This window comes from Pezoporus flaviventris, unplaced genomic scaffold (genome assembly GCF_033815535.1).
Source record: "Pezoporus flaviventris isolate CSIRO_AGI_PZ_B2104156 unplaced genomic scaffold, CSIRO_AGI_Pfla_v1 ptg000020l, whole genome shotgun sequence".
Lineage (NCBI taxonomy): Eukaryota > Metazoa > Chordata > Aves > Psittaciformes > Psittacidae > Pezoporus > Pezoporus flaviventris.
Window position 1 is genome coordinate 3,771,221 of NW_026892568.1, and position 71,203 is coordinate 3,842,423.

Below are 71,203 nucleotides of genomic sequence, written 5' to 3' on the forward strand. Positions count from 1 at the left end.
CGGCCCCGCCGCGCCGCCCGCGGAGCCCGACCTGTGGCTCCCGGGCAGGGCTGGCCATGGCAGGCCGGGCTGGGCATAGCAGGGCTGCCCCGGCCCCTCCGCGCCCCTCGGCACAGCGCTGGAGCTCTTCGTTCAGGTGTCACTCAGGGAGGGCTGAAGATGCTGCTGGTTTCACGGCGGGTCGGTTGGGTCGCAGTGGGATCCGGGTTCTCGGGTGAACATGGATGTATGTGGGCTTTAGGTACTGAACTGCTCGAAGTCTAGGTGCAAGGCCGGTAACTGTTGAGGCTGGCTCCCAGAGCAGACCAGGTATGCTGCTGTAGGGCTGCCCCGCTCTCCTTTCACCAACTTGCTCAAGAAGCCAAAGCCTAAGTATTAAAAAGGAAATAAAATTGAAAGAGAGAAGGATGTGAATGTGGTCACACCTGGTACTAGCCCACACCTAGGCTACTGTGCTGGCTGATACCTTGGCCCTGAGCTCAGATGTGCTGCAGCACCTTGTGTGACTTGTGTTTGCTCCACACTCTTCACTTGACATTTTGCCTTTCATACTTACCATAAGGCTGAGGAGTCTTTGGGGAGGTCAGCGGGATGCACAGACACTTTTTTCCATGACCTACTCTATGTATGATGCCACAGTTGTTAATGGATTCTCGTAGTATTGCAGATTTCATTTTATCTTGAGTATCCTGCTGTAAGTACGTGAACCTTTACGCAGCATGTGGTTTCACTGATATTTCCAAAGAAGTGGTCTGCTGCTGTGCAGATCTGAGTTATTTCTGTGACTCAGTTGTTCGGTGATAGCAAAGATTATGTGAACAAACCACAACTAGATGTTTTCTAATCCCGGAAGGAAGGTGCTAGTCCTGAGGAATATGGCTCTATTTTTAACTTAATGGAACCAAGTTGTAAATAGGGAATATCTGCCAACTTGGTCAAAGAAAGCAAGCTTTTCATAAACCTATTTGTTTCTTTTCCAGATCTTACCTAAATGGTCATCATGAAAATGTAGTGCTGATCTATTTGACATGCTTGTGATTTTTTTTTGCTTTGTTTTTTCCTCTCTAAAAAAAAGCCTAGGTAACATAAAAATTGCTTCAGTGCCTAAACATGTAACCCCATTTAATGTATGCTGCTGCTGCCGGTTTTGTGGAGTTATCACCGCCTTGTTGCAGTTCCTCATATGCTGTTATTTGTGGTTTATTACATCTAAATGGTCTCTCCTGCTGCTGGAAAGCACAAGAAAAAGAGCTATAAAAAGGGGTAATGTGCTTTTAAGCCAGGAAAAGGAAGTATGAGGCCTTTTGAACTGTACAAAGGAAATGGACTTCCTGAAAAGTCTAGAAAATCCAGATCTTTGAGGTTATTATCAGTGGCTTGCTGTTTTTACTGACATGCTTAAAAGAATAACTAATTTAGCAGATGGGACTCAAGAATAAGGCAAGATCTGAAAGGGCTTTTCTCTTCTGCAGTTTGGGGTATAAGCTGTGATACCAGACAAATTCCAGACACATACGTGCAATAGATTTGGGATTTTATCATTTATTTTTCTAAGCTGGTTTGCATGTAAAGACAAAGCATTAAGAAACCTCAGATTTTCCTCCTGCTTGCGGGAAGCACTATGAGACATACAGCATCTGCTCCTAGGAAATGAATAGGAACTGGAGATCAGGGGTCTCACAAAGAATGGATTGGTCCATATGTTTAACATCATAAATATCTGAAGTGTTTCAAGATCTATGTTCAAGTAGTATAAAGGGAGAGGTATGAGGTTTTCTTTCTTGTTTTAAATAGCCATATGTCTTTCTCAGTACCCCTTTTCCACTTACATTGGGAACGTGCTCATCAGAGGTTGTTGCGTGCTTTGAAATTATGAAGCTTTCGCCTCCTTGGCTTCAAGTAGATCTTGAGCTTTAGGAGTGCATTTAAATTGTGACAATGATCTTGTAACTCGGTTCAGTGCAAAAGCATTCTGCGCCCATGTTACTAGTCTGATTCAGAAATTTCATATTCTGATATTGCAGGAGTTAGTAATTTATCCTTAGAGGTCTTGGATTCTAAGTATCTTAAATGGAGACATATTTCTGTGTTCTTGTGATGTAATGCTGCATATCCCCTGATCAAATCACTCCAGTTTTCACTGGAGCTCCTATTAAAGAATACATTAGAGATTTGTTAGAGAATCAAAAGGCTTCGCTTAAAGATGTTTCCTGTAAACTGTAGTCTAGTTCAATGGGATCTTCTCCTGCATTTGATAATAGACTTAATGGTTGTGTTATAGAGAGCATTTATTTAAGGGTAAACAGCATCTGAAGGTTGTATATCAAGTTTCCGCTTTTAGGAAGGTGAGATTATATTTCTCACAATTATCTTTCCCAGAAGAGGCAAAGTTGACCTGTAGAGAGGAAGGAAAAACAATGTCTCTGTGTTGCAGCATTCATGTGGCAGAAAACAAAAAGCACCCATTGTTGGTGGTGGTGTGAGGTTTATTAATTTATTTATCTTTAAGAAAGAACAGAACAGTTTTTGCCTCTAGACTGTAAGTCTGCAACCAAATTCTTCTGCCCTCATATTACAATATCATGCATGCAGGAGTGTATGACTGACTTTTAACAGTATGTGTCGAAATAATTGTTCCTGGGTTTGATGCTTACTTCAGTGTAGTATCACAAAGCAGCTACTTTCAAACTTCAAGTCTGTTCCTTGAGACATTAAACACCAACTGTCAAACTGGAAATGAAACAAACACAAGAGAGGCATTGGCTGGAATTATTGCCCTATCCAGCTACTTTTTAAATGACCCTTCCTCTAAAGTTGTTTCCGGTAACTGCTTTACTGAAAACGGCTGTGAGCAGTGACCTGAGCACATGTGCTCCAGCATTTGCAGTCTGGGTCTTGTTGATGCCCTTCAGAAAGGACAGGTTCAGGTATGTCAAGTGCCCATCAGAGTTAGGTCCTGGGGTGTTGCGAGATCCTTTTCTTTAAGGCAGAGGTAAAGTCTAACACTTCCTCTGCTGCCCAGATCAAACACAGTACTGGTGCTGATGTTGTCAGTATAAACATGTAGGTGAAGGGGATGGGTAAAGCATTGCTAATGGGGGTGTTCTGCTAGAACTCTTTCTGCTGGAAGAAAAGCAAGTTACAGCTGCTGTGGGAGTCCACTAGAACTTTCTGTTCAACAACCATTTGTTGCTGTTGTTTTAAATAATCAGAATTGAAATATATAATAATTAAAAAGAAAAAAAAATTGAAATGTTTTGTAAGTGTGAAGTCTTCTGAAGCCAGGTCCTTGTCTGTTTTCCAGCCTGAAGTTACCACACAGGTGAATGACCCTTTGCATGATTCCTGTGCTGGCACAAAGAAAAGGGGAAAACCCCGACCGTAGATAACAGAGAAAGTATAGCTTTGTTCATGTCTGTGTTCTGTTTTACTGTAATAACACTGTCTTTAAATCAGTGAAGGTAAGAGGTCCTAATAATAAATGGACTTTTCTGAAGTGTTTGTTCATAATTCTATCTAAAAATCTAACGTTATCCCAGGCTCTGTTGTATTTTTTCTACCAAATAAATATGAATGAAAAGTAAAAAATGCCAGAAGTAGTCCTCTAGTGGATAATGGAAGGTCCCATCAGCAGGCTTCCTTCAAGTATTTATAGATTTTTAGATAATAATAATATCTTCTGTAGAAATTTGGAACAAGAGAAATGGTAAAGCTCATACTGAGGACAAGCTTATGCCTTTTGTTGTTTATTTATTACTATTTTTTACTTCTTGTGAGACTTCCAAAGTACCACCATGGCCTTTGGAGAAACATAATAAAATCATAGATGTCATCAGGGAAAGGTTTCCCATGACTCTGGATTTATGGAGTGGGACAAAGGCAGCCTAATCCTGGTCACTCAAGTGAGCCAACAGATGCTTTTATTTCACAGTGATTTCCTAACTTGGAAGCAGAGCTGAGTAACTGAATGTTCCATGTTTAGAGGATGCTGAGATGGGCTTCAGCAGCTGTTGAAGACCTGCATGCACTGGGCAACAAAATCAGTTTCCAAATGTGTGTGAGTGTGATGGCATTATCCTCTTGGAGATGAGAGCAAGGTGTCATTGCCACTGACAAAGACTTGCCAGTTTTTAACAATATATTAACTCTCATGAAATTGTTCACTTGCCGACAGCCATTTATACTCATGGGCTGTGAATGAAATACACATTTTTCTTATCCTATGTATTAATGGCAGTTAAAACTGGGTTTTGAAATTGCCACAATTTGAAGAGCTATCATGGCACTGTTGTTTTATAAATGATGTTAAATTTTCATATATCAGTTTAGAAAAGAAAAGTTTACAAATAAATCACTTAATAAATCAGTCAAGAAAACCAAGTGTTTGGTATCCCAGAAATCTGGAACTGCTGACACAAACTGTAAGATTCTGGTTGGCTGTTTTGGGTTTGGTTGGTTTTATCCTGGTTTGAGATTGGCCAATATTTTATGGGGGTCATAAAAATAGGACTGGGTTTGACTTAAACCAGGAGGGACAAGGGGGAAGGCCAAAGTTTGTCTAACAAGCTCTTTCCATACAGCTAGCTAGCAGAGCTGCTCTCAGTGCTGAGCACACAGGCATATCCCCTATTTGTTGTGAAGCTGTTCCTGGCTTGTTTGATGCCTGACTAATTGTCAATGCGTGGTTTTCTAATAGTCTGCAGTAAACTGGAATTTATTAGTGGAAGAGAATCCCTTTTGTATGATGGTAGGCTGTGCTGGGATAACGTACATGGTGCTGTAGATGCAGACAGCTTTGATTTGGCTGTCTGGTTGTATGTATGTGTGCGGTCTTATAGAGGCTTTTAAATTGTGTAGTCTCACGGAAACAAGTGTTTGGTTTTTTGGGATAGTTAAATGTGATGTTTGTGTTGGCAAGCTCTTCCAAAGCTTTCTCAGGTTTCATCATATTCCCTTTGGCTTGAATAGGCTGTGTTTGGTGTGATTGTTGGGTAACATTTGAAAATTCTTAGAGAAAAAAAGTAGAAGTTTATGGTAAGCCTCTTGAAACTTTTCCTCTTCGGAGTTAACCATTAGAGTCTCCTTTCATCCCTGTGTAGCTTGGATCTTATTAGAAGCAGAAGATAGCATTAGCCTCAAAGAAAAATTGAACCATCCAGTGCTCCAAACATGAATATTGCTTGCTGTAGGAATCAAAAAGTCAGTGTTCAAGTTGGTTTATTCCAAGGAATACTGCTCTACTTTCAGGAACTTCTTTAAAGAGTATTGTGGTTGAACTCAGGACAAAGAGTAACCCTTGGCAGTTATAAAGTCCATATTTCAAGAGTAATTTGAACCCGTATTATGTAATTTAAATAGGAAATAGTTGATTCCTCAACCAAGCTGTCAGAAAAAAGGAGGTCTGACTTCTGTATGCAAAGACTTGGTTAAAGAAAATGATCCCCTGTGAGAGGCGGTCACAGAAATGTATTTAATGTACGTTTCTGTTAAGAGATCTTACAGTTTAAATAAGTTATTTTTAACATGTCTATACTTATGATTTTTAACATGACTAGGTTGGAAGTATTCCTCCATGATACTCCAAGGAGATGGTTTATTAACTTTCATAAAAATACCTCCTCTTCATTCACCAGGTTCATGAACCACCCAGCTCCAGCAAACAGCCGCTACAAACCCACTTGCTATGAACATGCTGCGAACTGTTACACACATGCAGTAAGTACATATCCTTTCTTGTTTAAACCAGCTGTTTTGGTAAATTGTTGTGGGTTTGGATGGCTAAATGCTTACTTTTGCCTGGGTGTATAACAGTCCAGAAGCCATAATGCCAATTAGATGGTTGGTGATCACTAGTCCCTGTTCTGAATCTCTAGGAGCTCCAGATGCTTCGTAAAACTCCTTTTCACCCAAGTAAGTTGCATGTCTTTAAGTAGATGTTTTTCCTCTGTCACAGTCAAAGGGTGACTATGGTAAAGTGAATACAGGCCTGTGCAAGTTAGTCTTGCAAGGCAGATTTCCCAGTACTGTGCTGACATAATACTGTGCAAATCATGTTCTGCAACTCTAAGATTTATTCATGTTAGAAGTAGAAGGCTTCCAAAGACTACCATGTGGATGTTAGCTAGAAGATCAGGAACAGCCTAGTTCTTACGCTTCGTATCTGTGAACTGATTCCTTGAGAAAACTGCTGTTTTGAAAGAGGCACTAATAATGCTGACAGCCCTACTAAAAACCTTATTCTGCCCTTATCTTCATACTGTAAGGACCCATACTAGATTTGAATATATGATATAGACAGAATAAGGAAAGCAGTCATGTTGATTCCCCCCCACTTTTTTTTTTCTTTAGTAATTAGGAAGTTTAATTTGCTGTCTGGCACTTTGAACAAGACTTAAAAATGTGTTTGTTTGTTCTTCAAGATAGCATTTGCCCTTTTATAAAAGCAACTTGTGCTTCTCCTCAGCCCCTTGTTTAACTCCAAACATCTGAAGTATGTTTGACTTTGTCCTTAGTCTCTTATCTCCAGTGTGTCTGAGTGAGCTACAGATAGGAATGCTCAAGGTAGTGCACAGGACTCTTCAGTTCTAGAAAGAGCTCTGCTCTTAAGGACCCTTGTGTATAAATAACCAACATACAGCTCAGTGTTGCTGGTAAAAACAAGATCACCTTGGTTTACATATAGAAAAGGTAATTGAAGCTTAAGTGTTTTGTAAGCCAAGGGTCTCATGTACAGCATTATGTAAATATATGCTTATTTGTCTAGGGAATGAAGCAACATTCTGTTAGTTAGCACAAATATGTAGTTTATCTCATAATCCTTGTGCAAATCTTGTTTACTCTGGGCAAAAGTTAGATTTCAAAATACCTGGCAGAAGTTGCTGAACTCCTTAGCAATTGTAGCCTTCATCTAGTTGGAAAATAGGCACGTCTTATTCCTGCCTATTAGCAGTATCTTGCAGCCAAGGGGTTCTCTCGGTGTTTTCTGGTATGCTCCAGTTGCTGGTGAAGCTCTCTCATTGCTTTCTGAACAGCCAAGCTACATGCTAAAACCTCCCATGAGCTGTTAACGCCTTGGGGATATGCAATGTTGGCATACCCATTGGAAGAAGATAGTGTGGTATAAAAGAGGGATTGTTACTCCTTAAATACAATTGTGTGCCATAAATAACTTTTAATCAAAATTTAAACCCTTGAAATAGGAGTCTGATCTGGGAAAGCACAGTGGATTATGCAGAAAAAGCTGTGGGGCATGCTTGCTTCATCTCCGTGTTGCAGATTGGTTTACTCAGTGTTAGATAGTCAAGTGGTCTTTGAGTCTTTGCCACTAGATTACAGCATGAGTTTTCTGTTTGAAATTGATGTAATTTTTACAGAACAGTTTGAAAAATACATGGAGAACCCCCGCTAAAGCTTTAGTCATGCTTCAGGAAGTAGACAGCTTGCATTTTATGAGCGTGGCTGTATCCTCAGTAGCTATCCTGTCTGGGTTTTGACTTGAAAATATGCAGTTTATGCAGCTGCTTAAAAACCAAAACCCCCAAAACCAACCAACCAAAACCTCCTGAACAGTAAATGGGGATACATAACCCCATGCATATCTTTTTGGTACAATGCTTGAAAGGTAATTTTGTGTAGCATAGTAAAGGTACTTCAAATTTCTAATTAGTAAGGCTGTTTAAAATGTCTTGACTTTTTTAGCTTTAAATGAAGCACTGACTTGTCTTTAGACACGAGGAGAGAGGAAGGGCAGCTAAGCAGTTGAATACAGAGACAGAAAAGTCTGCTCGCTGTGTTTAGAAGAACAGGAAGGAAACAGTGTATGAGAGAAGCAGGAGTTCTAAGAATTTGAGTTGTAAGGTAAGCTAAATCTAAGGGGAGGGATAGCTCTTTCACAGTGAAACATTCTCATTTATGTAAGGTTTATCAGACAAAAGATATGCTCTGCTGTATTAAACCCTCAGAATTCAGGCACAGCTTGCTTTATACTGCTCTAAGCTTCTTCCAACTGCCTTAAAAGGAGGAACTATTCTTAACATAAGTTACAGTCTCTACATTCCAGTCTTGGTTTGTGCAGTGCATGGAAAAAACAAGAAATAAGTATAAATATTCCAAAAATGAGGCCTGGAGCACTTAGCAGGCCATTTGAGCATGGGAGAAGGGCTCATCAGGTTTCAGGAAGACTCTTGTGTTGAAAAAGTCTCTGTTCTACCTGACTGATACGAGCAGTTTCCCTGCTGTCTGTGTATTGACCAACACAAGTAGGTGGTTCGTTTCCCACTCTGTCATGCGCATCTTCTGATTTGGGAAGAGAAAACTGGTGAGTAGGGAAACTTTGCTTCAGGACTGCGCTCTGGAGTGGGCAGCTTGAGATGGACACAGTCTTTCATGGCTCCTTCTGAGTGTCACGTGTGCTTTTGGCTCCCTTGTTGATCATTCCATTGTCTTTCCCAAGAGGAAGTGTGGAGAACATCTCTATGTTACTGTTTCTCAATGAAAGGCACATGAGATTGCAACAGTAACTCCATTACAACCATGACACCATTGCAACAAGAACACCATGCTTTGCAATGGTGGTTTGTGCATTGCAAATTGTTGCTGGCTACATGACGTGCACAGCCTGTGCGCAAAGAAAATAACATTCATGACAAAGTAAATTATATACAAAAGCACAAGTTTAACAGATTTTTAAACCTCTCAGTGGGAGAGATTGTCTGCAGAAATATAGAAAGAATACAGTAAAATAGGGACCAACATACTAGTATCCTAAGCAACCCCAGATAGGTGGAAGATGTAGCACCTTTCAGCATCTTTCTTTGTGCCTTAAGGCTTTTTGCAGTGGCTGCAATTGCACTCACATTCTATTAGTTCTTACTCTTTAATTGAATACCTCTCATTTTAAGGGACTGATTGCTTGCTCCTCCCTTGTGAAGATCAAAATGCACTTCTTGCACTAGAGATTGATTTTTTTCAAATGAACATGGAAAAATCTGCCTTATTTTGTTGATTAAAGTGTTACATTTATCTTGAAAGATTGATGTTAGATACAATGAAGTCCATTGTAGCATATGTTATGTGTTATGACGTTAGTATCTGAAGAACTCTTTTCCAGTTGGCTGGAACAGCAGGGTATCATTTCTGGATTTTGTCTTTAATCTAGCTATTTTTAGTCAGAAAAAGAGTAATAAACCATCTCTTGTTTAGTCTAACTGCTCTCATGATGCATAGTGGGTACAGAGGGAAAAGTGTTTCCAAATAGAATGCTTAGAAAAAACAGTAAATCCTTCTTATGGTAGTATAGTGCTGTTGCCTGTGAGAAGACATGGCAGAAAAGAGATTAATTCAGGTCTTCATTCACATACTTATTTATAGCTGCTATTCTTCATTCTGAAGATGCAAAGAAGACTGATTGTTTTAATCCTATAACTTTATATACAGTAATTACTGGAAGGAGTGATTGACATCAAAGCCTGTGTTGGCCCATTTGAGCATTACACATTATAGCTTAAGTTGTGAATTGTGAAATACTTACTTTGGTAGACTAGAAAAAGCTGGGATACCTGTGTAAGAAAGGCAAGTTGTCCTGTGTAATACCTAGTTTCTAAAGTGGCCTTCCTTCCTATAAAATGGTCTCAGTCTGAGCTCCAGGCAAAATCTTTGAGCAGCTTACGCCCAGGCTTTTAATAGGGAATTAGTAAGGATTTGCTATTTTACCCAGTACTTGTGTTCATGATACTTGTGGGTGCATAATCTCTCTGAAACCTTTCAGTTAGTTTAGTCAAAACTGGAATTTGCACTAGAAATTGGGAAGGAATCTGAACACGGATACAGCCTGACTGCACAGCTTAAAGAATCATGGCTAAAAAGCTATTTCTGGAGCTCAGTATCCTCCTGTCTCCTGCAAAACCTAAATGAAACAACTGCCACAGCTAATCAGTCCCTTGCTGTCTCAAGGGTTTCAGCCATGCTTTAAACTGTATGTCATATGTGGAAACCAGGAGTGACTAATCCCTTGAGGAGTGAAACACTTTAACCTTTCCTGAATCTGGGGGCTGTCCAGGATATGTAGATGGAAATTTATGGTTTGTGATAAACGAGAAGCCAGGCTGGCAGACTATTTTTGTCCTGAGAGTGCATGAGGTCAACTTCCATAGTCTCATTACAGAAACTCGGAAGGTGTTTTCTCCTCTGATCCAAGTGCTGTGGATAGAGGAATACCATACTTTTCACTTGCATGGCTCTATAGCTTTTGGTATAAATGTACTCAATTTTTCAAAAAGGAAGAAAACAGAGTAATGAAGCTACAGTTCATATGCTTCAAAAGCCAGAAGTAAAAGCCCCCTTCGGTTGTTTGGGGTTTTTTTACAGCTCTGGATTAACAAAGTACTCTACGTGTTCTGCACTGTAGCTGTGATCAGAACCTCAGTTTCTAGTCCTTAAGCAGGTAAAGGACAAAGACAGTGCAGGCTAGACCAGAACTCTGCCCTCTGAGCTATCAAACCTGTAATGCAAAGCAGAGCTGCGGATTAGTTTAAATAGTTTTTGTTCTGAGCATTATTGTTTAGCATGTGGGACTTGGGTTTAACTATGAAGAATTTAACCTATGAAGGTTATTCACAATTCAGCATCTTAAGATACACCATAAGGACCGGAAGGGAGCTTGTGTGGTGTTTTTAACTTAGAAGGCTGACAAAGATATGAAGATATGCATTGGTAGTGGAAGGGAACAGGTAGAAATGGCTGAGCCAGCAGGTTCTTCTCTTAAAATACTTGTTGGACATGCCTTTTTCCCCCACCTTTTTCCTAGTTAGCTTTTCTCTGAATGAGGCAAAGGTACCTAATACAATTTATTCTGGAAAGGAGTTATTCTGTAAATGTATATGAAGCCTGAAGCTTACTTCTTAGATATGTCATATAAGCATGCTAATTCCATCATGATGTTCTAACAGTGGTTGCTTTGGAAGATCTGAATTAAAGCTGCTTGAGAGGGAGCTGGTAAGGAGAGCAGACTTGGATACACTGCATTAAAAGAACATCTTTGTAGACTCTATTAATAAAAGAAGTTTGCAGTTAGTTTATTTATGATATCTGAACCCCAAGTTCTGCAAAGCTTTTGCTTAATTCTCTTAACCTCATACTTGCAGATGATTTGTTTCATCATTTGGGATTTAAGTTTATTTTGGTCTGTCCCATGCTCTGCCTTTATGCACAAGAGGTGGTTTAGGGTCAAGCCTAGAGTAAGGTCAAAGCACAAAGCAGAATGTGAAAATAAACCCACTATTAAGATGTGGCAGATTCTTTTGTCTCGTTTTTCATGGCTAGAGGAGCTAGCAACCTAGCCTAATACCACGTGAGGAGAAATTTGTCACAAACGGGTATAACATGGATGTCTGAGACATTGGTGAAGTCTTGATGCTTATGTGTCAATACCCAACTGAAGGAGAAACTTGCTCTAGTTCAGAGCACGTCACCAATTGTCAGATGTGTACAGTCTTACCAGGCACGCTGCAGTTGTCTCTGCCCTGCTGGTGCTGTACTGTGGGTGGTACTGCGCTGGCTGCCAGAAAAGACTGAACAGTAGCCTTTTGTTTCCTTAGTTCCTCATTGTTCCTGCAATTGTGGGCAGTGCCCTTCTCCACCGGCTCTCTGATGATCGATGGGAAAAGATAACAGCATGGATGTACGGCGTGGGGCTCTGTGCGCTCTTCATTGTCTCCACAGTATTTCATATCGTTTCCTGGAAAAAGAGTCACTTAAGGTATCACTGTAAGATGTAGGAGGTGCTTTATTTTCATGTCCTGTGAGGGGTTTTCCACTGTGTTGATGGCTTTAAAGAAGGCTGGAGTGGTACCGTGTACTGAATCATGCAAAAACCACCCTTGATTCTGTTGGAAGAAATAGTGAGCCAAGCTCTTGCACAAATGAGCTTCAATGTCTGCTGTTTTTCTAGGCCCTAGTGGCTCTTAATCCAGTATTTGGATGGGAAAAACATTATCTAAGTGCACAGTGAATATGATCCCACTGCAGAAATGAGAACACTGTCTGGGACTATGGCATGCTCAAATACTTTGAGGAACAGAGAGTTTGCCAAGAGAATTATAATACCATACGCAGCTAACTGGCAGGAAGCCTCCTGGGGAGCAGGGCGGCAGAACTAAGATGGGATTTTTTTTCATTATTACTTATGTTTATATTTTTGGTCCCATTAAAATTCCTGTATAATTCTGGGCCATAAATTGGATTTCACCGGTGGTCACTGAATAGTAACAGCTTCTGCATTAGGCAGAGTTGATGTGCCAGCTTTTTGCCTCCTTGCCAGAGAGCAGGATATATGTTGGGGTGGAGAAGGGAAGAGAAATGGAGGAGTGCTCATCTCCTTGCATCTTCCACTTAGAACCTCCTGTCAGCTGAACAGTCCAACAAATGGTTTTAGGAGCTTATGGAGCTGATGGTATTTTCCCTAAATTCCAAAGTGTGTCAGGGATATAATACAAAATTGTACATGTGTGTGATATAATACAGAAACCTTTCAAAAATCTAACTTCATGACTTGTTCTCTCTTACCAGGACGATGGAGCATTGCTTTCACATGTGTGACAGAATGATGATCTATGTCTTCATTGCAGCATCATATGCACCATGGTAAGTAACCTGAAGCGCAGCTTCAGAATTAAAGCTTTTTCCAATATAAACAGTTTATTGTTGTGGCTTTCCAAAATCTAGAGGTATCTTCTCAGGTACAGTTGACTACATTTTGCATTGCAAAATGCTACATAATGTAATTTCCTGGGTTTTGCTGAACAAAAAGTAATTTATCTATATCCCACATTCATGCTTCCCTCACATTAATACAGATGCACCTTCATCCTCTCTGTATAGAATGTCCAAGTGTCTTCTCCCCCATTGTGCCTATGTTATAGCTGTGAATATTTATTTATTTTTATCAAGCCCTACCCTTCTTTTGTCAATATGGTCCCTTTGTTCATCACTTTTGTCTCTTGAAATCTTTGTACCTCCAGGTTAAATCTACGTGAACTTGGACCTCTAGCATCTCACATGCGTTGGTTTATCTGGCTGATGGCTGCTGGAGGAACCATTTATGTATTTCTCTACCATGAAAAGTAAGAATTATTTGCATTTAAGCTTAAACTGAAAGCTTAAAAATTGAAGGATGTGGGCTTTCTTGCTTTATGAATGTTCTTATCCAGCCTTCTTGATTTTGTTTTGAGGTGAGTCCTTGAATTCAGATCCGAATTCTTGAGCTGCTTTCAGTACTTGTCCTCAGGGAGCAAGACCCAGCTTTTTTGTTTTGGAGATGAGCTATTCATGTTCTTGTCAAATAAAAAAATACAAGTTGTTTCAATGCTTTATTCTCACTAGTACTTAATGCAATTGAATGCATCTGGGCAGTATTTAGAGAAGAAGGTATTGGCTGTAATTGTACAATGCACAGATAAATACTAGCTTTATTTTTGGTTATCTATCTGCGTAGAAAGCTTTTTGAATAGTTAAAGGGACCCATGCTAATATAAAGTTTATGTTCCTCCTCTTGTACACCTCCTTAAATGACTCCAATCCTTCCTTTTTAGGTATAAGATCGTTGAACTCTTTTTCTATCTAGCGATGGGATTTTCTCCTGCTCTGGTAGTGACATCCATGGTAAGGAATGTGACTATTAACATTACAAACACACAGACTTTCCTTTTATAACTAACTTAAGTTCCATTGCAGGTCTCTTTTATCTGAAAAGATGTTAATTTTAGTCTCCCATAATTGTGAATGTTCTCTCTGCAGAAGAACCAAATATAGTGTTGTATTTTGGGTTTATAGTTTACATTTCAGTTGAAATGCTACCTTGTTTGCTTCAATCTGGGCTGCAGGTTCTAGATAAAAAGAGTTTAGGTTTCAGACTTCACTTTTGAGACACTTCTGAAAGGGTATTGGGCATACAATTCAGTTATTTCCATTTGAGTAAAAACAATGCGGATGTGAAGTACCTTTTGGTATGCCAAAACCTTGCTGCATGCTTCCCCCAGCTAGTAGGAATTGCATTAAAGGCACCCTTACACACAGTAATGTGGTTTTCTTTCTCTGTGTGTGACTGCTCTGGTAGTGAGCATGAAGCAAAACATCAAGCTTGTCATAATTCTCAAGCTGCCCCACTATTACTTCTATAGTGCACTGATATATTACATATTTCACAAAATATAATTAAATATACTTGTTTTCTCACTTGTCCATCTGTCATATCCAAGATGTTCTGAGCTATAACAGCCAGCTTTCTTCTCTTGGGGGAGGAAATCACTTTGTATTTTGTATATAAAATACCCTTTTCCTTCTCTATACCCTATCCCTAATCTTTCCTTGTCAATTGACAGAGCAACACCGATGGACTTCAGGAGGTTGCCTGGGGAGGCTTGATCTATTGTCTGGGTGTGGTGTTCTTCAAGAGCGATGGAGTCATCCCATTTGCCCATGCCATCTGGCACATATTTGTGGCCACAGCAGCTGCTGTTCATTACTATGCCATTTGGAAGTACCTTTACAGAAGTCCTGCAGACATAATTCGTCACTTATGAGATATATATATATATATATATATATATATATATATATATATAAAATAGTCTGCATTTGGCCTCTGTAACAGTATTATTTGACTTAAGGAATTCGGGGGGAGATTGGAAAATTGCACAGAAAAACTGCACTGACTTTGGTAGTTCTCTGAACACAATTACTGTGAACTGATGTCGTGTGTGTCCTGCAATTGCCCATCAAATGGCAAGTGCTGTCAATAACCAAGATACTGTACTGCAGTACCAAGAGTCCATTCCACATTAGCAGAACTGGCTACCTGATGTTTACAAATAAATTTTGTATTCTAGTTTAATTTTACAATTTTTAACTACTTGGATTTTTCTAAATTAGTGATTCAAAAGGTGAAGTCAGTGCAAGAGTGAAAATGTAACTCTCTGGATTTGCAATTGGTTTCTATCACCTTTCCACTAATCATGTATTAAACACGAATCACGGACAGATAATCTACTTTTACCACCCATTCTCTTGGTATGATGTGACTTTTATAGAAACTTTCTGTGTTTTTGGTAAACTTTGAAATTACACTTCTTGAACTGAAACCACACAAGTGTCATCTATGCAGTTCCTCATGTTGCAAAATCTTGCAAGAAATGGTTACATTCCGCACACTGTACTGACAAGCAAACGTACCTCTTCCAAAGGTTGTATTACAGGTGTAATTGTAATAACCACTTTTACAAACTAAAATCTAAATGTGATTCTGCTGATTTTTAACATGATAGCATCCTGCTCATCTATAGTACCACTTGAACAGCACTTTAATTTGGTTTTATTAGTGATGGAAATGAAGTGCTTCAAAGGAATAGTTAATGTGATTTTTCTTCTCCAGATTCCCAGTTCCACACCATGCTGCCCAGCCAGGCAGCAGCTTGGATGAAAGCTGACTTAGGAAGGGTTGGCAGAATTAAGGAAGGCTAACAGCCAAACCAGAGTCAGTCATTTCTCCAGGATAGATATACATGTATTGGTGCTGTAATAGTAAGGCTTGGATTTTCAAAGGGATTTATATTGTCCAACAGAACCCATTCCCACCAGCTTCTGCTGGGGTTATTCTGTTGGGAGATCCTGATCAGAGCAGCAGCTATAGAGCAATTGCTGACCACTTTGAGTCATGGTTACTGGTTCATCACAAGCACAGCCTTTCAAGGGGGAGAGCTTGAAGAACCTGATGCGGTGTCACTTGTCACTCTGAGATGTTACACAGAGCAAAACTGGTCGTTAATTGTGTTGATGTCTTTCTGTACAGGAAAAGCAAATGTGGTAGCAAATCATGATTGTAGAACATATGCATTAAATGACCAGCTGTAGAAGAGTCACTGTAATACTGGTTGTCCAATAATTGTATCCTGTCCCACTATATAATGAATGTCTTATATTAAGATTGACTTTATCCTTTTTCTAATTTACTCAGTTTTTCATGACGGTATTTAAAAGCAAAACCAAAATGTGTTGCCTTTTTCAGATTTTGTTCTGGATATTGCCTGTCTGCAAACAATGAACAGCAAGATAGGGATGTTTTTCAAGGTACCATTTAATACTGCACCTGGGTTTGCCAGTGGGTTCCATATTTTAGAGCACACACATTTGTATACAGAATTTACAAGAGGGACAAACTTTAAAATCAAGGCATTGAAGAGTTGCTGGATGGTGCTGGCAGGTGATAGGAGAAATTGCACCACCACAGCAGACTAATTGACTGCCCCAAAAGAGAACCGATGGAACATCTGGGCAGGTGATTCCTAGTACAACACTCGCACATCTGGATGCCTCAGTTTTTTAACATTGTGTCTATTTTAATACTTTCCACTTTTTGTGAGTTCATCTATTTTGTTTAAATGCAATACTGTTAAAACCACTAAAATACACGTAAGGGGTTTCTGTAGTCAGAAGTGAAATTATTGCTTGAATATGTTTGTTTTAAGTTAATTTTTCATGGCATTGCTTTTTTGGAGTATTTGAAATGGTTTTTAAAGATTTCAATTCGCCAAAAGTATTTTGAATTACTGTGTTCTAGTCAATACGATACTGAATGTACCAGACTAACAATAAACATTTTGTGCAATTTGGACACTCTTGTATCCTCGGTGGTTGTTCTTCCCCCCCCATCCCCCTCCAACACTTACGCAGGAAAGTAAGGGACTGGCTTGGTACTCCTGACATGAGAGATCCAGAGGTGAACCAATGACCCTCAGCCAGCTCTTCAGAATAAAAGCAGTAGGAAAGGTTACAGCCCAAGTTATTCAATTTGTGGTATGGAAAAATATGTCTAAATTGGGTCAATATTGGGAGCTTGCTGCTTTCTCTTTTGCTGATATGGATTACTTTTCTTATACTTTGTATACTTCTGGGTTTTTTCAATGATATAGCACTAAAATACATAATTATGCTTCTATCCCTATAGCAGCATCATTGCATAAAATACATGCAAGCTGAATTAAAAATGCATTTCTGTGTGGAAAACAAGTATGTCAGAGAGACTTACTTACTTATTCCCCCCCCTCCATCTAATTCCAGCTCTCCAGTCAGATTGCTCCCAGGAGTAGCAGCAGTGCTTTTCCCAGCAATGTTTGCTGCAATAGCAGAGATGGGATTTCTTTGCCTTCTGAAGCAAGTGTTTTTAAAGCGCTTGCTCCTGTATTTTCTATGCCTCTACATTTGGAAGTACAACACCGAGTCTGAAGCAGTGATAACGTGTGTTTTGCAGATGGACTTTTCTGGAGGATGTCTAGGAGACAACAGGTACTTTGAATACCACATGCTCTCAGTCCCATCACTTTTAGGCTGCATTTTTCTAACATGATCTATTATGTTCATCTAAAAAATAATTCCATTATCTGAAGGGATTTATTTAAGTGTTTATTATAGAGTGCACTTCGAGTTGTTTTCATTTTCTTATTCAACAGCATCAATATACAGGTATACACAAAGAAAATAATTGCCTCTTTTCTGTCTGCTAGCAAAAGCAGTCATACAAGCAGGCTGCTTTTCCAGTGCTGTCTTTCCCCAGAGCCCTCTGAATTGCTTGTGATTATGGTAAGAAACTGTACTACTGTCTCCCGGTTCTAGGGAAGTAATGAAGTCCTTTCAAAGGAGGCTTGAGTGTCCAAACATGGTTACTGTGTCCAAACCACAGTGAGCTGTGGTGTGAAAATGGGGTCCTTCAGGGACTCTTTGCATCAGTTGGTTTACCAAAACTTAAAAAAGCTAAATTCCAGATCAGGCAGACAAGGCACTTCCTTTTAATGTGCATGTTACACAGGTTTGTTCTAATTGGTTTTCTGCCTGAACTGAAGCACCAAGCCTGGGTCAGGCATGCAGGGTTCTGGTTGTTCTATAGACCAGCAGTTGTACAGTGTTGGCTGGATGGAGTAATGTGCTCCTGAGGCTCAGGGTGATCGCTGTGGCAGATCATGAATTGCAGTATGGGACTTTACATGACTTTCACAGCTGGTAACAACTCTTCCACGCTGATATGTGCCTTGTTTAAATCATACAGGTGGTGTAGCATTTGTCGAGCTGCTGCTTGGTGCAGTGTGTGTGTCAGGGGCTGGAATGAGCAAGTTAAACTTTTTCATAGACTTTTTCCTATTAAACCTCTTGCTTAAATGCCCCTCATGCTCAGGACCCCTACACAATTCTTTATTTAGGTGTGTGGTGTATTCAGCCCCGTGATTCCTCTGGAGGATAAGGCTGTCATGTTCACATCATGTGCTTGACTAAGTCTTTTCTCTGTGCTTTGCTATTTTTAGTCAGTCTCTGCTAATTGCTTTCACCATCAATAGGTGTCACAAGATTACAGCTAAAAATAGTTAACAAAGGAATGATGGGGATGGCAAGGCTCCACTGTGGGCGCTTCCAGCCTTTTGCCTTCCCTGTAGAGCTGAGCAGGTTGGTGGCCTGTGGCTTGGACTGTTGATAGTCAACAGCCAGAGGCCGCTTGCTGTCATTCTGCTGTTTGAAAAGGTTTCATTCATCATTTGCCTGAATAAATTCACTATCACAGGCTGGAAAGGGAATGCACAGGAGACACCTGAAGTGTTCACTGGTGGCTATTTAGAAGTGTTTGGATGCTTTGGTGTTAGAGTGGTGCTGGGGGAAGCGGTGCTGGTCAATCATGGCACACCAGTAGTGTAGAGGTAACCCTGTGCCTTGGGCTGAATGCTCCCAGGCTGCTCAGTGTCAGGTGTTGGACCTTCTTTGCAGCCTGTCTTGAGGATTCAGCACAAAGCTGTTTGACGTGGAGCACTTTCAGAGTATCCATACACACACAGTCTGAGCCAATGGAGCAGTTCCTTCTTACAGGTCCAACCTCTCAGGAATGTGCTGGCTTCTGTAAAAACGAGCTTTCAGATTCCTCTTTGGGTGGTATTTTGAAGTGGGCCGATGTTCTGTTACCAAGCTGGGTGTCTGCTTTCACACCAGGCACCCTCCTCCTGTCTGTGGTGAGCCTGACCACAAGCAGTAAGGGTGGCAATGCCTGTTTCCTTCAAGGAACCAGGGCGCTTGCTGCTAAGGATAAGCTGGGGAACCAAAATCCTCTTGCAGAGGTCTAGCAGGAAAGGCAGCACCAGTTTTGTAACAGAAGTTACATCACTGACTCTAATGAGGCTAGCGTGCTCTCAGGAGGATAGAGTCAGATGTCTTTATTGCTTAGCAGCATGAGCCCTGCTGGCAGTGGATTTGGGTGTCCAGATCCTTCAGGGGCCTTTGAAAGTCTCCCTTAAATTTTCATGTAGGTGGAAAGCCATTGGTAGAGACCAATTGAGTCAGTGGTGTCCGCTCCAGCAGCTGTCTCCTCGCTTTCTGGTGTGTTTGCTTCCAGGAGTGACACAGAGGTGTGGTGAGCAGTGACCAGCCACAGAGTGTAGTTCTGTCTGCTGACCGAGCCTTGTCTCCAACAGGACGTTCAGAGGGACCACAGGATGTTTGGATGCAGAGCTGTTGTTACTCAGGAGGTCAGAACACTGGAACCCGACCCACAGCACTCCTGACCTTGGGGAACCCACAGTACATCTGGATTCAAACAGCAATGGTGTAGGAGCATCATAAAGGTTTGAACATCGCTGTTGTGGAGTCTCTGCCATCTTCTCAAATTAAAACCCATGCACTTGGGAAGCTGAGGATTAGTTTAGGAAGGGAATACGGGGTTTATGTTTTTAAATACCTCTTCATATGTGAGCATGCTTGAATGGAAATGCCTTTTTTCTTGAAGCAGACGATGGCGCTGGGGGGTTTAATCAACCTTCTGCTAAACCACTGAAAATAAAGCTCGAGGGGCTCTGAGGTATTTTTAGCCCATCCTCTGCCTGCAGGCAGGCCCAGCTCTGCCTGTCATTCCTGATGTGCTTGTCCAACGCAGTGTATAAAGCCTCTAACAATGGGGATTTCACAATCCTCCCAGGCAGTTTATTTCAGTGTTCCACCCTCTGCCCTCTGAGATGGTTTTCTGCTGTCCAAGCAGTATTTTCTTCACTGTAATTCAAGCCCGTTACTCCTTGTCCTGTCTGCAGTGGGCACAGAGAAGAGCCCTTTATAGGCAGCTTTTATGTAGCTGGAGACTCACTTCTTGCCTTGCTTTTTTTCTCCCCTGGATTCAGACTCAGTCCCTTCAATCTTTCCTTGCAGCCACCTCATTTAACAGAACCAGACGGTGTTCCAGAGTGGCTTCAGGCACTGTTTCCCTGCTGATAATGTGACACAGGGACCTGGGAAATGTAGTGACAGTGCAAAAGGGAGGAGAGCGGGGAGCAGGAGCTGTATTCCTGGGTCCAGGAGAGGGGGACAGAGAACCTGGCGCAGGCAATACCCCTGAAACCAGCGGAGAGCCAAGAGGGAAATCTTCATGGAGGAGAAATCAGCCCCTCCTGGGCACAGCATCATCCTCGAAGGAGGGGAGTTCCTGAAGGACTGGGCAGGAAAGGAAATGGGAGCAAGGCCTTGATAATGGGGACCAGCTCATCTGCGCTATGGATGCAGGTTCCAGGGCTGAGACAAAGCCTCGGGGCTGAGCAGGTGAAGGTGTCTTCTGAGTGAAGGCTGCAGAGATGGAGAGGTTGATCAGAGACTGAAACACAGGTGAGAGGAGCAAGGTGCCTGGGTCAAAGCCTTTATTAGAAATTACCTCTGGCTGGTTTCATCAATCCCAGGTGAAACTTGGCTGTTATTGCTGCCTAGAGGTGGGGCTGGTTCCGTGTCTCCCAGCTAAAACTGGGGCTGCTGATGGAGTGATGCTGCACTTGCCCCCTAATCCCTGGTGCCTTTTTGGTCTTTGGCCCCGCAGCCCCTCACCACGGGCTGCAGCTTTGCGGGGTCTCTTACCTGCTGCAGCGCCATGGAGGAAGAAAGGCACAAGGGAGGAGGAGGAGGAGAATTTACCAGACATAAGGAGGAAAAACCGACGGTTTTGAGCAGAGCCCCGCGCACGGCTCTTGTGTGACCCCTTGTGTCGGTGCTGCCGCAGGGAGCTGGTAATGCTGAAATGAAACACGGCCCCGCATTCACACCCATGGGTATCTCCCGTTTCCATCGCGCACAGTTACAGTTAAGGGATGATTACATGTAAAAAGGTGTAGCAGAATCGCAGCGGTCTTAGGCATGGCGACAAATCCTATTCGTTACCTCTAAAAACCACCTTCAGGCTTCTTTTTGCCCTGGTCAGACTTAGTGAGGACACCGCTGCTGCCTGACGTGCTGTGGGTACAGCTGCATGGTTATTTTGCTCCTGAATAATTGCTTTGAGGGGAGAGTTTAACAGAGACCTAAAGGGGCTCAAAGTGGGGGTCTGGGGCTGTGTCTCCCTGTGGGCAGCTCCAGAGGGCAGCAGGCACCAGCTGATTAAAAGCACAATCAAAAGTTGCTTTGATTGAGCCTGGTCTGGGTTAGGGGGTGGCTGAGGGGACCTGCAGGTTTGTTTCAAAACAAGTGTGTACATGTGCATATATGGACATACATGTGGATATATGCAACTAGGTGGAAGTATCTCTAAATATGTATCAATACACATAGGTTCACAGCTACCTACTTGCATTGAAAAGTTTGATCTATCACCATAATCCCTGTTACAGACCTGAAATAGTTTATTTTATATATTTATGTATTGTATTAAAATGCTGCTAAAGATGCTGTATTAACAATAGCTCTGAAATTGTATAGTAAGCCATTACCATTGTATGTACAAATATTTCATTGTGTTAGTATATATAAAAAATACAAACATCTCCAAAACCATGCTTTATATTCTGACTGTTATGAGGTTATATAAGAATATACTAATAAAAAGCTGGTGAATAGACACCCTATACAAGCCCGCATGGCACAGGGCACGATTGCAGTGTGGTTGTAGTGACTTACCCTGGGCGCGGGGCTTGGCCAAGGGCACAGCCCCAGGAATTTGTACCTGTGTATTAAAGCCCATTTTATACCACTAAAACCTTGTTCCTATATAGACATATCAAGTAAATCTATTTAAAATATGCTGCTAAATTGGCTTTCTGAAAATCTGATTATTAAAGGTACCGCTATAAATATACGTATGCACGTGCACAGAGACACTCTGCGTGTTAAAACAGATGCACTTTGTGCATAATAGCTAATGTATATGAAACACAGACCTTTTATAGCAATACATTTTATAATTACAGATCCATACAGACCTAGATTGTTAAAGTATATGTTTTATATATAGATATAATAATATAGATGAAAAGATAATTGTATTTCTACCTGTATATACAATGTAGATGTTGTATATACCGGTATATGTATATATACATATACCTGTATATACCTGTATATATATATACCTCTGTGTGTATATATATATATACAGGTACATGTATATACAACTTATATGTTGTATAGACAAGAAGTACATGAATATATGGTGATACAGCTATAGATATATGGACACACACGTGTGAAAGTGAGAGTGCACATGCATGTGTGTATTATAACCATTCTATTTTGTGCCTGATGTATCACATATATTGTAAAACCAAATCTTAATAGCAATAATATGTATGTATGTATCTATCAATCATAAAGCTATGTTAATCAGCAAATTGCTATATTAAGGATCATTATTAAACTTATATATATGCATCCAGGGAGAGAAAGCACGTGCTAATGGCACGTGTGCACATGCACACACACACAGAGGCAAAGTCAAGGTGCTTGTGTATTGCAAGTATATTTTGTGCATAATATAGAACATATATAGCAAAATTAGTGCCTTATATCAATAAAATCCACGTGTGTGTATCTATTAAAAGCTATAAAGCCATCAGAGCCAAGGACCTGCTGTTAGATGTGCTATGTGGAAGTCTAATTATTGAATTTATAGTTATCATTAGCTGTGTGCCTTTAAAGGTAAATGTGCACTTACACAGAGGTGAGTGTATGAGTGTTTGTTAGAACAAATGCCCTTTGTGTTTCATTTTTCATAAAACTCAACTCTTCATACCAATAAAATCCAGTTTAAATCTTTTTAAATGTATACAAAAATATAAACCCAGCTTTTAAAGACTGCAGCCAATTATGGCGCATAAAATACAGGGGTTTTACCTTTATCAAATGCACGTTATTCATATGTGCATCTGTGAGCGTGTGTGTTAAAACATATCACTTTAATACAGCTTTTTCTCATGGGTGTGTACACACACACACGTGTACACAGGGGAGGAGCAACTGAGACTGAGCGTGACTGGTATTAAAACAGATATTTGGGTCATAATATATACACTGCATATTCAGACTGAGCCCTCTGTATGTCAGTTATGACTCTTTGTCATCTTTATTCAACTAATTAAAAGCTTATTAAAATTAATTCTGTTACATACACTATATGGAAGTTAAATCACTGAATTGCTGTATGGGTAGACAGACAGTGTCTATGCATTCATATGGGTGCACATGTGTGTGAGTACTTGCACATGCATCTGTATGGTGTAACAAATACTACTTTGTGCATAATACATGATGGCTATTAAACACAGACCTTTACAGCAGTAAAATATGTAATTATAGAGATATGAATATAAACCTAGATTATTAAAGCCTGTTAAGTATGCTGTATGACCATATATTTGTATTATTTATTAATATATATTTTATGTATATTTTTATATATATAAAATAGATGTATATGCAGCAGCATATAGGCATCTAGATACACCGTGTGCAGGCATATATGTGTATTATGGCAAATCGTGTGCATAACACACAGCATTTATCCTAAAACCAATAAAAGCTTTAAAAATATCTGTTTTATAGCCATATTCAATTAGTAAATTCTGGTGGTGCAAGGTGTGGTGTGTATTACAGCAAATATAGTGTATGCATAAAAAATAGTCATAGTAATAAAGTAAATGCTGCTAAATACATGCTATGTAAGTTCAATTACCCAATTTAAACCAGTACTCTCTACAGCTACATAGAGAGCTCAGTGTGCACCTGTGTGTCTGTGTTGGAACAAATACACTTGTGTCACATTAAAGCCAGTCTTTATATTAATAAAATCTACTATATGTATTGATAAATATAAAGCTAACTTTTAACAATAAATGCTGATAAATACGGTTCATGAAAATAGAATTTTTAAGTGCTTTTCAATAGTCACATTTTATTCTTTTTTAATGTTGGTGCTTAAGTGTGTTAGAATGTACCATTTTTATATATTATATAGCTACAACTAATGAGCAGATGCATGCATACAGGGGGGCTGAGCAAGAGAGGGACTGTGTTATTTAAACTTTTTTGTGCATAAAGATACTAGATATTAAAACTTGGCCCTTTATATATATATATATAAAAGAATAGAGATATGTGTCTATCACTTGTGTGTGTGTATATATATATATGTATATGTTTATATACATATGTGTGTATATATACACACGTGTCTTATCACATATATCTATATATGTGTCTATCACGCTCTGTATCTACGTGGCTGGAAGGACAGCAAGAAGAGAGAAGAGCACACACGTGCACAGGTACGTGTGTATAGATGTGCATGGTTTTGTATGTGTCTACACACACTCCTGTGCGTATGTTCATATATGTGTGTGCACGTATCCGTGTGTGTGTTAACAAATACACATTGAACATAGCAGATAATAAATACATACATATTAAACCCAGGCTTGATATCAATGCCCTCTGCATCTACAGATGTGTGTCCTGTATAGAATCACCCATACACCTATTTAACGACTTAAAATGCATAAATAGTGGCAGTTAGAGTTTTTCTCTCACTATCTGTATTATATATAAACTCTGTAAGCATGTAGTACATATTACCTATGGGCTATACAAAATATTAAATATAATGGAGATGAAAATTAATGCATTATTTTGAATGCTAGAATAAAAAATACTCATTAAGCAGCATTTTAATGAACGTATTGCTGGCTGTGCAGTGTGTAGTCATACATGATCACCTCCCATGATATATGAAGTGTATAGTGTCTATCTATGTAAATGATGGAATATAGCCTACACTGTTATCAGTTTAATAGTTATATAGTGTGATATAAGTGCACTATTAAATGGCACTAAATACACCACAATTAGCAATCTATGCTCTAATCCAAGTGCACGGTTGCGGTGGTACTGGACGATGAGCCCCCATCGAGGCTGCCAGCAGCAGCAGGGTTGGGCTGGGGGGAACACTGCACCCCATTACCTGGGGTCCATCCCCCAACGGGACACAGCCCCCAGACCGTCATTTTGGGGGAGAAAGGTTCAAACACAGCCTCCCAAAGCCCCGGGGGAAGCGCTGACAGAGCAGAGCAGGCGCTGAGAGACCAAAGCACACGGTGAGAGAAGAAAAAGTTCAAAGTTTATTAAACATTAACAGACAAAAAATAAAATAAAAACAGAGAGGATTTGGGCTGAGCAGCGCAGGCTGCATCCACCTCATGTCACACAGCTCCGCTGAGCTCGCTGCTAAACCTGGATTGGAACAGACGCTGCCTTGTGGTGTTGCCAGAAATACGATGGTTGATCACTTGTGAGTTTTAATACATTTTGTTTTTCTCTTCACATATAAAAAGAAGTCGACAAAATCAAACCGAACGGCACATCTCTAGTGTGTCACATGCACAAACAGCTGCAAAGCGTCAATGGGGGCATTACAAACCCACAGAGGCAAGAGAGTCAAACGCCGGGTCCCTTGGCCCTGCTGAACTCACCTCCTGTGCAGTTACAGAGCACAGCCAAGCACGGAGCCTCTGGTACTGGCCTTTCATTGGGAATTTCTTGCTTTTATGGATTCAAGTCCAAACGCTATTCCCATGGTGTGAGGGTCAGTGCCCTGAGAACCATTTGGAAATGAAAAGGAATAATCCCCCCCAGCCTCGTCTGCCATGGGCTTTCCCACAGAGAGCCCTGCAGTGCTCACAGACACGTCCCAAACACCATTTGATTTTAGAGGGCATTCCTTTGTAAGTGGAAATGATTCACTTCTAAGTTTCAGCAAAAAACCAACAGAAAAGAAAGCAGCATTTGATCAATGCTTGTTTACGGTTTAATACAAGTCAGTGAATTATTCAGACGAGCTAGTCATTATTCTGCAAATATATATATTTCTATTTTTTATAAAATTACTATTTCAGATACCTACAAGCTCCTTCATGAGCAACAAAGCCACCAGAGGTGTGATGAGCCCAGCTGAGCTGTCCTCAGGAACTGGAAATGAGCTGAACTGGCCTGGATTTACTTGGTACTGGTTACAGAACCTATTCCGAGTTTCAGCCCCCATCCTTTGCCTCGGCTTTTCCTCTCATTTTAATGGTGAGCATTTTGGAGGCACCAGGAGAGCCAGTCCTGCTCCCCCTCAGCCCGTTTCCAGCCCCCAGCCACACACTTGCCCTCCTGTCCACCCGCAGAGCGGGATGGGGCCGGGAGGCATGGCAGCAGCTTTGGGACCGCTGGACGAGGTAGCTGCTGGAAACCTCTGTGCTCCTCTGTGGCTGCGACTTAACACATCTGTGCTCTCCAGCCTACAAAAACTACCGCCATCTCCCACCCCTTCCCTGCCCAAAGCAAACAAAAGAATCGGCTGTGATTGTTTTCCCAAGCTGCCTTTTCCATGTTAAAGGAAGTTCTGTGCTCACACCACAGCCCACCGACGGCTCGGGCTCGGTACAGCTGATCTCACTCACACCATCGCCTGTTCTAGCGTCACCCCAACAACAACCACTGTCAGGGTGACTCTAAGCTGTTGCCGTTTGCTGTGCTGCTGCTGAAAGTGTCCTCACAGCAGCAGGCGCTGAGCCCTGCCATGGTCACGCTGCTTCTAAGAAGAGAAATGAAGTTTATCTCCTAGAGGCTGCAGCAGACACTGGGTTGTGCCCAACACCGCCACTCTCGTTTCTCTACCCCTGCATCCAGTGGCTTACACTGACCTTTAGAAAAGAACTTACTGCGCTTTAAACTCTGCTGCAGCACACGGAAAGTCAATTTGCTGAATGAATGGTCCACTGCAAGTCCTGCACGTTAAGGGCTGCTGACAACTCGGGTACATTTGAGGAAATATACTGGAAAGAAGCCACTCCTGCGAGGGTATTTTTAATGCTGAACAAATGGGGAGTCCTTTGTATCAACCTCCTGAAGCATGAATAATGATTTAATGGAATGAACAACCTCTTTATTTGAAAATAAGGTCAAAACACTGCGAGAACTGTGAGCAAGACGTAGCACCATGTTTTCCTCACCTGTTAATAACCAGATGCAGCACGTACAACTGTATACCCCAAACAGAGCTAGCTGTAAGAAACATTCCAGCTGGAAACAGATTCTAGCAGCAGCAGCAGGTTAGAAATGACTGACATTTCTTGTCTTATACATCATTTTTCTGCCTTTACAAAACATTGTCCTGTCCCATCAACAGTTGACTAAAATCCAGGTTGTGCTTTGTCCCTATTAAACCATTCCTTTATGTGTTTTGGATGGGAAATAATAAAGAAGTCTCTCTTTTCCAGTAATATGGAACATCCTGGAAAGCCATATTACTGCCATCAAAATTTAATGTAAAGCACAGAACATGCCGGTGTGCCAGCAGTAGGCTTAAAATATTAAAGAATTAGTTAAGAAAAGAAAACCAACCAACAAACCCCATAGCATTTCCTTTCTGTACAATATGGAGAATATATATCTATCTTTGCTATATAGTTTTAAACATGGAATAGCTTTTTCTTCCTTTTTGCTATATATATGTCTGTCTTTCAAAATACATTGTCAGTATTTGTACTTGAAAAATACTGTACAAAACGAACATACTATAATTATTCTGTATAAACTTTATACACTTTATAATCTCTATCCTTTTGGTCTATAGTAAACACTTAGATTGATTGGATTAACCACAGTATATGACAACACCATCCCCTTCTGAAATACACCAGTGTCTCTTACATTCATTTTTCAGAAGTCCACTTTATATTAGAACAAACATGTTCAGAAGCAAACAGAGTTTAAAACAATAAAGTTCAGAACCATCAGTTCATGTCACACTCAGAACAACAATCACTAGGAAAAATGGGCTTTGCAAACCAGTGACTTCTTCTAACTGAATAAAAGTGATCTTTAAAACAGCAAGATATAATCCACAGAAAATATATTACAAAACATGGGGGGAAAAAACAAGTTAATCAGGGTATTTGTTTAATTTTCAACCACAAAATGGAACTTGAAGAGATGCAAAACTAACTGAAGACAGAAAAGCCCCTCTGATTTCGACATCGGCTCTGGGTTGACACTATCGATTTTGTTCTCATTTCAACTCATTATCCTGCTTCTCACACATGCGCTCCCTAGAGCAGGGACACAATCAGCATGCTCACGTGAAGGTGGCTTTTACCTTTAGCTTTTTGTTAAAGACATGAAAAACTCCTGTTGGGGAGGGAAACCATCCTACGTCCACTGGGAACACCCGGGCAGCATGCGTGCTAGCGTACAACAGGATTATTGCTTCAGGTACAGACAGTGCAAATACACACTCTGTGGTCCATCGACAGGACTCCTACCTACCTGGGGTCTGTGGAAAGAAAAGGAACCTTAATAGCTACAGAGAAGCCATTATGGGCTCTATAATGAGTAGAGCTAACTCAGTCTAACAGCACTTTAAATCTGAAGACAATTACCACCAAAACTTAAAATACAACAAAAGCAATCTATAAATTAATATTTCTGCAGTGTAGTACTAAATTATGTGTGCACTTTATTAGCGTGTTAACGTTTCTGATTAGACAGACTCAAACACGAGCTTGTTACTCTCCAAAAAACTGAGATCTACTTTTTTTTTCTTTTTTTCCTTTTTTTTTCCTTTTTTTTTTTTTCTTTTTTTTTCCTTTTTTTTTTTCTATAATTTATACTGGGATCTTTCCGAGTCCCTCGGGATGGAGCTGATTACAATAACATAAAACCCCTACTCTGAAGCAGCACTGAAAAAAAAACTGTATGTAATAAAAAGCTTACTATGGTGGCTCTCACCAGTCCAGGTAAAAACGTGGCACCCTCTTGAAGAGGGCTTCATACAAATGGGAAGTGCCGAGATGCGCACGCACGCACACACACGCACACACACGGGTACAGACGTGTGAACACACGTACGCAGGTACACGCATACGCGAACCAAAGAAGAAGTTAACGTTTAAGTCAGTTTTGTTTCTGCTTCTGGTAAAGTGCTGAAGACAGAAAGGTTGGTTTGGGTGTGGTGCTATCAAACAGGAAACACATCGTCCATCTAGTCAAACGCCAACCCGCAACGAAAGAAGAAAGAAGAAAGAACCCCCCCCCCATCGCCCCCCTTTTCGATTTACAGGGGCCCGTGTCGAGCTTCGTACTTCGCAAGGACGTTCTTGCACTTGCCCAGCTCTTTCCGTAGGTCGGCCACCTCCTGGCGCAGAGCCGAGTTCTCCTTCTCCAGGAAGGAGGCGCGGATGGCGATCTGGTTCTCCTTCAGGCGGCGCGCGTCCCGCGATCGCTTCGCGGCCATGTTGTTCTTTCTGCGCCTTGCCCAGTATTTGTCATCCTGCTCATGAAACACGGAGAGAAGCAAACGGGGCGTTAGATTTCAGTAAACCGAGCAGCCACCAGGATGTGCTCTTAGCCACAGCCTCGGCTCCGGGGATGACTTCACTTATCCTGCTTGCCCGGCTCAGCCAGGCGCTGCCGGGACAACCGTTACAGATGGACACCGGGGAGCACAGATGCTCGTGCGTCCTTCTGTCAGAATGCTTACACCAACCCCCCCATCCTCCTGACTGTGAATTCCTCCAAGGAAAAGGAAGCGATATTCCAGCAGCACAATGCATCTCGGCTGACCTAGTTAGCACATCCACCTTTGCGTGCCATGACTCACTGCCTACCGTTGCTGGAGCGGTGCTAATTACCTCTTGTATGTCCCTGCTCATCTCTGCCAGCCAACACCTGGTTCACTCTCTTCACTGGTATCATCCATTTCATCTTCTGTGCAGCTCTTTTTCATGTTCAAAGCTCTTTCTCTGCAGAGCCCCAGAGCATTCCTGTTTCCACCCTAGTCACTGGGAGGGGAGTCCTTGGCACTACAATGACAGCGGCTTTGGTACCATCCGCAAAGAGCACAACAGGCTTTGAGCATGGGAAAATAAGCTTTTGCCAGCAATAAGTCCATTAACACCGAAGTTTCATAAGTTAACACATTCCCAAAGCTTTATCTCTAAAGGCTTGCCTCTAGGAGATCACTGCACTGGTGCATCAAAGGCTCTAGGCAGCTACAGCATTTTACCTGATTTTTCCCACTCTTCCAAGGAAGTGGCCTTCAGTGAAATGGCAGCTTCAATGCTGTGTCGAAAGTGAATTAAGCTCTAGAGATTTGGAACAACGCAGTAAATACAGAATCTCCCATGAGAAGTGAATTCAGTCCCCTGCAGAGTAAGGGGACACTTCACAAAGTGATGCAGCCCTTCAGGCCTCAACTTGCCTGGTCAGTAGAGCTCACACTTCCCCTCCCAGTCATCCCTTCATTTTCACATGCTTCCATGTGCTTGTGTGGCTCCTGTTTCACCACGCATGGAAGCACAGCACCATGTCCATGACAAGGCACAGGAGACAGGTCCTACATTGCACTGAACACACCCCACCACTCCTGTGTCTTTCAGCATAAACCAGGCCAAGCCTAATACTGCTGCTCTGCATCTTCTCCAGCTGCTCGCGTAAGGCAAAGCAAGAGCAACACAACTGCTAGAAGTCCCCTAGAAGTGCTCTGTATCAGTTTAGCTTAACCAGGTGTGCAGCAATGGTGGAGCCAGACCATCTCTAAATTGCTCTTCACCTGTACTTAGATGGGACCCCCCAAAATCCTCTTAAAACCAGCATGCAGCAAAAAGCTATGACCCAAATCTTACTTATAATTTCCCATCTCATTCCACTCCATAAAAATCAGCTTTAAGCAATTTATTAGTGTGCCACCTAGGCTTCATCCCTCTTTATTTTAACAAATTGCTATGGCAAATCCCTTAATCCAGGCCTGAAAGAGGTAAGGCTGGCATTTCAAAATCACATGCAACCCAGAGACGATTGACTGATCTAATCTGCTTACCCTCCCCCAGACCTCAGCAGCCGCTCCACATGCCAGGGCAGAAGCAGCACTTGGGTCAAGCACTCTGAAATGAGTCAAGGGCAACGGATGGGATTATCTCAGGGAAATGCAAGACCCTGAACTTCTAGCTCAGTCTCAGGCCAAAAACTTATGTGTCCTGCTGCTGCATGCAAGATGCTGGCACTTTCCACCTCTGGCATGGGGTAGTCCAACAGCATCTTTGGTAAGTTTTGCTTTGATGAGTAAGGATACGTAGGAGACACCTCAAGATGATAAATGGCACCAAACTCCTGTCCCCTTACAACCATTTCTGTACCACACACCTCTCTTCACCTCTTTATTCTCTGCAGTAAAATTTGCCTAGGTAAGTAACGGCATGATGCAGACAGGCCTGTGTAAAGGAAAGCTGAAGATACCACAGACCAAATGACAGCAACACACACCACCTGAACACTACTGGAATCGTGATTTCTGTGCTTTTAACTTGCACAGCAGTATCCTTAGGGATAAAAATAGCAAACAGCGTCAGCTTCTTTCCCTAATGCTATCAATCTGGTGCGAACACGTGGCATCCCAGCCTCTTCACACGCGCAGCCAGGGATTCCCACCAACTCCAACAGCCTTCAGTCTGTGTCTTGGGGGGCAGCGGCATCCTGCACTGAGTACCTCTGATAGAAAAGATCCTCTTGGAAATCACATGTTGAGGACAGAATTTTGCAAATCACAACAATTTTCACCGTTGTTTGATGGGCTGAATCTGCTGATCGATTTGTGCTGCTCTCCTCATGCTCTTTGCTCTTCATATCTCAGAAGCAGTGAGAGGCATAGATAAGGGTGCTCTTTCTTTTAAAATATTGTAATATTATTCTTATAAATATTGTATTAAAATACACAGATCAGCAGAAGAGTTTTGTTCTGTTTTCCTACAACCAGTTTAGTTTCTTTCACCTAGGCTTCTGGTATATTGCTCTATATTGCTCCCACTCATTACTGGGATATAGTTACTGGCACAGAGCTAAAGCAACTCCCAAACAAGACACAATATACTTCATTCTGTTACTGTCAGAGACCTCCATGAACCCTGTAAGACACAGATTCTTCCTTGCAGAATTCCCCATTTACGCTGATGGGACACCCTGAGGCTGGAGGAAAAGGAAACATGATCAGGCTGTTTCATTAGTGGGCAATACAGGACAAAGTAAGCTTGTCCGAGGTCACGCAGGAAGTTTCTGGCATACGAAGGAAATGAATATTGATCTCATGAATTTCGACTGTTGCATAACTAATAAGGGACATCCTCCCCTCAGCCTTACTCAGAACCGCTGACTGACAGTTTCATTCTACAACACAGTCTGGCAGATCTACCTTACAGGAGAAACCAGACTGATGCTGCAAACCTGTACCTCAGAGAGGAACTGTTACAGAGCACAACCAACCTCGTCACCAGTTCCAATTTACCTTCAGGTCATCTGGAATGAAGACTTTGCGAGCTTTCTTAATCATCGGCTGTGGTTTCAGCTCCTCTTCGGAGAACTTGCGCTTACGAGGGTCAAACATCTCCTGGCCAGGAATGCTGGAAAGAGCAAGATCTGCAGGATCAGGTTCGTAGCCAACAGGAACTTGGATAGTCTCAGGATCAATGGGACTCGGTGTGTTTCGGTTTGCTGGCAAGATCTGACCTATAGAAAGAAAGGATAAAGCCACATACGTTAGAAAACATGTAAATAACATCACCGAATAAGGATTTTAGAAGATCTCGCAATGCTTTACACGGATTAGTTCTTCAAGCCTTACTGTGAATTCGGGATCTACTCTTGCTAAAATCAGACTGCCCATTCTGCGTATTCAGATTCAGACATACTCATGCCGTTATGTTCAGGATTGGTTCCCATATCCGGTTGCTAATCATCGTGGATGCCCACATAAGATCAGTGAATCCAACACTGATTGCACTAGACATTGCTTCGACTCATGCCTCTTCATTAAGATCACATCCTCGGGAACAAATCCTAAGTACTGTCGCTTAGCTCTGATTTATTCACCACACTGTAATGCCTCCCAGTTTTCTCATACACAGATTTATTCATAGATACCTTTGGGGGTACATTTAGTTTACAATGATGTACAGTACTTGCAATAGGCAATACCTCATGAAAACGCACTGTCAAGCTGTGCTGAAGCACTCCGCTAAGGAGATCTGAAATCCTACCTGTGATACTGTAAATGACAATGAAGAAAACTTGAACATGAAAGGCTACAATGACTACTTAAAGATGCTCTGCAAAAATGAACACTGATTCATGCCACACTGCTCTTTTATGGTATATAAAATCTAATGAGAAGGCGCCTATCCCCAGCAAAGAACGATATCCCCCCTCAGTTTTCCTTTTTTAATCTTAAGATATTGCCTTCAGGATCCTCCAGCACCAATTCAGGCACCATTCCCACTAAAAATCCAATTTAAAATCCCAACCAAAGGTTCCCAAAATAGGACCCTGAAGTCAGCTGCCTAAACAGGGACTATCCCTGGGGGCAGAATCTTCAGAAGTTCTCACATGCCTCAGAAGCACAAGCCCCACAGGCTTCAGAGGCTGGACTTGTGATTGAAGCCCATTCTTTACCATTTTGGCTATTAGCTAATTCACTTTGCCTTTAGAAATACGGGCGGCTTTCGGAACAACGACACAAACATCCTGTGACTGCATAATATTTCCTTATTTGAGTCTGTATCTGCACTATTTAGGGTGCAAAATGATCAACGTTTCTAATTCCAAGCCAAGGCCGGTGTTAACAATGCATTATTTTAATCTAGGTGATCACAGCAACAACACTGGAACTGCACAGAAAATGCACCAGGGGATTGCACTGCGCAGAACAGGGCTGGCTAAGGGACAGCTCGGCTTCTGTAAGTCCTGTTTTAACACAGCGCTGATAACATCAGCTTCCAGGAAAGGCTCGCGAGGGCCTGGGAGAAGAGAAAAGGAGGATCAAAGTCATTAATGCGTCTCCATGGCTGTAGGAAAGGGAGCGGGCTTTCACTAGCGGGCGCTTCGTGTTCAAAACCCCGCAGCAGCGCCGGGGGAAAGCCCTGGTCAGGAACTGCCCTAACGCCGGCCCGACCGGCTCAGAGCACCGAGGCATGGCCGCAGCCCTGCTCCACAGGGATGGCTAATCTCATTTCGGATACACGGGCTTATTTAAAGGCTTAAACTCAGGAAAGCTTCCTTTGATGTGAGCATGCTGGTACCACAACAGCCTGACATGTTCTTTATGCAGACAAATGTATAGACACATGCACCGCAAGAGCTAAGACGGAAGCAAGACACCAGCTCTAAATACTTCTGTATTATTTCTGGTGAGCATGCAGGGTGTTTCTAAAAGTCAAGTGGATTGTGAAATCTGTCTCAGCTTTCTAATTGCCCTAAACAAAAGAACCTGTATTTACATATTGCCAAAGCTCTAGGTACACAGTATCAGTTTACATATTATCATTAATCTATAATGTGCTGTTATTACATAACCACGTGAGCTTTGTAATCATTGGCCTCAAGAAATTCTACAGTATCTCTCTGAAAAAGGGCAAAAATGCCCTTTTTAATCATGGGAAATTGAGGGCTTGCACCAATGCAATCACCAAATAAAGGGAAGAGGGACACATCTCCAAGGTGATCTGGGAGCAGAATCTACAGCAATCAAGATCCTGCCTCATTCCCTGTGTGCACATATTTCACTCCCCTGGGTCTTAGAAGCTCTCACTACTAAAGACCTGGTTGCTTCAGCAAACGTAAGCCATCCCAGGTGCCGGTGTGAAGCTCAGTCAAGGTGAATGCTTTTCACCACTGCAAAGCCTGAACACATCATGCACACAGCTAAACGTTATCACCTGAAGCCCAAAAGATACTGCCCTGTAAGGCATCCCTCACTCGCGGGGTACACTCGCCTCCATCAGTCTATGCAGGCTGACTCCGTCCTGTCACACTCCTGCAGATGAGCAGGAACTCCACTGAGAGCAGAGTTACACAGGGTGGCTGAAACCCCAGGCAGAAAAACCAGTATTGCCGTGTCCAGCGTTCTACATTAGGCAACTCCTGGCACTTGCTACCCTTTTATTTATTCTACCAACTTTTGCCAATAACACATGCCAGGAACCTGTCTTCATTAGTTTACTGGCTAATGGCCATTACATCTATGTGGTGCTGGAACTCGTTGTAACCCAAGACAGCGTGGGCTGCACTGGATTTGGCACCGCTGTTACTGCAGGAGTACAGGACATGGCCTCATGTTACGCTGCTCTCCAAGCTCCTTTCCCTCTGTGTGCATGGCTCTTCAGCCGTGCATCCTTCTGCCAAATTTGTTCTGGGTGTTATTTTTATGCACTAAATTCCTTGCAATCAGAGGTAGGTCAAATAAGCACAAGCAATCTGAACGTCATGTGCCCAGCAGCCGACTAATCCTCACATCAGCAAGCTCCACAGCTGTCACAACATCCAGAGACAGAGCTGGTCAGAGGCTGCGATGCGCAAGGAATCGGCCAAGGAGGAAGCCCGCAGCACCAGGCGCCAAGGCCAGTGAAGGTAAAGCACCTCACTGCTCAGCATGGGGAGCCAGATGCCTTTCTTGCCAGTCTCTGTTATTTAACCACTCTGCCAAATCTTCACAGTGAAGTGGCTGGACTGTTTCATGTGCTGAGCTTTGTTCTCAATGGGGGTTGAGGACTGCCAAGTGTTTTGGAAAGAACTTAGCCCCTCTATTTAAGTTGCTGCAATGAGAGCTTTTGAGCGTTAAGCTCTTCTGGAAACCCAGCTGCAGAACTCCACGGTGGTGCTGGATGCAAGCTGGGAACAATGGTTAATGGAAACTTCCCCTCATACCACCCTAGTGATGTGTCTCAACCGTGGCCTGGAGACACCACAACTATGTCAACACTGGCCTTTTGTCTGGAGACCTTGCCGCTTCTCTAGAGCTCCACTCAAGCAACACTGAGTATGCCAGGACAGACACAGCTCCCGGTGTCCCCTGGCAAAGGGACCGCCAGGTTTTGGCAGCCCCGGTTGCTCCGGCTGCCCCAACATCTTGCCTTCCCTCACACTCTTGGTGTTGCCCTGGCAGATATGAGCAATAGCAGAAAATTTTCCAGGTTGGCTGTTCCAGCCCTTCCAGTCCTCCTCCCAGCAGAGATGCCAGCGAGGAAACCCAACGTAATGGCAATATTTTCACTGTGCTTCCTTGTTCAAAGAGAAATGAACTGAGGCCATTCACTTGTGTTATCTAGGTCAGCAACGGCTGGTGAAAGAAAAAGAACAGCAGCTTTTAATTGCTTGCAATAATTAAAATTCACTATTCAGAAGTCCAGTCGCTTTGTTTTACACCTACAAAACCAAAACGCTGACCTGGTATCGTGGGGAGCTCAGTCACTGCATCCTCACTTTTAATTTCCCCCTTTTGAAACATCCCACCTTCCAGCTGTGCCCAGGAGAGTTAAGACGGAAATAACCTCTTCAACTGCAACCACTGCTTGACAGACTTATCTGTACGGCAAGAGATCCCTGCTAAATTATGTGGAACTCAATTTTGCATGAGTCAACTCCCATGAAAATGAGCCTCATTTTCACAAAATCTCCCTTCTCACAGCCCTTCCACACTTTTCATCAGCTCAGCAGCTGGCTGGAGAACAGCGACGACAAAAAGAAAAGGGAGTGGAAATTCTAATCAAAATATTTTCCCCTATTTTTCACGCATGTATTGGAGGGAAAGAAAAGAGGAGCTTCTTATTCAATTTATTAGCAGCCCAGAGATAAAATATGTGTTTGCTAATCATTTTTCTTTATATAAACTAAAGGCACTTTGGGAATGTCAGTCAGACTCTATAGTGCGGCAGTTAAATTGACAGATAATCCTCACCCAGAGCTGCTCCAGAGAACGCCACGGCTCTGCCGATAAGTTTTCCAAACTGTCTATCCGCTTGGGGCCTGGCCAGCTATTTGGAATAGTTCTCTTACTCCAAATCACAGCCTGTCCCACACTAATCTGTCATCTATTTCTGTGTTAACTCCTTCAGCCTCCAGAAGTTACCTCACTGCAGAACACGGGGCAACAGTCTCCACCTGCAGTGAAGCAAAAGGAGTATTCTGGAAGTCAAGATATATCTAAGGACGATATCTTATCAGGTTGTAATTCCTCCCTTACAATATTATAAGCAATGTTTTATCTTCCTCTCCAATTTTCCTACTATTAGGATTTTAGTGTCTTCCAGAAACGGAACATTTACACAGATAGTAAAACCATAATCCATACAGGCACTAAAGGGAATGACAAGCTGCACTGTATTGACCTTCCAGCCCTCCCACTGGAAGAACAAAACGAACCACTCTGCCTGGGGGTGCAGAAGACACTTCACCTCTGGGGGTATTTATGTAAGCACTTATTAGAGGAGCTTTATTTTCTTCTGAACTAGCAATCCGTGTATTCTGACCAGTGCTCCAACCTGGCGCAGACATTCCTCTATTGCTTACCTTACACAAACTTTCTTTCGCTGAACACGGGGTGACTGCAAACACTTCCTGTAGAAAGAAGGATCTTAATCCAACACAACCACAACATACTCACTGCTCTTAACACACACTGACTGACCGGCACGTTGAAGCGCTTTTAGAATGTGTACTTTTTACAGATATCAGCACTGCTCACAAACCTTGTGCATTTAATTACGACAGAATTGTCACTTCCCCTCTCGACACTGTGTGCCTCCCGCTCTGGGCCCCTCCAGTACTATTACAGGCAGGACTGGCAGTCTTACTAAGATTGTCTGACACTTCCCATTAGAGGACGCTGTCTTCAGTTCCTTAAGACTTTTGCCAGATTTCAACCGCTCTGTTTGGATTTAAGCGTGCCAATTATGTTTCTGCCAAAATGGTTCTACAGTTTCCCGAAAAAGGTTTAGCAAAAACACTTTGTTTTGAACCTGTTACAAACTGCTGGCACACCTTTCAAAGGACCGTGCTAGTGGCCTGTGCACTGGAAGCGAGAGCAGCTCCCGATCAAGGCTATTTCCCTTTTGGTGGCTGCCTTGAAATCTACTGCCTGCATGTGAAGGCTGGGTGAGAAAGCAGCAGTTTCCCTAAGTGATCAGGACTCGAAGCTGAGAAGGGGGTAAGGGGGTGAGGATGAGGGAGACTGGTGGCCGAAGAGGAGAGCGGGAGAGCCTGGAAGAGGAAGGCTGCTTCAGCAAAGGCTGGGATGACTGCATTCAGTAGAAGAGCATCATTGGAGTGAACAGGGCAGAAGAGTACCTGTGCTGATGGTACAAACACAGCTCCAGATGCCCGAGTCCCATGGATCCTCTTTGATCAGCAAACAGTGCACTGGCAAAGTGCCCTGTCCCCCTTCAGCTCCTAAGAGTGAGAGTACTCCACTCAATCTGAGCAGCAGGACACTGAGGGTGCTGTCAGATCCATTCATACTCATTTCCAATGATTTTGTTGTTGCGGTGGCCCATGAGAAAATCCAGGCTGTCTTTTCAATTGGTTTTTAAAATCAAGTTTTAAGCAGCACAGTCATGGTTGCAACAACCTTTAAAGCTTGGATCACATTACTTTTTTCCAGACTCTTTCCTCCATTTAGGAGTCACTCGTTTGACCCATTTGGTTTATCCAAATGGATCCGTACCTTATTTGCCACAACTTGTTTCAACCTCCTTTAGAGACACAAATAGGAACCTTATAGGAGTTTCCTCTAGCTACATCTGCATGCTTCACAGAAACAGGTTTTCCCCACAAGTTCCCCACAGTACGGGAAGCAAGCACGCCGTGCGCAAGCTCCCATCATCGAACGGCTTGCTCAGAGTTCTGCTAAAACTCTGTGGCAAAACCCAGTCTCTCTAGATAAAATCCTTCTGTCCTTCCTGCCGGATTTTCCCTTCTCCTCCTGCCGCTCCCCGCATCCTCTCACATCTGCAGTAAATGAGGTCAAGATCCAAGATCCTACAGACAACCGCTTCCTTCCTGATACAGCCCCGATTCAACTCAGAGCTGGTCTGACTTCTGCATTCAAAAGGGAAAAGGGGAAAAAGAGGATATAATGTAATTAAAGCCTGCGAGATCCAAGCAAACAAGGGCGGGGGGGGGGAGTTCTATCTGAAGCTGCACACGTGGCCTTCAGTTGAGTGCAGGCTTTTGAGGGCTTGATTTGCAGCTCCTGCATGTGGTTAGAATAATGTGCATGCAATATGCTATGCCTGCTCTGCTGGTAATAAAAGCAATAAATAAACAAGTTTGAGGCACCAGCAGGTAAAATTTTCCACTATATCCACTGTATTTACGACTTTTCTGTAAGATCAGCATTCTGCAAACCTTGCCCTGTGTGAAGGCAGCTCAAGGAGGCCCCATTTCTGAAAGCTATCAGGAAATCCAACTTCCATTCCCTTCCAAACCAGTCACTGCAAGACGCCTGAAAGTAGTCGCTCCTGTTCTGAATGTTTCCCTTGCAGAAGTGCTACACGTGGAAACAGAGGGGTTGATCCTGCTCCCAGGACACTGCACAGGGATTTTCACGTTCTTGAAAAGCATGAAATCCACAGCCCTCTTAAATGCCTGATTTCCTTGTAGGGTGCTGCTTTTCTCACAAAGGTAGGCAAAGATGGCATTCAGTGGGGACAGGAAAGCTGCAGGAAAGAACATTCAGACAGGTATTTCATTTTGATTTACATTTGGCTTAGAAGCACGTTTCACTTCAAGATGCTGCTATTCTCTGGTGCATCGGAGCTTCGTGACATCCTTTGGCATAGCTGTGTATATTTTTGTTAATTGGCAATTCACACATATTACAGTTGTTCAAAAAGTACAATTCTTCTTTCTTTTGTTAAAGGGAAGGTTCCAGAGAAGCATCAGAATTTTTAACCTATTCTGAAGGAGACAAAAAGATCAGTTTTTCTTTCCTTGGACAATTATGTACCCAGCTTTCATAAACCAGTCTGAAACAGTAGATTTTAGATAGAGTCTCTGCTTTAGATAACAGCCTCATATGACGTCCATAAATGTACCCTCACGTGGAATCCCACTCAAAACAAAGGCAATGCTTGTTCTCAAGATGGGTTCATGCTACAGCCAATGTGCTCTGCAAGGCTCCAGCTCAAGTAAGCTCGTCTCACATTGTTCTATTTATTCGGGTAATGAACACCCAGGACAGCATGCTCTCAGTGAGTAAACAGGTCTTGCAGAAAGCCATCATGTAATCCTGAAAGCATATGCCACCCGTGACTCATGTATCTCTTACCCAGTTCTGGTACCCAAGCCCTTCTTGCTTGGGTGTGTTATCAAAACACAGCCAAGTGAGATTTCAAACGGCATGGAAAAGCCACGTGAAACAGGTACATTTCCTCTAACTCCCAATCGGTAGCTAATGGCAAGGCTGAGAGACAGACAACAGATGCTATCAGCTGCTGTCTGAATACATCCCTTAAGAAAAAGGGGTCACTGGGCAGAGTTACAGGAACTTGCAAATCTCTTCTCTTTCGATCCGTTCTGCACACACAAACCTGAGCTATGTGCTGCAGGAGCTTTGTGTTCTTGCTGTCTTACATTTTTTGCTCGCTAAAGCAAAGTACACTCCTTTTGTGACAGAACTACAGCAATGCTTTATAGAGGGTGACCTGCAGGAAGATGAAGGTAAACCATGTCACCAGAAAAAACAACACACACTGAAATCTTTACGTTTCTATCTTTCAAATGGTAGCCGTGAAAAAGGGTGGCGATGAGATCTTTCCTGAAGAAATCCTGGAATCCTAATACTTTTTTTCCTTCTGGGACCTCCTCTGCAAACCACCCATAGCCCAGAACTGTGATTCCGAACACACTGCATGAACCTGTGCAGATTCTGAACTACGTAACAGATGAAATAAAAATGCCACAAGACACCAAAGTCAAACCTCCTTCCGTCTCCTGAGCAGTGCATTTACTGTGCTGCCTTCAGAAGGCACCTCAGCAAAACGGATCAGGGAAACTGGACTGCTATTTGAGGCTGCTGTTTCTTTCAAGCTCTTTTCCCCCAGTTCACAAGTAACAAGAGATTTTACTTCTGTTATCACACTCATTTTGGCTCTCCATTGCCAATCAATCATAAAAATATGACCAATACACCAAGTCGATATATATTAAAAAATCAATATATTCAAAATAAGAATAGATTTGAGTGTAACCTTGAGGCCAACATGAACTGGCAAATCAATTCACTGCATATGGGAGCTTTTAAAGACACACATCATCTGCATTTTATAAATATACACTGAGGACCCTGTTCAGTGAGAATTATCATTAAGAAGAGTGCAAGCCAACAGCAGCCTTACTGACAGCAACCATATGTTTAATACAGGGTTTCTCTTCCAGTAACCATAGCTGCAAATTTCAAAATGAGTTGTCAATCCAGACACACCAAATCACTTTCCAACAACGTTTGGCACTGAAACGTTGCTTTAACAGAGACCCTTCTACTCCCTTCAGTACAGAACATTTTGCAGTAGTCTCTGCCTGTCCTGTCCTGAACAAAGCCCTCTGCAGCAGCTCCTGGGACAGCAGTCAGACAACCAGCTCAATGCCACTCTGATGCAAATCAGTGTGTTTTCCTACTTTACATACTACTGGTACGGAACACCGCTATTTTGGGTTTATTTGGGAGGGGGCAAAGTGCCAATGTCATAGAATCATAGAATGATTAGGGTTGGAAAGGAGCTTAAGATCATCCAGTTCCAGCCCCCCTGCCATGGGCAGGGACACCTCACACTAAACCATATCACCCAAAGCCTCGTCCAGCCTGGCCTTGAACACCGCCAGGGATGGAGCATTCACAGCCTCCCTGGGCAACCCATTCCAGTGCCTCACCACCCTAACAGGAAAGAATTTCCTCCTTATATCCAATCTAAACTTCCCCTGTTTCAGTTTTAAGCCGTTACCCCTTGTCCTATCACTGAAATCCCTAATGAAGAGTCCCTACATCTGATGTAATAAAACATTCTGATAATGAAGATGTCCCTACCTCTGACACCTTCAGTCTCTACAATACTTAACATAACACTGCTTTACTAAAAGCTTATTCCCACAAAAGCAGATTAAGTGGTCTGGTTTCCTTTTACAAAAGTGGTCATCCCATTCTCTATACAAGATACCTGTAAGACAGCAAAGGCCTTATAGCATTTTGTTGTCCAAGGCTTTAGAGAGGATTTGGGAGGGAGGACAGGACATGACATGACACAATCCTTCACGTTACTGCCCTCTTATTCACCTGGTCAGCTGGAGGCAAAAACACTGCAGGCTTCATTGCTCCTGCAGAACCCCCACTGGGTGCCCCTGCTGAATACAGGATTGGGTCTGCAGGAGTTGGCCATGCAGAAAAAGGTGTATCTGTGCCCAAATGGAAGGAGAAACACCAGAGAGTTGGAAAGCAGTGCAAGCTGAGGGCAGCAACAATTCATAGGCTTGGAAAATTATGTGGGCTTTACCTTTTACACTCCTGTTAACTCTGATTTTCATGAAGTAGGTGGTGTTGCTACAGCAACTGTCGTATCACATCATTTCTGCTGTCTCTGTCACAGAGATCATCTTATTTTATCTTAAACTCAGATATGCAGCTTTTCTTCTTCTATTCTAAAGCCCTCTATCTTTTGGACATAAAAAATTACACAAAATAGAGCTGTGCCATAGAAATGGTATTTTAAAAAAATGTAGCAGGACATTTTTATTAGTTTTCCCATTACAAATGCAGAAGGAATAAAGAAAATGGCACTGACCAGATCTGTGGGGCTCCCGAGTGTCAAAAATAAATTAAGAGCTAGTTTCCTGATTAAGAGGCTTTGTGCCACCTTTAATGTGTTCTTTCTACAGAAGCCAACCCTGTGCTCTGGTGCACTTCACCAGAAGTAACTCATCTATTCACAGGTGAAACCATCTTTGCTTCCTCATGCCCAGGCCATTTATGTGCATGCATTCCACCCAATTCACACCCAGTTTAGATGCTGTTGCCCATCCACTGCACACAACATGCCGTTCAACCCGTGCACCTCACATCAACCTGCAGCCTGGAAGAAGCATCTACTGAAGCAGAAGTCTCAACCCATCTTTACCCATTCCAAGGCTCGCTCTAGCTGCTATGGATGGGGAGGCCACCCAACTTTGCAGATTCCTTGCTCAGTTAACCTGAGAATTTGCTCTACCTCCTCTGCCTCCGTTTTGATGCCCGGATAAGGTCCTTGAGGACTCAGTGCACAAGCAAAACTCAATAAAATCCTGATGACAGAAAGCCTCTATTAAATTTTTGTTATTAACAGACATTCCAACTCGTGCATACACAGATTTTCCTTTATAAAACCAAACAAACCAATGTGGAACAGTAGTAAATATTCAGTTACACCCTCAGGCTACTCACGAAACAAAAGAAAGCCTTATCTATAGTCAAAGGATATTGCAGAGACAACTCAGCTGCTAGCACAGCTCAGACCACCAGGTCATGCTCTGCAACAGCCACAACCTAAGCTGGTGAGTATTTGTACCTACTTCTTCATAAGCATTTCCAGTCACTTCCAAAACAACCAAAGCGGGCACCAAATTACACTTCACTTCTGCCAAGCCAGGTCCAGGGCAGATGGAAATCTGCCTGTGTGGATCTAACCTGTGGGCAAGAACTTGTGTTCCTGGTTAAAGGCTATGTACACAACTGAGATACCAAATGGCCTTTCAGCCCTTTCAATTACTTTGCAAGTTCCTTTCAGTGTCCCAGTAGTTGACAGTTACTCTTTAGCTGAGTTTCCTGGAGAAATGAGGTTTGTGCAGTCGTGCACATGCCTGTCTAGCCTCCTCCCAACAGCTTCTGAAACTGCTGGCCAATTCCAAACCAATTTGGCAGTGAGGTATCCACATGCATTACTAACAAGCTTTGTGAAAACAATGTAAATGAAAGGAGCTGGTAACCCCCTGGCTGAAGGAAGGCTGCAGGAGCCTCCTCACCCATCACAGGACCCACAGAGACGCTGTTGCTCATGGAACAGATTCCTTGGGCAGGTAGTGGGAAGGAGAAAAGTATTCACCATGTTACTGTTTGTTAGAGCAGTCAGGAAAGTCACTTAATGCTCCTGTTCTCTACTGGAATTGAGAACGTCTTTGCACGTTATCCCACCCACTCATTTACTATTTCCAGTAATCACGAGCAAAATTATTTGTTTGACAACTGCGCTGTCACTTTGCCATCTCTGCAAATTCCACACAGACACATCTGGTACTGATAGCCATGAAAGCAGTCATGCACACGTCCTGCCTTAAAAACCAATGCAGAAGGCAGTCAGATGCGGACAACCCAGCTGTCTGCTATCAGCTGAGCATTTATTTATTCTTATAATATGTAGAGGAAACCAGAGCTCTACTTGAAAGAGCTTTTTCATATTATCCACAGCACTTATTACACAAGCAATTGAAGTCTTCCAAGCAAGACACAGTAGGAGTGTTTAGGAATCAACAAATTTGCTCTGGCAGCAATGAAACATTCATTATTGGAGTGGGGAGGGGGCTGATTGGAGGGGGAAATTTATTTCTTTATTTCTAAGATATTGTTAAAATGCAAGACCAAAAGCTAGGCGAGGGGCACGAGATAGGGCTTAGAGCCAAGAATCCAAGTGCTCTATGTTTCTGCTGGAAACTGCATGTCTCTGCCCACTTGAGGGATGCAAATACTGATGTGTGTGTAAGATCAGAGGTCCCTTCTAACACCCTTCTGCTTACTCTCACTGCTGTCATTCCAGTGTTATGAACATCCACAATTACTGAAGCCTGGGGAAGAACGGGTTAAACTTAGCAAAGGAAAAAACAGAGAAACACCTTTCCTCTTTCTGCTTAACTGGATAATTGGTTAGCAAGAACCTGCTTGATGAGTTTCAGCAGCTCCTAGAGATCAGGCAAGGCTGTTTCTGAGAGCAGCTGAAGCTGCTAACTATACAAACATCTTTAAGTCAACCAACAGGGTACCCCCTCGCTAAGGTTATGGTTTTGACAACTAAAACTTCTAGAAGGCAATGAAGTAGTTTGTATACCAAAGATCCATCCAAACCAGTAACAGCAGTGAACGGAGTTATTTTAGGCAGAGTATTTTATGGCTGTCATACACATAAAACTGTCTTACGGTCAGAATAAACAGATGATTTAAAAACATGTTTAAGTGAATGAAGAAAGACTAAATCATTCTCACTTCAATGGAGAGAGTGTAACAGTGAGATTCAAATGAATAAATAACAGGTTCTGCCCTAGTCATTCAAGGGGCTAAGAAAATTCTAGTCTTTAAGGTCCAAGTGACAAATCAAAGGGCTTCACTGGATCTGTACAATCCTCTAGGCTTATTACTTGATGCGGTTTATCTATAATGCAAATATTTTACTCAAGTAAAAAAATCAGTGATTCTGAGTCCAGTTAGCTAAAAAGAAATACAGAGGGTTGATGTTTTTCACATAAGTATCATCTTGTCCTATAGATGTCTGCAAGCACATGAGTTTAATTAAAAAAAAAACCCCAAACTCAGGTAAAATCTTGCTGTAATTTCAACCCAGTCACAACTGTATGATCACCAAAGCAGCACCTACAGCCATAGTATAAAACACTGCAGAAGATTTACTTAAGCACTGTCCATATTATTATCTTCATTTCTATCTATTCCCCTTGATGTTTTCAACTACACTGCAAGTGATAAATGGACATTTATACACGCCGAGATTTAACATTAAGAACCAAGCTCTCCCTTCCTGAAGCACTCAGCCAACACCAGCCGAGGGTCTCACCACGGCGCTCTTTCTCCCAGGTTCTTTTCTGTCTGAGGATTCAAGACAGACCGAGAGAAGGCAACTGTAAATTATAATGCTAAAGAACAACGGACAGATCTGGGGAAAAGTCTGCAGCTTTTGCCAGCATTTATCTGCTCACACACAGCTCTGATAAAGTTACCGTGAAAACAGAATTCCAGGCTCGGTACCGTCCATATAAAACCAACCAACCAACCAGCCACCCTCCCTCACTCCTATTTCAACACAGATGTCCCTTTATAAAGTAACAGGCACTGCTCCTAAACACTACTGCTTGTTTCGTACCCCCTCCCCAAGCATTATGTCTTTCTGCACTATTTTTTCACACAAGGGTGCCCTCAGAGATGTTTGGGTTTCAAACCAGAGCCAACTTTCCAAAACACGCTGTATTTTGAAAAGCCCGTTTTCATTTCACACAGAAATAAATGAGTTTGCATCATAAAGCCTTTATGCCCCCGAACCCGAAGCCTCCCATACAGTTAAAAATCAAATCCAGCTTTCTTTTCCTGCGTGAGTCAGGCTGCATGCAAACAGCTTCAGAGGAAGGCAAGGCTTGGGGTGGGGAACAGAACTGAAGAAATCCAGAGAGGGATACTTGCTCTCCGAACAGCACACTCCTATTTTCCCAAGACATTTGCTAATATTTTCGAACTAGAGGAAAGCCACCCCCTTCCCCCAAAAGAAGTTTCAAATATGATAAAGACACACAAGGACACACTTTATTATTTTAACAATTATTGCTATTTTCAGAGCTCCAGCACAGCTACTTCCTTCCATAATTGGCCTTCAATCAAACCCTAGTGAAGCTTTTGATCTTGGAAAGAGTAACAACACAGCTCTGTTATCAGCACACAGGGGGCAAAGAGTAGGACATCCACAATTTTTCAATAGAAGAAAGTTAATTGCTTTGACTTATATTTATCAAAGGTCACGGCTACAAGTTCTGTGTGCACATACATAACGGTGCACAATGAGAAATCTTGTACCGACTGGCCACAGTAAGTGTTGGGATTATACTATCTGTGTGCATTAACCAAAAAAAAAAGAGAGGAGAAGAAAAAAAGCAGCAAAACAATGCTAGATTACTATCCAAATATACCCCAGTGGATGTCCTGCCAAACAGCAAATATGTGGCTGTAAGCTCCAAACTGAAATAAAAGCTTGGCCAGAAGCCCAGAGCTTCACTGTATTTTGCTCAGCTAGCCATAATCTGGCAGAACAGAGTGAACACATTCTCAGCCACGTGATAAAGAAGCCCGTCGGGCCAAGCTGATTTCCTTGTGTTGGTTAAATGTGATCTTCAGACTGTACACATCAGCGGCTTTGGGAAAACGTGAGAAAGTGGGAAACAAGCAGCCAGGGGCTAGAAACTGAAGGGCAGCAAAAAAAAAATCACTTAAGGAGTTTACTTAAATACTAGCGCTGCCAGTGCTGTATTTTAACTAGGTGTTAACTGGGCTTAGCACATCCAGTGAGGGTGCTGAGCACCAGATATTCACCTGGATTTCGATAGGAGATGAGGATGCAGACCCTGAGAGGACCTGCCTTGGAAAAGGCACTATAAACCTTCATCGCACAGGATTGTGAAAGCTTCCCATCAGTGGCTCAAAAATGCAAAACATTATGACTTTAAATTCCATACTTAGGAGAACCAGAGGTACTTCAGCCTCTCAGGATATGACCCAGTACAGGAAAGGTATGAATCTGATGGTGCTATATAACCCCTATGGTTCAGATTTTGCTGATGCTACTTAAATAGCCCCCATATAGTACTGCCGAACACAGTAGTGTTGATGAAGTGAGACAGAATTTGGCTGAAGGATTCAAGCCAAAAACCATGCAGGATCTAATGGGATAAAAGCTGCCCTGATGGTAAGGTATCATATTTTGATAGCAGTGATAATAATGTTTTTAAATAACTGACTTAAGAAGAGACAAACAGCATCCCCAGCCAGTGTCACAGGTGCACATGATTCGTGAGAGCATGTTGCACGTGGAAACAGAAACTAAAGCCTCCAAAAGCAAGACCTCAGAAGTACATCCCTGCTATAGATAAGAGCCACTCGGCTGAAACAGTCATGAGGATGCTGAAGAAAAGTGAGATTTATTTACTTTCCAACAGAAATAACTTGATAACCCAGACACGTGCAGCAGCTGGTGAAATCAGAGACACACATGAGTTTGATAATTACACCTCCAGTTCTTCTATTTGGCTAATGATTTATTTTCACGTGTTCAGAATAGCTTCCAGACAGAGACTACCACAATTTTCAATGATGACTTTGACCACGCCACACTGAGAAAACCGAGCAGATAAGAGTTTGGAAAAGTGCTCCTTAAACCTGGCAATGAGGCCAGCCCAACAGAAAGATCAGGCTTTCTGAGAGCAGCCATGTGATTATGGATGCATGAACAGGAGGTCCCTAAGTTTGAGCAATTCCCTGAGATTTTAAGCGCTGAGACGCCAACAGCTCATGTGTTTCATGCAGACACCCAGACCACAGCTGTCCAACATTTATAACTGAAAGCTTGTGGATTAACCTCAAAAGGTAGCTATACAGGTTAATTTGAAATAAGCTGCACTCCTAATTCTTTCATTGCAGTACACAGCAGTGATGCAGATCAAACTCCTGCTCCATTTTACTCAGTTTGTGTTGCTCTCAAAAAATGGCTCAAATACCATTCCCTGCTATCACTTCAGGAAAACCTACAGCTGATGAGCCAACCACACTGTTTTTGCTTATGTGAATTAGAGTAAGGCACTGTAAGAACATACAGCTAAGGAACGTGGCACTCTCTTGATACCCAACTTATTTAACCTTATCTGCTATTTATGCTCTTCTCTTCCCAGAGAAATAATTTTCACTACAGGCAGAAGAACCAATTCCTTGTTTTTCAACTGATACAGAGGGCATGTCCCTGGACAGTTGGAGACCACACTATGGTCAGTCCCCTATGACTAACCGGCTTGGGTATCTGTGATCCCCAGAGAAGTCTGGGAATCAAAAGAGGGAATTAACCAATGGTGCCCTAAGGTATTCATAGTTTCATGCCCTCAACTCTGCACACTCTTCATTAGTCCTCAGAGCAGTGACCACCCAGCTCAACAGGGCTCCAATTCTGGCCACCTTTCTGCAGCTGACTAGCTGCAGTCACTCATTACTGCACCCCATGCTTTGCAGTAGGCAAAGAGAATCAGGTTACTCCATAGGGCTAGCCTGGCATATAAAATGGATCCACCAAATTAAATTATCTCAGGATGTATGTAACACCAACCGAACAAACACATGCTGCTGTGAAAATTTTACTCTGACATCGATATGCTCCTGCAGTGTACTTCAAACAACAGTGAGCTCAGTACTTGCAGTTAGTTCAGATCTGTATCTGATTTTCTTACTCTTTCAAAGTCCATGTCTTACTTTAAAAAGGCAGAGAAAATAAATCAAAAATTGCAACATTTCCCAGTAAACTTTCTCCAATTTAATCCTGAGAAAGCAGGAGGAAACTCCAGTGTCTCCATATAGCAGTTCCTTATTTTGTTTTTAAAAAGACACTTCATATAATGTGCGCCACTGCCAGATCAAACGGGCTTTCAGGCCTCAGGTAAATCTCACCTTATCACAAAGTATATTCAAATGTCTGGATGCTGAGCTGGAAACAACGTAGGAAGGTACAGAGATTCTAACAGATTTGTAAATGCCCCAACAAGTATTTGTGTTGAGTGGTAAAGGGAATGGGACGCAAAGGGAGCAGGGGAGTCCACCCAGCAGCACTGCATTATACTGTGAGCATGTTGTGTCATTACAGCTTTATCCCAACACACCCATATTTTACAGCACACAATGTACTGTACAATTCACAATGCCAAGAAACTCAACATATCTAATCTGGCAGAAAAACAAAGTCATATCAGGTTAATCCAATTCTTAAATTGCACAACTTTGAAAAGCCAATAGGAAAACAAATCTTCCCCCTACTTGTGCTCCCCCTTGTCCTCCTCCCAACGCACATACCCTGCCGCGACCTACTTTTCCTCTTTGAGCCCTCAACATTTTTAGCCCATTCTTGCTCTCCCCTGCTTCTCATTCACTTCTAACCTACCTCCACCCCAAACCCCAGTGGCAGAACGGAAATTTGCACTGATTAGAGCAAGCCATGAAAGGCAGCTTTGAGCACAGAGCCCCAGCCGAAACGGGCTGGGAAGGATGAATGGCCAGATGCATACGCAAGGTCACTTGGACATCTGCCCACCTGTGAGACTGCAATAATTGTGATAACAGGCCTCAAATTTGAAGCTGGCTGACTACAAGGTAGCTTCAGACTTGCTGCAAAAGAGGAAAAGCATATAGCAAGGTTGTGTAAAAGTTCAGAAAACTTTTAGGTAAAATAACTGTACTTGACTTTGGAGAGGATCAAGAGTGCTCCATTGCCTGGGTGGAGTGTTTTCAAGAGCATGCCCTACAAATCTCATAGCTGGTTTTCTAGCTTTATAAATGAAACCTAGGAGTCTCATATAATCACAGGACCCCAGGAGCTGAGAGCACTTCAAAGGAAGAATGGTGGAAAAAAGTCTGTGACACCCCCCCCAAAACACACTAAACCAATTAAACCTGGTTTCTTTCATATACATTTCTCAAAGTGAATTGACATCTCATGGTGTCTAAACGGGTGTCAGCTTTCCCAGAAGCTTTTCACACAGATCAGGCATTTTAAAGGTCTTATGTAAATTTTCTGATGTAGAAAATGCACATTTACATTACAGCTCTCCCTGCTCAGTAACAGATTCCCACCCTATCCACTCATCTACTTTCATGAATTTTTTGGGATGTGATTATTCTTTCAGGATCACAACTTCCTTGACACAGTTGGTTAACATCAGCCAAAATACTCAAAAATCAGGATCAAGAGGCCGCACATACCTAGCATGGCTGGATATAGTTTGTTTTCATAGCAAATCAGGCAAGAAAAATACCCCAATGCTCATCTACTACAGCAAGGAACAGAGCCGCAAGAGTTACATACACAGCACAGCCAAATGCCCCGCGCTGCAACAAGGGGCCGCAGCTGCGGGGATTACAGACGTCAGTAACATCTATATTTCCACTCTGCAGCACAAAGCAAGAGGGAACAGTGGTATGTCTGATTGCTGCAGGGGCCTTCAAAATAAGTCCGTTTAACCCTCTTTGTTTTGATGAGGAACAGGATTTGGGTTTGAGCGCTTAGTTCCTACTTACTAAGCATTAGAATCTGAGCATACAGCTGGTTTTTAAGCAGACTTCTTGATGGAACACGACTCATTTCAAATGCTGAGTTTGAAATGGTGAGTTTGTAAAAAGGACTAAATTGTTTTAAGTTGCCTCCTCCATTTCAATGCAGCCCTCTCGCTTTGAGCCTGTGCTTTGTATCTTGCAGCCTTGAGTAATGTACTCTTCTACGAGAAGGTTTAGTGCTGTAATTTCAGTATTCTTGCTGTGCTAAAAATATTGATTGCTCCATCAAGCAGAGTGCTGCAGGAGTATTTTGTGTGCAGAAGTTTCACATTATTCTTCCTTCGGTTTTTCAAAATGAAATCTACAGTTTTCTTCCTCACCTCCTTAGAATCTCAAGTTATAAGCAGTTACTGGTAGGCCTGCATTTAATTTCTGGTTTGAGTGCTGTATCATGATTGCAGAGTTACCAGGTAGCCTCAAATAAAGCAAGTCCACATACAAGAATTAAGTTAGTGGGGAGCCTTGCAAGAGTTTAAAAGAAAAACAATTTAGGATCCAATCATTGCCACACTAATGGATCTTACAATGGATGGAGAACCCTGTTCATTCATTTGTTTATTAAATTGAGGACTACCAACCAGTTCTGTAATGAATTACTTAATCTTTGACCTATTGTCCACAGCCATGTTCCAGAACACAGAATTTATAGCAAGCTGAGCTCCCTAAGGCTAAGTGGAAAAGAATGCTTTTTCTTGTTTTAAGCCATTCTCCATCCTCAACAAATCTGTCAAACTAAGTATTTTTGCCTCTCTGCTTATACACCTACATATCTAAAGATGGTATTTTGTCACAGATGAGTTACTGCTGTAGTTCACTCTAGCTTCTACTTGTAGTAAATGCATGCAAATGCATCGATCTGTGGTTCCTGTGAAGTTTTGGTTCAGTGATAATCTCAATTTGTGTTCCAGTAATAAGGACCTGAGCTCTCTAGGACCCTAATGCAATTTCTTATTTCCTCCTACAAACGGCCATACCCCAAAACACAAGCAAAGAGCTTCAAGATGCTCAATGCCTGTTTTCATTAAATGGCAAATAACATGAACAAGAGAATAATACCAGTAAGATGAAGAGCTAAAGCCATTTCCCCTCAAAGCTGAGCGGAGAACCCTGCAGCAAAAGCACACCACATCAGAGAAGCTAAGCAATGGTGCTGGATGGTGTGCAATGAAAATCTGGGCCAAATTTAGCCCTGGCAAGATTTAGCTCAGAAAATGGGACTGGGCAGCCTAACCGTACAACGGCTTCAAGCGTGTCAGGACTGTGAGAGGTTGAACAATAACTTGTATTTGTTTAAAAGTTGATGGATAGCACCTCAGTTATGCAAAGCTGAAGTCCTGTGAAAAGCCCCAGGAGAAAAGAGAAAGAAAAAAGACAAAAAATAAATACTGTTGCAACACATGCGGCCATACCTACCTGTGTTACCTCTTCCCACGCGAGCTCTTAAGCTCTCAGGACCAAATTCAGCTTTGTGAGAAACAGCCAGCCTCTCTAATGCCATTTGTTCATACATACATATAAAAAAAAAAAAAGGTGATACAAGCTACAAAATGTTTGTCATGTATTTGTTTTGACACTGCCGAGTATTTTATATTCATTTTCCATACTAGCTCATCATGCGTAACTTACTCCATTTAATGGAGTAGATTTGAGGTTTAAGTAAATGGTTTTTTTTCAGAGCTTTCATTATCTACTTAATGCAGAAGAGCTCAAACCACAGGGTTTTTTGTATATAACTCCGTTGAAATAGCTTTTCTGATCATCACAATCTTCTGCGGAATTCATACAAAATACTGAAAAAATGTTTTATTCGTCACGAAAGCAAGACTTCAAAAAAAGGAAATTTAAGATCGTGTTTGTGCAATATAAACACTAAATAGCTTCACAATGTACTGCCAGGCAACCAAGCTTCTGATTTCATAATGCTCTCAAGTCCTCTTTACTGATGATGACTACGTCTTTCCATCCTGAGCAAACTCCACTGGCACTCCAAGAGCTGTAACCCCCCCTTGAAAAAAGAAATCCAGAAAGATGAATGACAGGAGTGAATGGTGACATTTTACTGCTCCACCTAGGAGTTGACAGAAAGCAGTCAACAAGCTGCTCACCTGCTGAGCAATACTGAAATCAGTAAGACCACATGAGGAGTAAAGTACTCATTGCCAAGATTAATTGGGCAGAATCTTGCCACTGCTAACTCCCACAATTGCTAATCTGCTATCGTATAAACATGTAGAGATTGAACAATTTAATGTGCTTCCTAGGAGCTTCATCTAATCAGATAACGTCAGCGTCTTCACTGTATATATCTCCTGATGACATCTTCTCTCTTAACTATAACATATTGTTTTATCAAAGACTTCAGGGCATACTTGCTTCTTAAAAAAAAAAATTAAAAAATAATCAGATCACTGCACTAGAGCATCATTCAATCAAACGCTCTCCAAAACACTTTGAGATGGGAAGCACGGCTCCGAGAAAAAACACTGCACTTCTGTAGGTAAGAGCAACAAGATCAACACTCAAACATCCTTGAAATGTCTAAGGTGACAAAACCCCTGTTTGTTCCCTCCGTGTATTCACTTCCTAATGCTGGATAGCCCTTACTTGCCTAAGTAGCTCCGTCTGTGGGGAAAAGCACTATTCCCGATGAGAACTGAAGGTATATTTTGAAAGCACAGCATAAACCCCAAGATGTTTCATGCTGTTTACTATTTGAACTAACTTCAAGCGTTTTCATACAGTCAAGCAATTATTTAACCAATAATCAACATTTAACAGTGAATATTAAAATTAGATCTCTTGAAGGAGACATAATGTTCTTGCTTCTAGCATTAACTTGCTTGTGCATTCAGCACTTTTTTCCCCTGTTGTCATGTGATGGGCTATTTTTAATATTTGCCTGAATATATTTTGTATCTTCCTTTGATCCAGAAAGCAGTTTTGTGAGGCTTGTCTGCAGATTGCACTTCCCTTGCCATGGCATCCAGAGCGAAGCTTTTCCATTTCAGTGTGATTCGGCATCGGCTGGTAATGGCAGGAGCACACAGCCCTGCGTGCGTGCCTGCAGCTCTCGCAACAGCCATGCTGAGCAGGCTGCACAGGGGACTGCCACGTGCCTACAGCACATGGTCATGCAGGCAACAGCCACCCAGAGCCTCACGTGAGAGTCAATGTGAAGAGCAGCTCTCTGTACCAGCCTGCCTGATGGTTTAGCTGGTCATTCCCATGTTGTCACGTGGGAGACCAAAGGTCAGGAAATTCCCAGCTCCTCTTGGCGCTGGAGGTAGAGTCCTTCGACTCTAAGAAGGGGGGCTCACAGTGTGGCTCATGCAACACCTAGCAACTACTTGTAAACAATGATGAAAGCATACGAGAGGATTCCACATAGAACCTGGCTGCTGGGAATGCTGCCCTTCGAACTACAAAGGCTGTGCTGGAGGAGGAGAGGGAGGAGGAGGAGGTCACGTTAAGAAACACAAGGGAAGGAAGACTGCAATAAAGGGAGTGTTGTGCACACACCCTTTTGTGGGCTGCCCCCTTCACCAAGTCATCCCCAGCACGCAGCTGAGAGGTTGGATGGAGTAAGACCAAACCTCTCCCACTTGGCTGTAGTGCCCATTACAAACAAGAGTTAAAAGAAAATGCTGAAAACCACCCAATCACGCCTAGTGTCAATCACTACAGTTTGGCATCTATGTAAGAAGTAAAAGGTAACGGATACTGCACTGTAGATAAAGTATCTTGGCTGAATAAATAAAACATGGCATGTAATAAAGTCTTTTGTGTTCTTGGGGGAAGGTGCAAGCACACTTTAAATGGAAACAGTTTTCAGCTTTGATTAAGGTACTCCTGAATATATGCAACTTCTTTTGCTTTTAAACTGAAAGACTTACAGATATTGCACATAGGTGTGTTTCTGCAGCCGACTACAAGGCTTTATTTCATTTTTATCTTCCCTTAAATAACCTTCAACAAATCCTTTGCAAGTAGTCTAAGGCACCCAGCCATCCAGGCAACACAGACTCAAAACCACTGTCATAGGGACACAAAGAATGAGCGAGTTTCTCCAAAGCCCATGTCAGCCCCATCCTCCTTAAGGAGCAGGGCAGCAACACCACACAGGTTATCACTGTGCTGGCAGCATCTCTGTGCTGCAGCCCTACATCCAAGGCTTTGGGGGCAAACAGAACATTCATATCTAAACCACAAAATCCCCAAACCATTCTAATTAGGGTCTTCCACCAAATGCAAGACAATGCTTCTGAACTCCAACTCACTCCGCTTAAACCTTTACAGTAACTGCCCCATTCACCCAAATAAGGGCTACACAGGGAAGTGAGCCAGGTAAAAGCAACCACCAACTAGTTACCTGTGAAATATGAATCTCCCTTTACATACAAACAGCTAAAATGACTACAAAATTCCTTAAAGGGCTCTGCAGTTAAATGAGAGATTTACATTCCAGCAAATAAAAACCGGTGAAAGACAAGACAAGGTGTGCAACAGATGAAGAACCACGAAAATGCATTTGCAGTAACAGGTTCAAAAGCCAGCTTTTATAAAACCTGGTTTTGAGGGAGACTAGATTTCAACTGACGAACCAGCATCCAACACAGAAGTTTTGAACGTGTCTACACATCACGTGGTGGTCTGCAATGCTAAAATATATCGAAATACTATTTATTAACAAAGTCGGAACTGTAAAAAAAAGAAATACATGAGATTGGAATCTTGCAACACCCATTATGCCGTCCCTCCTCTTCAAAAGAGGCAAAAAGCCAGATTTGCTATATATACATCCCCTGAAATTCATGGAAAAGCAGATGCTTGCTTTAGTTTTTGCTATAGTCCAGAAAACAGATGATAAACTGGTGAACCTAACCGTTTTTCCATTGACTAGTCAATCCAAGCCAGAAATACAGAATTAAGTTAAACTTACAACAAACCTTTTTGTTGATAGGTTTTGTGATTTGGGTTTTTTTTACCTTTAAGAAAAAAAAAGCAGCAGTGAGGATTATTGTATTGTCAGGTTTACAGCCAGGGTCAGCTCAGCCTTGCTGAGCCTGATGACACTTCTTGGTGAAAACCGATGCATATTTCCCAGAGATGGCATAAAACACATGTCTGGGCAATGCCATTAGCTTCTAAAGACAGATAAGGCTTGTATTTCAACACACACACACACACACACACACACTTAAATCTTCTAATGCCAATCTGCTATAGACCATCTATGTCCGAGATATACCACGTACATACAAGAGTCACATTTGGTGTTCCATGTGCGTGCGTGCATCCTCCCCCGTACACAGTACATGCAGGTACAGGAGTTTTGACCCACTGCACGTGATACACTGACTCCAAGTGCTGCAGAGCCAGCTAAAGTAAGCACATAAGCAGCACAGGATTTGACCCTTTCTTCAGCCAGAGCCCACACACTCAAACAGGCTTCCATTGTAAGACAAAATTCAGAGGATACAACGATGAAATGATTATAGGAGAATTACTATCACCTAAAAAAAAAAAATAAATCTCAGTTTTCCTACAAATAGGAAGATCGCATGGAATTAATTTTTATTGAAGTCTTATACTTTATACTATTTGTTCTTGGGTTTTATTACAGTAATACAAATCACAACAGGTATACCTGCACGGTAGCTCACACCAGTTAAAAATAAGAACATATCTTCATGTGACAGTTTAAAAAGAAAGTATTTTTAAAGTCTTAAGATACATTAACCAAAGGGCTCCATTATAATTATTTTAACATCTACCTCCAGACTATCTTCATATTGCAAAGCAGCACATCGGCACTTTCACAGCCACCTTAAATACTCATTTTGACTTTTGTCTTTGACTTTTAAAATACATACTCTCTTGTATTAAAACTTGCTCAACTCTAAGATTCTCTTCAAAACAGATTGTCAAAGAAAGATTTTTATACAACAGCACAATGACTTCAACAACCTGATGAAAAACCAGACTAATGTTAATTTCCCCTGCGGTAGGTACTACAGCTTAGCACTTACTACAGGGGAAATAGTTTAAGAAATGGAATGAGCTCCCTTTTAAAAACACATTTAACACAAAAAGTATATTATTCTTCAGGCAAGATGGCATGGGGAAAACAGACCTGAAAATTACGAGGTTTTATCTTGCCCTAAGAGACAGGACTTCTTTGACAAGAATGAAGAAGTGCAGAGTTTCATGAGTCAAGCTGTAACCTTGAGCTGGAAACAGCTCAGGAAAAACTCCCCAAAAAATCAATTGAGTTGAAAAGTCAGAGAGACAGCTGATTACAAACAAATTCTGACAGGTGATCATTAAAAGCCCAGCTTATAACCCGACTCCTCTGGAATAAAAAAAGAATGAGGCCAGATTATCTGCCAGATAACTCGTGTGTGCACATGCACCAGAAAACAGTGTAGCATATACGCACTAAAGTGGCTCAGGAAAAACAAGGAGGTTTTTTGTATCCTGCTCTTGCCAACTCCAAATACATTTTAACTTTGGAAACCCGTGTAAGTTATTAGTCAACTATGGAATGCCTCGAAACAAAACAAAGTTAAATCCACATGAAGTAAAAGCAAGTAAATGAAATCCACGACTAAACACACACTTCTGACTCGGGGCCAAGGAGTCTGTTGCCAGGTTTGGGGTGTTTTGGGGGGGGTGTTTTATTTCTTTTGAATGAGAAAGGAATGTTACAGGCTTGTAAGACTTTTCTATTTCATCCTGCTCCACAACTTTTGTCCTTCTATTTATTTATTTTGCCTCCTTATCAGATGATTCTGACAATGACTGCGCACGCTGAGCATGGCAAATGATCAAGCAGAAGGGAGAGGAGTGGTTTCCTGCTGCCAAGAGCACACTTTGCTCTCGCAAACCTTGTGTGAGCAGAAGAGCACAATAATAAGTCACCCTTGGTCTTTAAAAGAAAAAAAAAAAAGGCAAAGCTCCATGTTTTCCAAACTTCAATGTTGACACTACTCCACTGACCATGATCTCAGCCTTGCTGGTGTCAAGCCAGAGCAGTTATTCTGGATTCATACTAGTGGAAGCAACGTCTTTAAAGTTTTAACTTCAAAATAATCGCCCACTCCTATGTTCTCACATCGAATATTGGCCAAAGGAATATTCTCCTTCTTGGTCCTTCTCCCTGTTCATTTAACATCATGGCACCTCTGCATTACTGTTCCATTTGTGGTCTTTTCACACGCTAATAGCTAGCCTACCAATGAAGAAAAGATAGGCAAGTTTCCTTGGAATTCCCACAGCTTCCTCACATAGCTTAAACAAAAATCCCTATGGAGCAATTTAGCAATAACTACAGCTATTATTTCGGAGTGCAAGTGACTTGAACCATATTGGCTCTAAGCTGCCTGTCAACCATACAGGGAGAAGTAATGATTTACACAGGGGAGGAGGACTCATGCCAAAATCCACTGGAAGTTCTTAGCGTTGATTTACCTGGTCTGACCGGGCTCTGCATGCAGTTCTGCGACACCATGCCTGGATGGACTGAAGTAGAAGCCCTGCTGCTGAGGTCCATGACTGAAGGTGATGCTGAGGTAGCTTGCTGGAGACCTGACTGGTGCGGGCTATGCTCGTGCTGGTTTGGGCTGGGTGGAATGCCATTTTCCGAGAGGAATTCTTCCAGGTCCATGTATTCCAACTGGAAAGTGTCTCCATCATACGGCAGTGTCTTGTCCCATAATGTTGGACCCAAGAAAGCTGACTGAGGGACTGTGGTACTGGTGCTGTCATCATCTAACTTCTTCTCCTTGTCTTTTTCTTTACCAAATGCTTAAACAAAACATACAATAAGGATGTAAGAGCTCAGAAATTAAAATATTAGGTACTATTATTTCCATTATTTCTACTACACTCGGTTGTAAGAAACAAATACTTCCTTCATGAAAATAACCCCTTTGATTCACTCTATGTGGTAGAGAATCAAAGGCTCATGCCAGCTGAGCACCTCTGCTGGATCCAACATCAAGATTTTTCCTCTATTTTTAGTTAACAGTTGCACTGCATACATGTTTGACTGTCAGCTTCAATCGCTCAGACTTAAAAGTGATTATTTAAGCAAAACAAACTGGAAACTATGGCTGTATTGTGTTGAAAAGGCAGTCTTAACCTAAAATCCCAGCAATTTATTATCCTGTCATACTTCTGAATTAAGGTCCTAGTCTTGCTATTCCTTACATGAGGAAAGCAGTCCTCAAATCCCATACTTCTTGACACTACTTAGCACAGCAGTGAAGTCTGACAGAACACGTATTTTGATGTGCAGAAAAGTTAACAAAAAATTCAAAAGTAGAAGTGAGGAAAAAAAAATGATGCTTCCTGCTCATTCCTACAACGTCCAGAGGTTTCAGTACGCACTTCTGAAGCGAAACACTCACTTTTGCTGCAAGACTTGCAAGATTCCGAACCAACAAAGCATCCTGTCACTACCTTCAGAACGTTTTCTTTTTAAGCACATGCGACAAACCCCGGTAAAATCCTGAGAACCGCTCTGCAGTGGAACTGGGAAAGCCGGGAATACAAAATGCCTTGGCTCTGGGAGACCTCTCACAGGTTTCTAGTTTTAACACGCGTTTGATTCATCAGAAACACTGATAAACCCGCGCACCGCCTTAGTTCTCCCAGACAGTTAACTTCCCACCGTCCGGACACCTTCCCGTCGCACGGAAGGTTTCTGACCGGCGGATACGACCGGGCAGCTGCGGGAGAACCCGGCTCCGGCTGGGGGGTCCCCGTCGCCCCATTTTGCCCAGCACCGAGGCAAATCGCGCCCTTTCGTTTGCTTTTCCAGGCGGCCGGAGCCGTCCCTTCGGCAGCAATGGGAAACCCGGGCGCGGTGCGCTCGGCCGGGCAGGGTGCGCTCGGCCGGGCAGGCTGCGCTCAGCGCCCCGACCGAAATCACCCGGCACTCCCTCGCCTTGGGGAGCGGGGTCGGAGGGAAGGGAAAAGGGAAAGCGAGGTAGCGGGATGGGGCCGCCATTTCGGGGGCCGGGCTGTGAGGGGGCCCGCTGACACCGCCGGCCCCAGCGTGAGCGAGGGACTGATTCCCGAGGAAGCCTCACCGTCTTCGTGAGCGAGCGGCAGCTTGAGCGGGTTTTCCAGCAGCGACTTCAGCACGCCGTAAGTGGGAGGTAGGAAGGTGGGGTTCAGCGGGAGCGGCCGCGACATGGTGAGCGCTCCGCCGGGGCAGCTGCGCGGTCAACGGTTCCTTCCCCTTGCCTCTCGCCACCCCGCTAACGCAGCGCGGTGCAACGGGCGCCCGAGCCGAGCCGAGCCGAGCCGAGCCGAGCCGAGGAGCGGGAAGGGCCCCTCGGCCGCGCACCTCCGCCACCACCACTCCCGCCGCCCGCTCTGCCCCGCGCGCACCGGCCGCGCGCCCATGTGCAGGCGCTACCGGCGCTGACGTCAGGCGCGGCGCGGCACCGCCATTGGCGCTGGGGGGAGCGGCGGGCGGCCACGCCCCCCCCCTCCGAGCCACGCCCCGCTCTCCCCGCGGCACGCGCGGCGGCCGCTCCCCCGCGGCGGGGGCAATGGAGGGGAGCGGTGCGCGGGGGGGGTCGGGGGAGAGAGGCCTTGTGTGTCCCGCCCTCGCCCCGCCCCGCCCCGCGGGGACCCGTGTCCCCGGTAACCGGGAGCAGTGCCCATGATCCCGGCTGTTTGACCTCGCTCGGACCCGGGTCGGCCTCAGCGCAGAGGGGAGCAGCGGGGGGGGTCATCCATTCCTGAGGGAACCGGTTACCGGGCCTGTGAGCATTCGCTGTGGGAGCCACCATGACCTTCCGCACCGCCTCATTTCCCAAAGCGGATCGCTTCTGTCACCGGTTACCGAGACAAACCGGTGTGAGATAGCAATTGCCCCGCAGAGGTCCCGCTGTCTCATCGCAAACTGCATAGGAAGGAGCTTCCCTCTCCTCCAAGGTCCTCGCTGCGAGCTGGGCTGGCTTCATCCCCTCAGTCCTTAAGCCACCCTGTCAGGAGCGGAGCCCTGTTCATGGGCTGCTCAAGAGCCGCAGTCCTCCCACACATCAGTGCCTGACAGTGTTTGTGTCTCCATCCTTCTCAGCTCTGCTTTTTGGGTGGCGTTTTGCAAAGCTTTACTGCCCGTATTTAGTTGTTAAGCTTTCTTCAAAAGTCATTTTTTTACCATTAGCAAATATAAATAAATACTCACTGTAAGGAAATAAAGGTAAATTAACTGCATAAACGTTTAGCTGGAGAGCCCAGTATTTAGAAATAAAGCAGCCAGAGGAGCAGAAGTCTGCCTTGGAATGCGCTGCTCTCCCCTTACATACCTGTCTATAATTATGTGCACTGAATAGGGTCTAGCCAAACAATCCAACTAAACCAAGTAACTAATCAAAGTCCAAAGTACATTCAGATCAATAAAATTGTACTGGCACAACCGAAATCTGAGGACAGGCGTCTGGAATTGCCAGGCCCTGAGAACCAGAGATAGTGTAGTACGAATACGGTGATGGACAACTGAGCAGCGCCTGTGGGAGAACCTCCAAGGCCGCAGTCAGTGGCTGGAGAGGCTGGGAGCAGGAATGTCACAGTAGCAGCATGATAGTTTTAAAATCACCTAACCAGAAACAAGCAGTGGATTATTAAATGATTGTACACATACCAACGTTGCCTCAGACGGCCAAATTGCTAGTTACTGGAAACCTTTAATTGCAGGGGTGCACAGTGAGTGACAGAAGATTAGGGCAACTGGCAATCCATATGCAGATGTGGTACAGAATGTTTTTCTGTGCAGTATAAAGGAAAAAAAAAATCCAAACAATACATGTAAGAGATTAGGTAAGCAACAATGAAGAGTAAATAATAGAATGGAAGATGTTTACACTACTCTTGTGAGACCTCACCTGCAGTCCTGTGTTCAGTTCTGGGGCAGCCAACACAAGAGAGATGTGGAGCTGTTGGAGCAAGCCCAGAGGAGGCCACATATATTCTGAGGGCTGGAACACCTCTGCTATGGAGCCAGGCTGAGAGAGCTGGGCTGGTTCAGCCTGGAAAAGAGAAGCCTCTGGAAGACCTTCAAGCAGCTCCCAGAGCCTAAAGGTGCTACAAGAAACCTGGAGAGGGGCTTTGGACAAGGAAGAACTTTTTCCCGGTGAGGATGCTGAGGCCCTGGCACAGAGTGCCCAGAGGAGCTGTGGCTGCCCCATCCCTGGCAGTGTTCAAGGCCAGGTTGGATGGGGCTTGGAGCAACCTGCTCTAGTGGCAGGTGTCCCTGCCTGTGGCAGGGGGTTGGAACTGGATGAGCTTTAAGGTTCTTTGCAACCCAAACCAGTCTGGGATTCTATGATTCTATTATTCTATGATAGGTAAAAGCTATGGGGATACTGGGAAACACCAATAACAAACATGGTTAGGGATGTGATGAGAGCTCAGCCTGAGCATAACTACTTATTATTTTATGGTTACTGACCACTACAGTCAAAATACACTCGACAGCTGCATTTTCAACTCAACAGAATGACAGTAAAACTGCACTGTGTCACCACTTGACATTGAGTAGGCTAAATTATGTGCAGATCTGTGCAAGCACGGAGCACAGTGAAGCAGCCTGCATACAGTTACAGACCCTGCACTCCCAACACCCAGAAGCTTGCAATTTTCTGGGCGAGAACACTGGAACAACCCTTCCAGATATCAGCCCAGCCAGAAACTCTAAGCAATGCACCTGAGCAGGGTGCTAGAGCTGTTGTTGTCAGTCTCACGCTACAACTGGAGCAGTAATTTAAGCCCAGCCTTGCCACACAGGCAGGTCTCATACCAAGTTGCCTAAACTGCCAGGCTGTCAGGACACTGTGTTCTTTCCGAACACGTGTGTCACATGTACCTGTGAGTTACCCAAATATGCCGGCTACGCCTCTCCAAAGGTGGTCCCCCAATTAAAAAAGATAAATCTCAGCCAATGTTTAATGTTTCTGCTGTTTTCATCACAGAAATATGATCAGTTACATGCCCAAAGATCCTGTTGGGCTCTGTTTTTCAAACTAAGTACATTTAGGTTAATGTTCTATTTTCCAAGAACACCTCTTTTTTAAATGTAATTCTTTATTCTTTATCAAATACATCTGTGGGGACCTTATCCCTCTCTACAGGTACCTGAAAGGAGGTTGTAGTGAGGTGGGGTCGATCTCCCAGGTAACAAGCAATAGGACAAGAGGAAATGGCCTCAAGCTGTGCTAGGGGAGGTTTAGATTGGATATTCGGAGCAATTCCTTCCCCAAAGGGTGCTCAGGCATTGGAACAGGCTGCCCAGGGCAGTGCTGGAGTCACCATCCCTGCAAGCGTTCACACACCGTGTAGAGGAGGCCCTCAGTGCCATGGGTTAGCGGTGGCCTTGGCAGTGCTGGGATAAAGGTCAGACTCGATGATTTTAAAGGTCTTTTCCACCCTAGCTGATTCAATGATTCGAAACCACAATTTGAACAGCCTTTACACGTTACACGGTTCTTTCCACCCGAAAGACAAGCAGATCAGGTCAGGCACCGGTCACAGCACAAGACCCGTTGACACCCGGTTATCAGAGCCCTGCCGTTGACCGGAGCGCTCCGACACCAACCGACACCCGCACAGCACCTGCCGCTCCGCTCCGGGTCACCACCGCGCTCCATCCCGCCCGGTGACACCCACACCCCCCCGCACAGCACCTGCCGCTCCGCTCCGGGTCACCACCGCGGGCCACCCCGCCCGGTGACCCCCGGCACAGCCGGGCCGCGGGGCGGGAGTACCGGCGGGACGGGGCGGGCACTCAGCGGGCCCCGCTGTCACGCGGAGGCGCGCGAGGGCAGTCACGTGAGCGCGCGGGCTGACCTACTTTGGGCCAATGGCGGAGGCCAGGGCGGTCGCGCGCTCCCCCGCACCGCCCCCGCGCGCGGCCCGCAGCGGCGGGAGGCCCCCGCGCTGACGCCCCGGTACCGGCCGCGCCGCCGCCGCCTCGTCCCGGGTTCACCCCGAGCCGCCCGCCCGGGGCCTGCGCCTGGCGGTGACCCCGGCACCCGAGCGTGCGCTGCGGTGGGAGCGCCCGGGCGGTGCGGGCCGCGCAGCCGCTGTCCCGCTCGTGTGGCACCCCCGGAGCGTGTCAAACCCCGGCTCTCCAGCGGGACGGAGGACGGGGGGGGGCTGCGGGTGGGGTCGCTGCTCGCGGTTGGGTATCCTTTAGCAGAGCATCCACCTGGTAGCCCTGTTCTCCAGTCTGCCCTTACCCAGCTTTTCAAACTGAGTAAGTGCATTGTTTTCCCAAATGAAGTAATTTTACACGTTTTACAATAAAGGTTCTGCGTATTTAAAGTAAAACAAACAGTTCACAACAACTGTGGCATCTCCACGGTGTTGCTGCAGCTGCCATTCTCTAACCTATTGCATTTCCATACCTTGCACTGGCAATTGGGAATTCTGCTCCAAAATACCTTTGTAAACAAGGTATTGTGTTGTAAACAAGACTGCCGCTTTTCTTCCCTATGCAGAAAGCTTGAGTGAAAGTTTTCTTCAAGGATCCATTCAACCAGGATCTTCCAGGGGACTTACCTGTATTTCCTCCATAAACATGAATAAAAGAGGGCCAGGAAGGCTGTGCAGTAGTCATGGCTCAGCATAAATATTGATACTGATAGATGGAAAGATACCTGCTCTGGTGCTGTAAAACAGCTATATCATAGGCACCTTATAATCTGCAGCTTGCGTGTATTTAAATATAGATTGGACTGAATAATCCAGTCCCTTTTCCTGATCATGTCATTTGCCTCTGGGTTAAAAAGGAGCCAGCACTCTACATGCAGTTTGAGAAATCCCTCAAACTTGAGCAAAGCTTCCTCTGATCAAGTATCCACTTGGATACAGCTGGACTGCCAATGCCAATTCCTCGGTTAAGTGCTTTCTTTTAAGTATGTTCTGTCTGGAGAAAAGAACTGCAGAAGTAGGGGGAAGAAAACAAGCAACAGGGTGAAGAGGATAAATAATGCAGGAGAACAAGCTTTTGGGTCAAGACACAGGACACATGGGAAAAGCAAATGGTTTGCAGGACCTTAAATACCACCTGGGTTACTGACAGATCCTCATCTCAGCCCTTTGGGAGACAAAAGATGAAAGGATTGAGTGAGATGCACAGAAAAAACAAGAGAATTTGAAGAGGCTCAAGATTCAGCCTTCGTTTTAGTTCAGATTTGTCCTGAAACAGAGAAACGTTCCCAGATTGGCCTCAGACAGCAGGACATTTCCAGCTGCATTATGTGACGCATAACTCAGAGGTACATAAAAGCCACACGAGTACGATCAGATACCCACACCCTAACCGGAGCCGGAAAACAGCAGCTTTTGAAGAGAAGGTCGAGGAGCCCCACGAGCAAAGCCTGTCCCCTGCTTCCCTCACCATCGTGGAGGTGCTGGAATTAGCCCTTGCTCAGCTTTCCAAGTGAAAGCCGCTACCAGCAATGCCGGATTACTTAAAAATTGATGTTTATTGCCCACATGGTGTGCAGCTGAGTGAGCTGCTGCGGCTCCTCGCAAGGAGGAAAATGCTTGTTGAATGAACCATCATCTGCCCCCGCCTTCTTTTATTATTATTTTATTTATTTTTTTAAGGTTTAATTGAACGTGGGCGAGACAGGTTTGGAACTGCTTTTGGGTAATGGCAGAGGAACTTCTTTTAAGTAATCTGGTGTGGTTCCAAAAGGCATTCCAGTTCTCAGAAAAATAGGTATTACCAGTCATTGCTTATATGCTGTGAGTTGAAAGATTAATAATCTTCTCTGCCAAAGTTTACAGTCCGCCTTCACCATGACAGTAGATCAAATACATGTACTTGCCTGGACAGCTGACCTCGTTTGAACTCAGAAAGTGTTACTCTCTCTGATGAGTGCATTTTGGGAACTAATGCTCTGCTATGCTTTTTAAAGCAACCTTAACCTTGTAAAGCGTTAACCAGCCTCTCAAGTCCGTTTCAAGCACCCAGTGCCCTTGGTGCCTTGGCAAATTATTTAGACCCAGTAGGTGTGAGCAGCCAGATGACAGAACTGGACTGAGACAAGCGATAAGGGAGTAGCTGGCCTGTTCTGCAGTCAGACCTTTCCCTGAATAAGGACAACTCCCAGCTGGTGCCAGTGGGAAACAACTTGATCCCTTCCATTTATTCCTCTGCACTCCATTCCTCTTTCTGTCTCACTTTTGGCTTGCACGCTGCAGAAAGACAGTTGGAAATAGCTGTTCTTACATGCTCAGGCTGTTTGATTTCGGAAGCTGGCACTGGTTTTACTGGAGATAGAAGAGCACCCAGGAGCACAGAATAAAACAGCCCATCCACAGGCAGGGCTGTAAGAGAAGGGTAGAGTGAAAGGTGCAGGAGCTGAGCATCTCCTCCTTAATCAGAGTTTCTATTGAAGTCAATGACCCAGATTTCTCTGACTTCAAATGGCTGTTTTCAGAGAGCTTGCCGGAGGCATGGTGCTGGGGAAGGTCAGGAAGAATTTAGCCTGAAGTATTCTGCATGCATAGGCTTATCAGATCTGGATCTGTACAACTTGCAGCTGAAAACCCACGTTCTTCAGTGAGGTCTGTGAAAGTCAGTGACTTGACTGGTACCCTGGGCTTCGCGCTTGCAAGGCTGCACTAACTTTGGGATTTCTTTCTGTCCTGAATTTCTGGATCAGTTCTGTGCCATCCACCTTGGTCCCAAGTTTCCTTCTTAAAAATAAATGTAAAGAAAGAATGCAGAAAACCCAAGCTGGCTTGTAATCCTGTGGGGTTTATATCATTAAGAACCCAGAAGTGTGGTAAACCTCTCTTGTCTTTGGCAAGAAAGCCTGACCTTCTGCAGAAGATTGGGAAAATTCCTACAGACAAAAACCAGGCTTCTAAATATAAAGGTAGTAAAATCATGCCATGTATCTTTATGAAAGAATCACTGTAACTGCACATATTTTAAATGAGCAGCAAATAGGGCAGAAACACACATTATTAATCTGTATGCACTTTATTCTCTAGGTTTAGATTCATTACATCTTGCAGATGAGACTGGCTTGGTTTTACGGATTTTTTTTCCCCTCTTTTTTTTTCAATGTACTCCCCCTTTCAGTTATATGCAGCAGCAGAGCAGGTTCCTGATACGGATGCCAGCCTGCAGCACCCTTCCTTAGCCCAGCCAGGGGGATTCTGCTAAATTATCCTTTGTCTTATGGCCCATTTTATTCTGTTAAAATCTCTGATCAGAAATACCAGCTGGAAACTAGTTGCTGTCTCAGTATCAGAATATGCACACTGAATACGTTCAGTATCAGCATATCAGCTTCCTGGGTTTTTGGAAACCTACTTATGCAAATACCATAATGCAACACACAGACAGTAACAATGAACACAGTCTTAAGAGGCAAATGTACCCCGGTTTCTGTGCATGTATCTCCCTATTTTAGCTGATACAGGGAAGTCTGATTAGATCTCTAAAGATTACAGTTTAAAAGGGCTTGGAAAATATAGAGTATTAGTAATGTGGATTTTTAAATGTACGTCCAACCATAGAATCAGCTTTACTGATACAGAGCATCCCAAAGCTGGATTTCTGTGTTTATCAAAAGGAGGTATTTTCCCATAATCATACATTAGCTTTGTCGTACCAGTGTGCAGAGCCGCTGCGTGCTGTGACGCAGGATGGAGCAGCTGCACACTGGGGATTGTGCTCCGAGGGAGAGGAACGGGTTCAGAGCGTTCAGACCATGAGTTACTCTGCAGCAGTCCTGCTGCCCGTTTCATCATCTGAAAGACTCGACTAATTGCTAACATCTCCTGCAAAGACAAATGCGTACACATGAGACATACACCGAAAGAGATGTATAATGTTTGCCATCTCAAACTGCTCAGCTTTGTAAAGTTGTTTTTATGCCCTCGAGTGAAATGTTTAAGTTAGTTGAGATGAGCACAATAGCTGGCAGCTATATCGTAATAACCCTTCAATATACATGCAGGCACAAGGAAGCATAGACACTGCTATTGTTGCTTTATTCTGCCTTTGACTTTTTTGTGTCATGTATTGTTTTAAAGTGATCTGCTCTGAGCTGCAGTAATGTGGGTGCGTAATTGACTGTATTTGGACTAAAGATATTCTCGCCTCTGTGTTTTCCTGACCAGGCATTTGGACTATAAGCTATATTGTACACATCAGGCAGACATCTATACAGAAAACATCAGGCACAACTAGTTTAATATTAAACCAGCTTTGTATTATTTTTATTTCCATTAATTTTTAAAGCTTTTCAACACAAATCTTTAATTCCCTTGCAGAGTAAATTGGTTTTGAAAGCTCACAATTAGCATTTCCGTAGGCAGGTTTTGTTGTTTCTTTTTCTTGGGTTTTTTTAAAACACCAAAGGGCATAAACATACTTACAGTTTTGTATAGCCATATGACAGTGTTTATGCAAGGAAATAAAGATGTCCCTCTTGTATTTTCCCTTAAACAGCTTTGACCTGGAGAATGCATTATGTTGATTGGCATGAGAATGAAGGCTGTGATCTTATTTGTACTGTTTGTTATAGCAGTTTCAAACTTATCAAAGGAAGAAATAGAGGCTTTTCGGATGGCTGCTTGCCAACATCACTAATCAGAATTTTAATGAGGTTTTTCAAGGCCTAAATTAGGTCTAATTAACAATATATAAAGCAAATATATAATGCCACAGAAGGGATGTAGCCTGCATATAGAATGTTGCAGTCTCTATACAAAAAGAAATGTTGAACAAAATGCACATTCTTGTGGTGGTTTAAACATACGCAGCTGCTTTTTCTTTAACTGTTACGCCTTAATTAACAAATTGCCTTTGGAAAACGTGGTCCTAGATTTTTACAACATCTTTGGCATCTCTGAAGGGGAATAATGCAGGTGCTGATGGCTGAACCCCCTCTGTACTGGTCCCGGAAAACCCCAGGCTGTGTTGATGACATGAACTGTGCCCTGTTACTTCCCCCAAGTGCTCCGTTTGCCATCATCACATCTCTGGATGGACCATGTGTTCCTATTGTTTGTGGGCAGGATAACTAGCCTGCAGCTTCCATTTCATCACAAAAGGCATGGTTATATTTAGTCTACACACACAGTTTTTTCCTCCAAGCATTTAAGACTGAAAATGAATAACAACTACAAAACGTCATCCTCAAAACACAGTGTTGGTTCTTCCCCTAAAGTATATTCTGTGCAAAGAAGGATAAGCCAAAAGGGCTTTTCTCCCCCTGCAAGATTTTGTTATTTATGGTACCATAGTTCAGTTTTTACTTGTCTGTTCTATCTCTTACATATGAAATACTTCAAAAAAGGAAAGCATCTTTAATCAGAGTTGCTCAGATGCAGCTTAATGCAATTGAACACCTCAAAGCATGGAATTGCAGCTTCTGCCCAAACAAACCATTTTATTCACGTACTGAGACCATTAAGCAGGAAGTTTTGCAAAGCCTATTTGCAAATTTCAGGCTTAGTCAACATATCTCATCTCTTTAGCCCAGCTAAAGCAATCTCTCTTCTGATTCATTTAGCCCAAGAAATGAAATATAAATAACAACAGTAACAACAAGGGGTAAAAACCCCACCAAAGCACACCAGAACGTGATGAGCACGAAACCCAAACCAAATACTCCCCATTGCACAACCTCCAGGTCATCATTTCTAGTAGTGTTTGACAGGAGTGTTCTGACCACTTGTGCAGGACTTTTAAGTGTTGCTTTAAACCAGGTTTATCTGGAAAGCTGTAACGAGTTTCTGTTAACTGCTAGAACCTGTAGTTAATGCGACAGTCATCAACTGACCAGTAGTTTGAACTAACATCAGCCATATTCTAAGTGTTTCTTTAAGTGTGTAAATAAATATCTTCACAACAACTTTAAAGAAAGAGCCAAACCACAGGGCAGAGGAAGCCAGAATAAGTTTGCATCTGTTACAACACTCAGGATAATGTTTTGGTTGATTTATAGTGGAAATATTTGTTTTTCAGCTGGAACTTTGGTAACTCAGAACAGATGTTCACAGCGACGCTGGAATACTGGCTACCCATGCTTCTTTCTTAAGTGCTGTTAGGCATTTAATCTAGGAAAACATTAATAAACTGTGAAATTACTATTCTCACAGAAGTTACATAGTAATGGGATTCCAATTCGATTATCTTTCCATTTCATCAGAATCTCAAGACATACAGGGACACATGCAGAAAAAACCTACCAAAGCAGCTAGATTTCATCTGCTTTGTGACCTTGGACAGAGGAGAAGTGCTTGTCTATCACTGTTTGCTTTTTTCCAAAGCCTTGTAGCATTGAACCATCTCAGCTTTCTGACTTTTTTCCACATTCACTGAGCTAGGGAATATTTAAACAAGGGGAGCAAAGAAGGCTCTGGCAATAAGAGAGTTATTCTTATCTCCTAAAAAACACTAAGAATTCAGTATATTGTTTTTTGAAGTCCTGTAATCAGACCCCTGACTATAGTGCAGCCATGAGACCAGCTCTCCCTTCCCCATGATTTACTCATGTCCTGCAATATTCAGCCAGAAGAGCTGGCTCATTAGTTAGGGGAGCACCACGTTCTGAAACCCACAGACATCTTCTCATTTGCTTCAGGAGCACCAAGCTCCAAAGCTCAGAAGTGAACAGCTCTGTCAGTTCGAAGAGGCTGCCTTTTTTCCTAGAGGCAAGTTACAGTCTCCTCTCCCAGTGCAAACATCCAAAGCTGTTTGCTGATGTGAATTCCATATTGCCAGCGGGGCTCTGCCTGATGTCTTTACCTCATGAGGTCTGTTGTTTCTTCTAGGAACTTTCAGATAGTCTAGTGCAACGTTCTTGCTTCCCAGGAAAGAGTCACATGAGCCGGCGTGCAGCTATTTAATGGTTATCCCATTTGCAGCTACCTTTCTTTCCA

The 71,203-nt window shown here is 43.1% G+C and overlaps 2 protein-coding genes across 2 annotated transcripts in view; one reads left to right on the plus strand and one right to left on the minus strand.

The window, feature by feature from the left end:
* The window catches only part of MMD (monocyte to macrophage differentiation associated), a 15,162-nt gene extending 568 nt beyond the window's left edge, over positions 1-14,594 (plus strand). Inside the window, exons 2-7 of the mRNA XM_061455393.1 lie at positions 5,634-5,715; positions 11,595-11,755; positions 12,565-12,639; positions 13,017-13,118; positions 13,587-13,656; positions 14,376-14,594. Coding sequence (XP_061311377.1) covers positions 5,634-5,715; positions 11,595-11,755; positions 12,565-12,639; positions 13,017-13,118; positions 13,587-13,656; positions 14,376-14,576 — 691 coding nt within the window. The 3' untranslated portion in view covers positions 14,577-14,594. The remainder of the gene's footprint in view (positions 1-5,633; positions 5,716-11,594; positions 11,756-12,564; positions 12,640-13,016; positions 13,119-13,586; positions 13,657-14,375) is intronic.
* Positions 14,595-25,413: 10,819 nt separating this feature from the next.
* On the minus strand, positions 25,414-60,692 carry HLF (HLF transcription factor, PAR bZIP family member). The gene is made up of 4 exons (XM_061455394.1): positions 60,367-60,692; positions 58,742-59,077; positions 32,636-32,856; positions 25,414-29,629 (listed from the first exon to the last, which is right to left on the minus strand). The coding sequence occupies exons 1-4, from the start codon at positions 60,470-60,472 to the stop codon at positions 29,414-29,416; spliced, it is 879 nt and encodes a 292-aa protein (XP_061311378.1). The 5' UTR covers positions 60,473-60,692; the 3' UTR covers positions 25,414-29,413.
* Positions 60,693-71,203: the final 10,511 nt, after the last annotated feature.

What these genes read in the sequence shown, in the direction of transcription:
- HLF (XM_061455394.1), bottom strand. Translation starts at nt 60,472, where the DNA reads ATGTCGCGGCCGCTCCCGCTGAACCCCACCTTCCTACCTCCCACTTAC. An exon ending in GCCGCTCGCTCACGAAGACG is followed by an intron (nt 59,078 to 60,366) that starts GTGAGGCTTCCT and finishes GTTTTGTTTAAG; the next exon opens with CATTTGGTAAAGAAAAAGAC. An exon ending in TCATTCCAGATGACCTGAAG is followed by an intron (nt 29,630 to 32,635) that starts GTAAATTGGAAC and finishes TTTCATGAGCAG; the next exon opens with GATGACAAATACTGGGCAAG.